General features: G+C 35.1%; 3 protein-coding genes across 4 annotated transcripts; 2 read left to right on the top strand and 1 right to left on the bottom strand.

Moving 5' to 3' along the window:
* Window positions 1–16699: 16699 nt before the first annotated feature.
* On the bottom strand, window positions 16700–19291 carry LOC148581876 (uncharacterized). Its single transcript, XM_088494263.1, has 7 exons — window positions 19162–19291; window positions 19029–19062; window positions 18856–18910; window positions 18533–18747; window positions 18203–18427; window positions 17651–17995; window positions 16700–17522 (listed from the first exon to the last, which is right to left on the bottom strand). The coding sequence occupies exons 1-7, from the start codon at window positions 19289–19291 to the stop codon at window positions 16700–16702; spliced, it is 1827 nt and encodes a 608-aa protein (XP_088350389.1).
* A 5849-nt stretch (window positions 19292–25140) lies between these two features.
* Window positions 25141–31635, top strand: LOC107621462 (type I inositol polyphosphate 5-phosphatase 8). Of its 2 annotated transcripts, none has more exons than XM_016323481.3 (7): window positions 25141–25730; window positions 25825–25924; window positions 26081–26191; window positions 26299–26943; window positions 29804–30070; window positions 30620–30803; window positions 31237–31635. In XM_016323481.3, the coding sequence occupies exons 1-7, from the start codon at window positions 25583–25585 to the stop codon at window positions 31309–31311; spliced, it is 1530 nt and encodes a 509-aa protein (XP_016178967.3). In that variant the 5' UTR covers window positions 25141–25582; the 3' UTR covers window positions 31312–31635. The 2 variants fall into 2 exon arrangements, with proteins under 2 accessions (XP_016178967.3, XP_088340073.1); XM_088483947.1 differs by having other exon boundaries at window positions 25290–25730; window positions 29837–30070.
* An 8625-nt stretch (window positions 31636–40260) lies between these two features.
* On the top strand, window positions 40261–47244 carry LOC107610693 (uncharacterized). The gene is made up of 2 exons (XM_088495206.1): window positions 40261–41386; window positions 47060–47244. Exons 1-2 carry the CDS (start codon window positions 40261–40263, stop codon window positions 47083–47085), a joined length of 1152 nt encoding a protein of 383 aa, XP_088351332.1. The 3' UTR covers window positions 47086–47244.
* The last annotated feature ends 24845 nt before the right edge of the window (window positions 47245–72089 follow it).

Below are 72089 nucleotides of genomic sequence, written 5' to 3'. Positions count from 1 at the left end.
GACCGAATGCCTCAGAACAGCAAAGATAAAATTTGGTCAATGGTAAACCTAGATCTGAGCCATTGAGCTATAACTTTGTCCCTAAGAAATAATTTTGGCCTTTGATTCACATCAGTGATTATCAGAAATTACTTTCTCCATTTATCCCAAATTGGATTAGCAGAGAGTTGGAGGAGTGAAGAAAGTAAATTGCATGCAAATAGAAATAAATCACCTTTAACTTCTAACTTAGCTTGAAATAGTTTGGTTTGGGTGATTTGACCTTTGCCTTTTGGTTTAAGCTTTCTCTTTCTTTCTTTTATAGTGAATGAATGAGGAATGAAGCTCTCTCTTTTTTTCTTTGAGTCTGACCGAAGCAAACATGTGTACTTTGGCTTTGGAGATCTTCAGCTTGATGGAGTCTTCATGGACTTGGGTTGGATTTGTTTTATTTAGCCCAACTGAATTCTTTGCTTTGTTTCCTTTAATTTGGGCTTTCTTTGTTTAGATAGCCCACCAGTAATGGTTTTTATTTCCTTGCATTTGGGCTGCTGTTTCTTTTGATTTGGCCTGCAACACTTAATTAAACACAATCAAAACTAATTGGGTGATTAACCCAATAAAATAATATTTGTCATCATCAATTATAATTAGTTAATTTGTTAACTCAACAATCTCCCCCTTGATGGCAAACATAGTTGTAATATTGATCAAAGGAATTGAATTCATGTAAAGTTAAAGAACTTCTCTTTGAGTGATGTTACTTGCTTTTGTGGTTCTCCCCCTTTCCTTTTTAAGAGTTGCTCCTCCTAGATTTATGCTCTTTTCTTCTTTCCTGTTTATATATTCTCATAGGAACAATAATATACTATGTACAATATATTGTCCATGGATGAAGCAATTAGTAAGATTTTCAAACAATTTTAACATCTCATGAAATGGAACCAAGGAATTGTACCAAAACAGCCAAATATCCAGTCCAAAACAAACTTGAACAGAACAGAGCAACAGGAATAACAACAGTAAAAATAGAATAACAACAGCAAAAATAGAGCAACAAAGGTGCATCAAATACAAGGAACCTACTACTACTCCTCCTTTTGTCATCAAGGGAGGAAATGCAATGAATATCAAACCTGCAACAAACTGTTAATGCAAAGTTCAAACATCTAAATAACAGAAATTAAAAGCAACAGTTGTTAAATGGTTTACAGTCATCCGAGACATAATAAAAGAAAGTCCAAAAGTAAAAGACATGGATTTTTATGAGACAAAAGTAAACAGAAGATTGTAGCATCATGAGATCATTTTAGGCATCCGAACCATCCTCTTCAGAAGCAGCATCTTCTTTAGGATCAGTGGCAGTATTGTCATCTTCTTGGAGGTTATTAATGAATTTCAAGAAGACTGCCACTCTATCTCTGGATTTCCTGAGGAAGTTTTCATGCTTGGTGGCAAGTTTCCTTTGCTCTTTACTCATAGCAATTAGATGGTTTGACTAAAAGACAAACTCTTGTACCACATCCTTAACAACTTCATACAGAATAGGGGTGAGCACGGGTCAGTTTGGTTCGGGTTCAGGGTGAAATTAGAACCGAACCGATTAAAATATAATTAGTTCGGTTTGGTTCAGATTTGCATTTATTTGTGTATGTATCTGAACCAAACTAAACCGATTAAGAACGGATTGGTTTGGTTCGGGTAATTGGGTACTCGATGACTTTGAAATTCATAAAAAAACCAAATTTTTATCTTAAAAATTCAACAAGTACAATAAACATATGACATTAATATAAATAATCTAAACATGTTAAACACCAAATACATTAAAAACTAAACTCATTAAAATCTAAACATATTAATAGTGAATAATCTCACTAAAAGCCACTAAAAGCCATATATATTTTTTTATTTTTTTATTTAATTAATATATGATCGGGTTCACGGGTTGGTTCGGATTCCGCATCCCCAGAACCGATACCCGAACCAATCACTAACAAAAGCTATTGGTTTGGTTCGGGTTGGACCCGATTACCCGTTGGTTCCAGAACCAATTTAATTGGTTCGGTTCGGGTTCGGATAGATAATCGGGTACCCGCTACCCGTGCTCACCCCTAATACAAAACAGTTTTGTGTCCAGTGGATGTTGAATTACCCAAGGCAGATGGAGGAGAGGATTCTTCTGGTTCATAGTCATCATCATCATCATCATCAAGAACCACCATTTCAGTTCGAGTTGGTCCGCTTTTCTGCTATTTCACTAAACTACCTCCTTTTATATATGAGTGTCTATTTTCATATGACTCATTTGACAAGCCAACACCAAAATGTTCAAAAATACAAGTTAAGAACATGCCATAAGGAAGAGCTTTATCCTTCTTCTCACTTCTAACACAATCAAACATATACCTTACCATTAAGTAAGCAAAAGAAATTTCGGTTTTTGTGAGAATAGCATACAAAACTAGAGTATCAGTGTAAGACACTCTTTGATATGAGCCACTCTGAAGAAGGATGACATGGTTCACTATACGATGTAACTGAGCACGAGTGTAACCCAGGGCTTTGTGAGTAGGGGTAATGCCATCAATCAAAGAAATGTGTTCACGTACATAGGCCAGATCATCATTGTAAGAGAGACCTACCCCATCATCCCACTTACCAGATGTATAGGCACATGCACCAACATCAGTATATTTCAGAGAATCACTGATGGTTTTATTATTCAGAACTATGTCACGGCCTTTTATATAGGAGTAAACACTGCCCTCATGATAAGTCATGTTTGCATAAAATTCCTTGACTAAAACTGGGTAAACTGGTTTTTTGATTTTAAAAATATGGCTCCAGTCCAGAAATACTACATTTTCAACAAACTCAAAACCTTTTTTTTTTCAGATTTGGTAAATCAACAAGAAACGTGGGACACAAGGTGCGATGAGCAATAACCCCTTCATAGAAATCATTATTCATGGCAGATCGAAAACGATGAGGGTTGTAGTTTGAGTGAGAGGTCATGAAGTGTGATTTGTGTGCAAAAGGATCAATGGAGGGTTCCTTAACATATTTAAGAGGGATACGAGGCTTACCACTCTGAGGACGAGTGGGAACAGACCTAGGCTTAGGTCAAGAAGGTTCAGGATCACGTTCCTCAGTGGCGGGACGCTTCCCTTTTGAGGTGCTGGGCTTGGAAGGTGCACTGGTTGGAGCGGGTGGCTTGAAGAAAGGAGGCGTCCTTGAAGGGTTCTTTGTTCGAGCCATAGAATCTGTGCGAGGAGGAGATGTAAGAGGAGAAGGTGAAGGTGTAAAGGTTTTGTCTTGGGAGCGTGTAGAGGGTTTCGATTTCACTGGAAGCTTGAGAACCTTTTCACGAGGAGGCTTTTAAAGAATGGTTTTTTTCCTCGTTAGGCTGAACCTTGGTTTTGAACGAGGAGAAGCACTAATGGTAGTGGGGGAAGAAACCGAAGGGTTAGTGGAAGGTTTTATGAAGAGAGAGGTTTAGTAACTATTAAAAAAATAAGAGGTTTCTTGTACCCATGCAACTACATCACTTTGACTAGACATTTAAAAGGACTTGACATCACAAAAAGTGATTTAATTTTATTTTTTTAAAAAAATAAATTATTGATTTAAAATTGAAACCTTTTAACTAAAAGACAAAATAAAATGACATGTGGACAATGTAACACTCATTTGGGCCTAGAGGTGGTTTAGTTTAAGGAAACATATTGTACCACACAGAATTTGAATTTTAAAGTTGGCTTAGATGATTCAGCACGTACATTAGAGCCCAGAAATTGAAGTTCAGAAAGATGGTTCTTCATTTGCCCAGAATTGTCTCATCCCAACCTGTGAGACAAAAACTTCAACAAACACATAAGCAATGCGCAAACAATGAATCATGACTTAAAATCCCTAGATTAGTCCTAAGCTTGCAAAATCTGTCTTCAGCTAGAAGTTTGGTGAAAATATCTGCTAATTGGTCCTCTGATTTAACAAATTGAATGCTAATATTTCCCTTTTGAAGAGTGAAATCTCACTTCAATATGTTTAGTCCTAGAGTGCAAGACTGGATTTTTAGAAATATTAATGGTACTCATATTATCACATATCAAAGGAATATTTTTAGCATTTAATTTATAATCAGCAAGTTGCATTTTTAACCAAATAAGCTGAAAACAACAAGAAGAAGCAGCAATATACTCAGCCTCTGCAGTGAATAAGCTGAGATGTGGACTGCTTTTTATTTTACCAAATGTTTAGGGACTTTCCCAGAAAGCAGCATATGCCTGATGTGCTCCTTCTATCCACTCTATCTCCAGTAAAATCTGCATCACAGTAACCAAATGCAGAAAAATCATCAATCTTAGGGTACTATAAGCCAAAATTGGATGTGCCATAAACATATCTAATGATCCTCTTAACTGCTGAAAGATGTGACTCTTTAGGTTTTGATTGTAATCTTGAACACATTCCAACACTTTACACAATATCAGGTCTAGAGGAAGTTAAGTACATAAGAGAGCCAATCATTCCTCTATACCTAGTCTCATCTACATCTTTCTCAGTTTCACCCTTTTCTAATTTTGAATTAGGGTGCATGGGAGTTCCCATGGGTTTGGCATTTTCCATACCAAATTTCTTAACTAATTCCTTAGCATACTTCTCTTGATGAATAAAAATACTATTTTCTGTTTGCTTAATTTGAAGTCCAAGGAAAAAGTTAAGTTCACCCATCATACTCATATCAAATTCACTTGTCATGAGTTTTTCAAATTCAGTACAAAAGGATTCATTTGCTGATCCAAAAATAATGTCATCAACATAAATTTGGACTAGAATGAAAGAGTCATTAGAATTCTTAATAAATAGAGTAGTGTCTGTGGTACCTTTTTGAAAACTATTTTTCAAAAGAAAAGAACTAAGTCTCTCATACCAAGCCCTAGGAGTTTGTCTTAATCCATAGAGAGCTTTAGAAAGTTTAAAAACATGGTTAGAAAATTTCTTATTTTCAAAACCAGGAGGCTGTGCCACATACACTTCTCTATCTATCACACCATTCAATAATGCACATTTCACATCCATTTGATACAATTTGAAACAACAATGAACAGCATAAGCAAGAAGAAGTCTTATGACTTCCATTCGGGCAACCGGAGCAAAGGATTCATCAAACTCTATCCCTTCTTCTTGATCATATCCTTGTGCCACCAATCTTGTTTTATTTCTAGCAATGCTTCCATCTTCATCCAACTTTTTCCTGAATATCCACTCGGTGTCTGTCACTTATTTGTCACTTGGCTTTGGAACTAATGTCCAAACTTGGTTCTTTTCAAACTCATGAAGCTCTTCCTCCATTGCCTTTACCCAAGAGGGGGTTATCAAGAGCTTCCTTGATGTTTTGAGACTCCATTTGAGAGAGAAAAGCAATGTTTATTTCTTTATTTGCTTTTCTAGTGGAGGAACGAGTTTTGACACCTTGTGAGACATCCCCAATGACAAGCTCCTGAGGATAGTTCTTGAGGAATCTCCATTCACGAGATCTTGTGGACTTAGTAGCAGATTCGGTCATTGAGGGATTCAATGATCTGGTGGTTTCAAGATGTTCAGCCGATTCATGAGACAAAAAAAATTTGTCTCCTGCAGGATTTTCTGCAGCTGCAGTTTTAGATTTATTTTGTTCAGAGTTTTCACTCTCAAGATTTTGGCCTTTTTCATCATCCTTTTGAACTTGATTACCTGCATCACAATCTTCCAAAATGTTTTGAACCACGTTAGTGTCACAAAATGTAACATGTATGAACTCCTCAATTATTCTAGCATCTTGATGATAAACTCTATATGCTTTACTATTTGTGGAGTATCCTACAAATAAACACTCATATGCCTTTGGTTCAAATTTTCCCAAATTATATTTGTTATTTAGAACAAAACATTTGCATCCAAAGATATGCAAGTAATCTAAATTTGGTGGGTGACCTTTCTAAAGTTCATAAAGTGTTTTCTTCAAAAATTTTCTTATGATAGTTCTATTCAAAATGTGGCAAGCTATGTTAACCGCTTCAGCCCAAAGGAATTTTGGAACATTACTCTCACAAAGCATAGCTCTTGTCATTTCTTAAATACTTATTTTTCTTCTTTCCACAACACCATTTTGTTGTGGTGTCCTTGGACAAGAGAAGTTGTGTGATATTCCAAATTTCTCACAAAAGGATTCAAATAATTGGTTTTCAAATTCAGTTCCATGATCACTTCTTATTGAGGTGATCTTTAAATCCTTTTCATTTTGATGTTTCTTGCTAAAAATTTCAAAAGCCAAAAACGCTTCATTTTTGTGTGCAAGAAATAAAACTCAACCAAACCTAGAGTAGTCATCCACAATTACTAAACCATAGTGTTTACCATATAAGCTTTGAGTTTTTGTTGGACCAAATAAATCAATATGTAGCAATTCAAGTGGTCTTTTAGTAGAGATGTCTTCCTTTGATTTAAATGAACTCTTTGTTTGCTTTCCTATTTGACAAGCATCACAAGTGATGTCTTTGTCAAATTTTATCAAAGGAAGACCTCTCACTAATCCTTTTTTGACAAGCTTGTTTAATTGAAACATGCTAGCATGGCCCAATCTCTTGTACCATAGCCACTTTTCAAATTCTTTAGAGTGAAAACAAGAAACATTTTGATCCTTTAGTTCATCAAGAGTAAGTCCATACACATTATCACAATGCTTAGCAATGAACAATACATCATTAGTCTTTTCATTCACAACACAGCACTCCAATCTTTTGAAAGTCACCAAATAACCCAAATCACACAATTGACTTATACTCAAAAGATTATACCTTAAACCATTAACCAAAAAGACATCATCAATGAAAGTAGAGTGATCATTACCTACTTTTCCAACAGCAACAATTTTACCTTTTCCATCATCTTCAAAGGTCACAAAACCACCATCATACTTGTTTAGTTTGATGAAGAAAGTTGACCTTTCAGTCATGTGCCTAGAACACCCACTATCCGAGCACCACATATCTTTTTTTTTTCTTGGATGCTAGGCAAATCAGCATATGATTTCAATCAACCTTAGGTATCCAAATTAATTTGGATCCTTTGAAGTTAATCCACCTTGGTTGTCCAAGTGCATTAAGGTCACAAACAGCATTGTAAATTTGGTTTCCTACTTTTCTTTTTTCAGTGAAGCATTGTAAGTAAAAGTGACCAGTTTTCTTACAATTAAAGCAATGATTTCCTGAAATATGTTGCTGAAATTGATTTTCATTTTGATGTTGGAAATTATTAAAAGGTTGAGTTTTTCTGATTTTTGAATGATAAGCATTTCTCTTGACAAAATAATTTTTGTTGTTGCTTTTTCTTTTTGTAAATGCATCTTACCCAGGATTTTTAGACACCTATGGGCTTCTCAAATGTGAAGTTCTTTTGAAAGAAAGTGGATTTTTGAAATCAACTTCATTTTTTGAGATATAGCCCAGACCCGACTTGGTTGATACAGGTTCAGTTCTTGAAGATGATGCAGTTTCATTAAAATAATATTTTCCAAATTTCTCTTCATAGGAGGGAACATGTCCCAGACTAGATTTATTCATGATGGATTTTGTTTTTGAAGAAAAGGTTATGAATTTAGTTAACGAGTTATAAAAAATTGCATTATCTTTTGTCACATATCCTAACCAAGATTTTTCAAACAATGGTCTTTGATTTGCAAGTAATTTGTCGAAGTTGCTAGAAATTTGAGCAAAATTTGCTAAATCATTATTCAATCTTTTAATTATTTTATTTAATCTTTAATTTTCAGCAATAAGCTCTTGAGAAGGATCCACAATGTACTTTCCTTTTAGTTTCTCAAGTTCAGATTTTAGAAATCTGTTTTCTTCAATAATATCCAAAGCATATTCGGTTTCTTTCACTTTTTCTTTTAAGAAATCATTTTCATCTTTCAACACTTCTTTTTCAGATTTACATTTATTGTATTTATTCAACAGTTTTTCAGAATTCAGAGTGAGATCATCTATGATAACATGTAAATCATCTATGGATAGGGCATAGTAATTTACCTCATCAAGTTGATCCTCACCAGCCATAAAATAGATTTGAGCTTCACATTCAGAGTCTTCTTCCTCATCCGAATCGTTCTCAAGGTCCTCCCAAGATGCCATGAGAACTTTCTTCTTGTCTCTCTTTCCTTTATCCTCCTTTTTAAGTTTTGGACAATTGTATTTGAGATGTCCAGCCTCCTTGCAATGGTGACATACCACTTTGCTCAAGTCCTTCTTGTACTCCTTTGAGCTTAAGCCCTTGTACTTGCCTTTGTTCCACATTAGCCTTCTTAGCCTCCTAGCAAAAATACAAGTTCATCATCTAAAAAACTATCACTAGACTCACTCTTTTTATTCGACTTTTGACTTAAGGGCTATTCCCTTTTTCTTTGAGTCTTGGTTTGTGTGTGTGATTTCATAGGTAAGGAGTTTTCCTCTCAACTCATCATATGTTATGGGACTTAGATTATTGCTTTCGGCAAGGACAATGGCCTTTGTTTCCCATTCTTTTGTGAGGCTTCAAAGGATTTTTCTTACTAGGGTTTGTTCTGAGTAGGTTGTACCCATAGCATCGAGGTTGTTGATTATGATTGAGAATCTCTCAAGTACTTCATCAATACTTTCTCCATCCTTCATGTTAAACATCTCGTATTCTTTTCGCAGCATATCAATCCTTGTTTCTTTGACCTGTTTAGTGCCTTCGTATGTAAACCTAGAGTTTTTCCCATATTTCTTTAGTTGTCTTGCATCAAGACACCTTTTGGTACTCTTCAAAGCTGATAGCATAGTGTAGAAGGTTGATGGCTTTCGCGTTCAACTCCACTTTCTTTTTGTCATCATCGTTCCATTCAGTTTCTTCTTTTGGAGTCACCACTCCATCAGCACTTGTCTTTGTTGGAATCTTGGGGCCGCTCACAACAATCTTCCATATGTTGTAATCAATGGATTGGATGAAGATCCGCATCCTCTTTTTCCAGTAGGCATAGTTCTTCCCGTTGAAGAAGGGAGGCCTGTTGTTTAACTGGCCTTCTGTTAGAGTGTAGGCAACTGTGGTAGTGCCCAAATTGTTCACCATTGGACCTTTGCTCCAAGTGGTGAAGCTTGATTCTTGAGACCTTGACTCTGATTACCAATTGAAGTTTGTAGAAGACTTAGAGAAGGGGGGTTGAATCTATGACCTTCTTTTACATTAATGAAATAAGCCTTTACTTATAAGCTTTCACTTAGATTCTAATTGAACTGTGCAACGGAAACTTTATGAGACAATTTTATTTTGTCTCATAAATATCAGAAAATAGAACATAAAGAAAGAGAAGAAGAATGACACCAGCATGTATCCTGGTTCAGTTGTCTTGTGCAATGCAACCTACATCCAGTCTCCACCACAACAGTGGTGGAATTTCCAATATAGTTAAAGTATTACATACACCAATTTCACAGGATTGACACAATCCTTTCCCTCTCAAGTTCTATTCTAACTTGACTTGGTTATGCTAGTACCTAACTCTCCACTCTAAGTGCTAACCCAACTTAGAAAGGGGTATCTCACAGGTACAAGACACAAGACAATAGAAACAACCTAAAGAAATCTGAAATCACTCTAGGCTTTTCACTCAAGTATATCACTCAGCCTTTTATCACTCATAGGCTTTTTCTTGATTCCTCTCTTTCTGCCTTTTTTCACTCAAGAAATTACAGAAAGATATACATTGAAAATAAAATTATAAACTGTAAAACATGAAGGAGATTAATGCTTCAACAGCCTCAGTTGCTATGTGTTAAACCGGATTCAGTTGACTCTGTTTAAGTTCTTCATCTTGGCGGAATACTTCTTTTACTAGAAAACACTGTCCCAAGTTGATGAACTCTTCACAGAGAAACTCTTCAGAACAAACTCAAAAATATGGTTCTCTCCTTTTCTTCAAAAATTTAAAATCTTTCTTTTGTATCTCTTTCCAAGTTGCTGAGATGCTCTCCTCAGAGTCAACTCTTCGAGCTGTGTGCTGCCAACTTAGCCTTTCACTATCTTCCATTAATCCCTAAATTAGGAATTTTGGAACAGATCCTTTTTGCTTGACCGAATGCCTCAAAACAACAAAGATAAAAGTTGGTCAATGATAAACCCAGATCTGAGCCCTTGAACTACAACTTTATCCCCAAGAAACAATTTTGGCCTTTGATTCACAGCAGTGATTATCAGAAATCACTTTCTCCATTTATCCCAAATTGGAGTAGCAGAGATTTGGAGAAGGAGTAAAGAAAGTAAATTGCATGCAAATGGAAATAAATCACCTTCAACTTCTGACTTAGCTTGAAATGGTTTGATTTGGGTTATTAGACCTTTGCCTTTTGGATTAAGCTTTCTCTTTCTTTTTTCTGAGTCTGACCGAAGCAAACATGTGAACTTTGGCTTTGGAGATCTTCAGCTTGATGGAGTCTTCATGGGCTTGGGTTGGATTTGTTTTATTTAGCTCAGCTGAATTCTTTGCTTTGTTTCTTTTGGGCTTTCTTTGTTTAGACAGCCCACCAACAATGGTTTTTGTTTCTTTGCATTTGGGCTGCTGTTTCTTTTGATTTGGCCTGAAACACTTAATTAAACACAATCAAAACTAATTGGGTGATTAACCTAATAAAATAATGTTTGTCATCATCAATTATAATTGGTTAATTTCTTAACTTAACAACATCCTACCCACCTTAATAAAAATTGTCCTCAAATTTCAATCACTATTAAAAAGTAAGCGAGAGCAGTTCTTCCTATGTCAACTTTCCATTTCTCGATCCTCCATTAACCATCGCAATAATTTCATATCTGAAACTCACCTTTTCATATGAGCAACTCCTCCAAATCACATTCGGTGGGGTCCAAGGGTTATACTAGAGGTTTCAGGCTCAATTTTAGTTTCAATTACAGGGGTCCTTCCAATTTCATCTCAATATTCATCTCCAAATCTTGGAATCTAAAGGCTATACACTTTTCACCATATTAATGCTCCCACATATTTTCGCTGCGTCACTCTGATTATAAACCACTAAGAACTTAATCATTCATCCACTTTACCATAAATCTCCTTGAATCTTTATCTCACTAAATGAACGTCATTAACCTCTACTTCAGCTGTATGAGTTCTAATTCCTTGATTTTCTCCACTACCAAGTCCATTTCCGACTCCATTTCCACTTCCAATTTGTTGTTTCAACCTATCAGCAGTAGCTTGCATAGCAGCAGCCATATTCTCCAGAGCGGTCACAAAAATCAACCAGATAACCTCGCTCACGTCCACGAGACGCCATTTGGATATTGTTCACACCGAACAATTGATATTAAGGTGATCAGTCTTAATATCTCAAATCTAGTGCTTCGAATCCCCAAAGATATGCTCATGAAAATCTATGCTATATATGTCAATCAGACATCTTAAATAGCTTGTACATACAACCCAGAGTATGCTCATCAGAAGAATAGTCAGTCCGTCCCTCAGGCTCTATGGGAACGCACTACTCTGATATCATAATGTAACATCCTACCACACAAAGCCTTACGCTATTGTCGTAAGTTAGAGGTGGTGAGGTGTTACGACCTCTAAAATGAAAAAGTACATATGTATATTCTCAAAACGCCGACAATATACAAAAATGACAGAAATATATATATAATTGAAAAGGAGATACATAACAAATACTAGTCTCAACCTGCGAAGACAAGGCCGGCTAGAAAGTATAATACAAACAAGCAGTAAACAAAATATAAAATTGTTTCTCCATAAATCAACCTCTAAGAGGGATATACAATAGCATATGAAAAAATGGAGAATATAAGATCTAAAGCTCAAAATACAAAGTGTAAAAGAGTCTTCGCGTTTCAAAGAAGTCCGGCATGGTCAACGAGGTGCATTATGTCCTGCAATCCCGGTTTCTGGATTATAGTATTTTGAAATTCAACAAAACTTGTAGAAGATTTGATAAAGACACTTAACGAATCCTTATCAGTAAATTTTATTCCCTCTCGCGTTTTTTTCTTAATCGTCCTTCTATAATACACAAGAATTAAAAAAACTATCCTTATTAGCCATTGTGATTTGTGAGTCCCACTTTAATGAGAATTTAATGTTCTGCTCGTATTTATATAGGTAAGTCTCATAGTTAATTCGAATTTATTTAATTCGATTTATAACATTGGCCCATATATATATATATATATATAAATGAAATTTATTAGCTTCGATTTATATAATGTTATGTCATATATAATAAATTGAACTTATTTACTTTGATTTATATACCGTAATATCCTCTCCTAATAAATCAAATTTACCTATTTTAATGTACTACTAGTATGACTAAATCGAATGCATTTAATTCAATTTATACAGAGAAAGGATAAATCAAATTCAATAATTTTGATTTACATAATTTTATTGTCAAATTTAAACATAACATGTAACAACATTTCTTTTTTTAAGACTATCATATAATATTAAATGTCATTTCATTTATTGATATCTTTTATATAATTAATATAAAAACTAATAATAATAATAATAATAATAATATATTATTATTATTATTATTATTATTATTATTATTATTATTATTATTATTAAAGATAGAGACATTTAAATTTATAATCTTTTAGATAAATATAAAAAAAATTATATTATTTAAATTATAATTTATTAATTAAAAAATAATTATTTTTATTAATATAATATTATGTAATTAAATATACCGATAAAATTAGATCGTAATAAAAATAGCAAAAGAGCTCACGTCAATACTAGGAGTCACTTTTTAATTTGCATATGGATGCACACATGGTGTAGGACTCTGATATGGGGGTGGAAAGTGCTTCACAAGTTTGTGGTGTCAGGGGAGAAACAACTCGGACCCTCTGAGTTCCCAGCACAACACGGACCCTCCGAAAAGCGTTGCTTCACAAGTTTTTGGTTCAGGGGAGATTAGAACTCGGACCCTACGAGTTCCATACAGCTCACGGACCCTCCGATTTGCATTGTACCAATCGCACGGTCTGAGTTGAGGGAATCCTGCACACGCGTCGCGCTGTTGTTGCTCCCCGAAATGGTGTCATGAAACCAAACAAAGCCCCTTCAACCCTCTCTCACCATCCGATTACAATTCACTCTCACATTTCACTCTCAACTTGACCTTCTTCTTCCTTTCTCTGTATCTGCGCGGAGCTTTGCATGGTGGATGAGAAATAATCATGCCAAAAAAATATAAAATTAAAGATGTTGATCGATTTGAGCTTCATATTATTCATTATCTCAGTGATCCTGATTATGTAAATTTTTTTAAAAATTTTTTAAATTTTATAAATTTTTTATGTTTATAATTAATTATTATTATTATTAAAAATTTAATTATTATGATTGTTGTTAGAAATGCAATTTAAGAATATAAATAGAATGATGATTATTACTATTTTTCAATATTTGTTAGATTATTCTAAAATTTTTTTACAGGTTTTTAATTATAAATATTATTATTAGAAAATTCATTATTATTATTCTTGTTAGTTTTCGAATATAAATAAGTAAACAGAATGATAAGGTCTTTCAGTAAAGAATGTAATTTTGTTTTTAATTTTTTATTAATTTTTAGTATAATTATGTTTAAAGAACGTTAATCATTTTTAAATCTTTTTTAAAAAATTAATTATAACTATTATGGATGAAGTTAAATGTTATTATTATTGTGAGAAATTGTTAGTACTGAATGATTAGTAGGATTATTTTTATTAAGGCACGTTAGATTTTTTATTATGAGAATATTTAAATTTTTTTAATTGTAGTCATCATTATTAGCAAGTTAATTGTTACCGTTGTTAGAATATGAATGATGACATATATTGATTACTAATATTTTTTATTATTGATGATGGTAAGTTAGTAATTATTAATTATCTGACTAGTAATTTGTTATGTTTTTTGTAGAAATTAAGAATGTTGACATATAACCATCCACTTCCTCCGGATTGGTACAACGATAGGGTGGAGGAGCATTTACGACTTACCGGTTTCTATCATGTATCTCAGATTGGGATAGTGCAGTGTCAGAAAGCATTGGTAAATGCTCTAATCGAACGTTGGCACCCAGACACACATACGTTTCACCTTCCCATTGGTGAATGTGCCGTGAATTTTGAAGATGTGGCTCTAATTCTTGGTCTTCCCACAGATGATCTTCCAGTCACAGGGATGACAATGAGTAGTTTTGAAGCCATGGAGGTGGAGTGTTTGCTTCAATTTGGCGTTGCACCGCGTAAAGAGGACTGTAGATCTAGCTGCATAAAACTGACCTGACTATGGAATCTAAAAGAGAATTTAGAGTTGACTGATGAAATCAGTATACAGAGGTATATGAGGTGCCACATTATGTTGCTGATCGGGACGATCTTATTTGGGGATAAGTCTGGGGCAGGTGTGCATTGGAAATTTCTACCATTGCTTCGTGATTTTGTCAATATTGGACAGTATAGTTGGGGTTCGACATGCCTAGCATACCTCTACAGGGCGTAATGCAGGGCATCTCGTTATAACTGTAAGGAAATAGATGGTCCACTAACACTTCTGCTCGGTTGGGCTTGGATGCGACTGCCATATCTATCGCCGCTTCCTAGAGAATCCCGCAATTTTTCGCTAGCAAACAGGTAATATTATGTTACAATGTACCTGTATCTTTATATTTAAGATTTAGTTGAGCTAATTGAAAATATCAAATTAGGTGGCGTAACTGGGAGCGTGGTGACCGACGATATAGATATCTGAAGCTAGATCACTTTAGGAAGGCCTTTGATGAACTTCAGGAAGGCCAGGTGTGTTTTAATTAAATAAGTATTAGTTACGGGTTTAGGGTCTTGGACAAAACTATGAAGCATTGTTATTGTTATTTGAATTGTGGGTTGTAATAATGAGTTTCCTTTGTTTTTTCAAGTTTGCCTGGGTTGCTTATGCTGTGGATCGTGTGGATCCGAACATAATTTCTGTTGAAATCTACATGCAATCGGTTGTCTGGAGCGCTACAGTTCCATTGGTGTCATTTGAATGTATCGAGTGGCATGCCACCGATAGGGTTAGGCGACAGTTCGGTTTCGTTCAGGGAGTACTTAATCAGGAGCGGAATCTGGATAAGGCGCATGGAGAGGTTCTGACTGGTCCTAAGAATCTTAACTGGGCCACGGCACCGAGTCATTTAATTTGGGTGATGCATTGGACAAAAAGGTATCACTACGTTCTTTCTGAGCTTCCCATGCCTTCACAGCATCCATTGAATAGTTACATGAACTGGTACCGAGCAAAATTTGGGGACCGCTTAGCCTTGTCGAATCTTGTGGGTGAAGAGAATGATGAAGGTAACCAGGACATGGATGTGGGTAATGAGGATATGGATGAGGGTAATCAGGATACCGATGAGGGTAGTCAGGATATGGATGATGACAATGAAGAACAGGAGCCACATATATCACCTCCAAATCTGCTTCCACAAGATATATCTCAGTCCTTAACCCAGTATCTACCTCAGACATAGTTCACCCCATCAGTTCCAATACATCAACAATATTGGGGTATGTCACAGTTTGAAATAAGAGAAGGAGGTTCTTTTAGCCAGTTGCTTGGGTTCATGGCTGCAGATGCAGGACAATCACAATATGGCCATTAGCCTGAGTTCATGCCAGACAGATATTCGTTGGATGCGAGGTATCCAAGCCATACCTCATCCGTTGCTTCTGGAGGGTTCGTATCTGTTGACTCTAGTAGGAGTGAGGGTGGACGTGGAGTTCTTAATAGTCAAAATCCTAACCGTCTTAACATGGGACTCATTACAGAAGACAATAACACACTCGAACAACAAACCGATGAGTATCTAGTAGATGACCCGGATGACGAGGGCGATGATGAGGAGGATGAAATTGAAGAGTTCGATGAGGATGAAGAATCTCGTAACGATGGTATTATGTTAACTATTTTGCTTAACATGTTCGATTAGTTATTTATTTTATTTTCATAAATGGTATCTCTGATTGGGTTTTCCTTCTTGATTTGTGGTATCTATGTTGGTTTGAATACATAATGTGCTGCCTCTACTTGTTTATTTAAAATTGTATACAGGTCAGGCACGCACTCCGGATGACAACGTCAAAGGTTACAATCTGAGGATTGATCCGCCACGTCGGAGCGCTAATCGCTACACTCCTTCTGTCTTCAAAAAAGCGGCCAAAAAATGCAAGAACTTTGTGAAGGATGTAAAGTGGGCAATAAGAAAGTAGTTGTGTTGTAATGTATTTATTTAGGTATTAATGATTTGGACTATGTTTAGAGTAATTTGTATGTGTTGGACATTATGTACTAATGACTTGGACTATGGTAAGATTATATTGTATGTTTAGAGAACTTATGTGGTAATGAACTTATCGATGTTTTAACCATCTGGACTATGTATTAATGTTTCATAAAATCTTAATATGTTGTTACAGATATCATCTCAATATACCTCATTTGGAAACATGAGGTCATATTATATAATGCTACAGATATGTTATAATACTAGATTGTCATAATTTATAAGGTTACATATATCAGGTCATGTTAACTCAATTTGCTCATTCATGTTATATTATACAAGATCATCTTATAACTGTGAACCTAAGGGGCATCTCTGTTGGTATTTACACCAGCTGACTGACGGCATCTGCTACGACTATGTCCCTCAGCCCAACATAGGGTACATCGCCTAGGACGACGTAACATCCGCGTGTCCATCTCATTCAAAAAGCGTGTCATCCTAGGGCGACCTTTCGTTACCCGTCTCAGGTACGGATTCGGTATGAACCGAGGTCCGTGGTAAGCAGGCCATGTAGTAGGATTACCTAGTGGCCTAAACCTTACTCGGTACACCCGCCGCACTTGGTCCATCTTATACACATCATGCACATACAGTTGCCAATCCAGTCGCTGGTTGGAACAACATGCGAACACATGTCTGCAGGGGATCCGGTCCACCTGGAACTCACCATAGTCACATCGAAGGCCACGTAGATCGACTGCAAACTCCAGTCCGCTTGGCATCTCACGCACCTCAAAAACCTCATTCTGCCGGTCAAAGTAACTAACCTGAATGTTTCCTGATGCAAGTTGGTTTGCATGCAACTTCGAGGTCACGATATCAAAAAACACATGGCCAGCATTGATCCGGGCTTCCGCCTCCGCTCTTTTTCGGGTGAACAACTCGTTTAGCCTGTAGAATGTTGCCTTCACAAGAGCAGTAATTGGGAGATTGCATGCACCCTTCAATACCGAATTGATGCATTCCACTAGATTCGTCGTCATGTGACCCCATCGGTATCCACCATCAAAGGCCAATGCGTATGTTTGCGAGGAATTCAGTTTAACCAGTTTGTGTATGCCTCGCCCCGTTTCTGTAACCACTGGTAACGCACTTCGTACTCCGGCACCCTCCTCGAATATCCTGGTGGATCACAACATAAAAAAAGAAAAGTAATAGAGGTCAATACAATTATTTAAGGGAAATCTATTAAAAACTTACTTAAATTTACTAAATGGTTACCGATGTTGACGACCAATTTTTAAAGGTACGGTGCCTTGAACTTTCTCAGAAAATTCGACTCTATATGCCTGATGCAAAACATATGAAAAGCTCTAGGAGGTGACCAAGCTCCGTTACTACGTTCCACAACTGCATTGATGGATTCGTGCCGGTCGGATATTAGACCCACACCATCCCGAATTACAACATGTTGACGCAGGTTACTAAGGAAAAAGTGCCATGCATCAGAAGTCTCTCCCTCCACAATAGCAAACGCAATTGGGACGATATTGTTGTTGCCATCCTGTGAAACTGCCACTAGTAGACAACCCTTATACTTTCCGTACAAGTGAGTCCCATCCACTTGGACAATTTGCTTACAATGTCTGAATGCCCTAATACAAGGGTAATAACTCCAAAATACTCGATGCAGTACCCGAATATCACCCACCAAGTCATCGCCTTGATATGCAGGCATAGTCTCAAAATGGACAACAACTGATGGCTCCTTATGACACATGGCCTCAAACCATATAGGCAACGCTTCATACGATGCTTCCCAACCTCCAAATATTTTTTCTACTGCCCTTTGCTTAGCCAACCATGCTTTCCGATAGCTGACGGTGTAGTTGAACTTCGATTGCACTTCTGCTATAACCGATTTTACCTTTAAGAAGGGGCCAGCCTCAACCAGTGGCTTTATTGCTTCTGCAATTGTGATAGAATCCAGCTTCAAATGATCCTGTGAAATGGTGGCTCTGGTACAGGTGTGGCTACCATTATACCTCCTTATAACCCAACAGTACTTCCTGCTAATCAAGCTAACCCTGATAAGCCAATCACACCCTGACACATACTGTGTACACTTGGCATAAAATGTCAACGGCTCAGACTCATACACCCGGTAGTCTACGCTTCGTCGTATGGTATACTCTTTTACCGCCTTAATAACAGCTTCTCTGGAACTGAACTCCATACCAACGGCAAATTCACCATCTGCGACAATAGAAATTTCTGCTGGTACAACCACCATAGGAAAAATTACATTAATACGCAGATATTTCAAAATCGATACTAAAGGTAAATCAAATTTCACTACAGCTAGTATGCTATAAATCCTAACCTGACAACATGTTATTATGTCACTCTAAACAAAATAAGAACATCAGAAGTAAATGTAAAAACGGACCGGACCGGTCGGTTCGACCGGCAAATCCAACGAACCGGACCGGATCAACCGGTTCGACCGACATACCCAACGAACCGGACCAGTCCGGTTCATGGGGTATGAATCGTACAACGGATCGAACCTGTGCGAATATTAACTACAAACTCATGCAATTTGTAATAACCATATTATAGAGAATTTAAATATTATTTTCTAATAACTACTTGTAGCATATAACAATAAAAAAAATTCAAAAACACCTGAACGGTTCGAGCACCGGTTCGATCATGACAACTACTTCAACGCATGATTAAATAATGGTAAATAAAAAGTAAATTATTTATAAGTCAATCAATGACTAACTAAAAAAACACTAATACCACGATTACGTACCTGCAGTCATATATTCCGGAAATTCCGGAACATGCATGGCTTCCAAGTCCAAAACTCGCATGAATGATAGCTCCTCAAATGGCACTTCGTTTGCGAGTGCATTTGCCACTTCTGTCACATCTGCAGCCATGGTTCCGTCACCTTGATCTTCATCTCCATCTGGACCAACAAATTCGTAGTTACTTTCGAACTCTTCTTCACTGTCACTATTATAATATTTTCGTAGAATATTCCGCTCAGCCTCAGATTGTTCAAACTCAACATACAACTCGATGAACGAGATCTAAGACCGATTTTCAATATACATTGAAAACATCTCCTGCATGCTTGCTTCGTCCGTCACATATTTGGTTTGATACTGGACGAATCCACCAAACACCAGTATGGGATATCTGTATAGAATACAGGATATCTTTCTTGCCCTCTCAGAATCAATCTTTTCACAGATCACACCTTTGAGCTCTTCAAATGAGATAATAAAAGGAATAACAACATCTAGCGGATTCTCACAAATAAATTTTACTCCTTCAGTCGTTTGTAACAAAATCTGACCAAAATAATGTATTTTTAGTAATACTCTGTCACTCATTTTCTTCACTCACCAAAAAAGAAACATAACCTTAGCTACTAGATTTTCAAAATCAAAACAAGTAATGAAAAAACCAGATAGAAGAGACAGAAGAAGCAGCCGTTCAAGAAGGAGGAAGACGCCACTAAGCTCCCACCAGTTCACTTCACACTTTTATATAGGTATCTTTAATGAACTCGGACTCTTCGACTAGGTTAACCTGAACCCCAAAAAAAAAAAAATAGGAACCAATTCGGACCATCCGAGTTCGTCTAAACCCTCACACAAAACGGAGGGTCCGAGTTCAATGCTCCCCAATTCGAATTCTCAGCATGGAACTCGGACCATGCGATTTGCACTCACATTTCATACTAAGAAAATCGTAGGGTCCAATTTCAACGATACGAAATTTTAATTCCCTTGGCATACAACTCGAATCGTGTGATTTGTTATTAAAAAATTTAAAGCCAAAGAACACGCACGGTCCAATTTCTTTTACCTTACACTGACAAAAAACTGTCCCACATATATGTCTAGTTTCCTATGAATTTATATCGAAACATAGCACACACATACCCTCCATTTCCATAAAATTGAGCCTACTACTAGGAGTATGTATATCAAATCTCGTAGATCTTATTGGAGTGGTAGGCTGAAGTTAGCTCTCCAACCACCACCATGCAAGTTCCCCTTCTTTCTACGAAACCTAATCGACTATTTATGTAATATTTATATATGATGGCATGATTTTCTTTATTTTACTATTAAAGTATTAATTTATTGTTTTATTTATCACAAGATGAAATGTAAATTTAGATTCAAAGTGAGACTTTATACCGTTATTATTTTTTTTTTTTTGGTATGATGAAAAATTAATAGTGAATTTAAAAATTGTATATCGAACGTCACTAATATTCTCAACCTAATTAAACCCTTTAATTTATTTAGTACCTTATGATTTCCTTGGCTCTTTTGGTATATTTTAATCATTATTTCCGGAAGTAGATTATCGACACATCTTCACAAGCACCATTCGACATGCTTACGCCATTAATTTTATTTTATAAAATGTAATGATACATTTCCTATAAAATAAAAAGAGAAAGTATGGGGAGCAAATGAATTTAGTATATATTATGTATAATAGAAATAAAATTAAAATTAATATCAAATGATAAATAAATAAATAATTTTTAATAATATTAATTTAAAATTTAAAATAAATAAAAATTTGCAATAGTTATTTAAATCTTAAAAACGGTCTTTTTTTTTATCTGGTGTGACTATCTTCTTGCCCAATCTCTTTTTTTTTAATTGGTGTCGTATCGCCACAGATACCAATTGCCGTCGTCCATAGCTTATGCCGACGTGTGCACCATGAACACCTAACAACACGTCGCGCAGTTTGCGTCGTTCTCGCAATCCCTGCATTGTGCGAGTCGTGCAACTCCTTTTCTGCGCCGACAGTTTTTCCCTCTCAATGTCGTCATTCACGACGTATAGGGGACACGCAAATATATTTTTTAATTTAATTGAATAATATTATAAAATTTATTATGTTATCAATATATATCAAAATTAAATTTATAAATAAATTGAGATATTTACATATAGCTTAATATATAGTAGTATTAGGTAATAACTTACGGGAAACATACACCAACTAATCCTAATATATATATAAATCAAAACAACCTGTAATTTTAGGTATATGCATATGAAAGACATGTTTTAGGTTTGGTTTAAAATATTTTTCACTAGCTAATTTTTTGTTTAACTTATTTAATTAGTATAATCATATTTATTTAAAAAATATTATACTATAAAGCTTCAGGTACATTTTCACACAACATTAAATATAATAAAGTATTAAAACAATTATCAATTAATCATTAAATAAATATATTCTGATGATAAATATTTTTATAATTAATTTTTAACCATAAAGTTTTCTTAACACATACAGTATCATCGTCAACATTAAAGAATAAAATAAAGTGAAAAATATTATAAAAACCCATAAGAATTTTTTTCATTACCGTAAGAATCAATTTTTTTTTTTTTTAAAATCCTATTTCATCATTTCATCCAGAAAAACACAAGAAGTCTGCCATAGCAACAAAAAGATCTTTGAAATATATTAGCCGTGGCTTATGGGGTAGCTAGGGAATTCAATTTTTTATTTAAAAAAAATAAATAAATTATTTATGACATGTGTAACAATAATCATAAATAATACTATATAATATAGTTTATAAAACTGCAATGAAATCAATATCATTCATTATTAGTGACACACACACACACATTAAAATCAAACCACCTGCCAGGTAGCCTTACAATCATTTGATCTTAGAAGAAGAAAACAAGAGCAAGAAAACCGCATTTAGTTACAATAATACTAACAATAGCCTTATTATTCTTCATTCTCTATATGGTCCAAGTGGAGCAACAATGCAACATTGTAATAAATAATAATAATAATAATATTATTATTATTATACAAAATTATTTGACTTTATAGTATGCAATAATAATAATAATATTAATGTCACGTAGGTGTCCATGGGACATACGTGATCAGCACCACCACCTAACGGGCCTTCTAATAATCAAACATTTGATGGAACCTTGTGAGGCCTATATCTCTTTTTCTTCTTTCCCTTTTGGATCCAGTCATTTATTGCAAGTTTGCAACCCCCGTCTTTTTTTTTTCTTTTAAATTTTTATATATATATATTAACCAACTTGGGTTGATCGAGTGGTTAGCTCATTCGTCCGCTTAAGCAAGTGTTGGGGGGTTCGAAACTTGCCTTGTGCATGCAGCAACCCATTGGCCAGCGGCAGATCCTTAAATGGAGCTCAGATCCGCAACAGATTAGTCCTTAACCTGTCGGGTTGGGGAATATCGTGAAAAACAAAAAAAAATATATTTATATATATTAACTATTTTAATAATTAATTTTTTTATTTATATTAAAAAATCATTCGTTTTAAGATAGTTATTATTTTGAACAATTTAATATATTTAAAGATTGAATTTTTAATATATAATTATTTATCATTTTAAAAATTTAATATATTCATAACTCATATCTGAATATAATTTGGATAAGTATAGAAAATAAATTTTAATTAGTTAATAACTTAATATTAGTTAATTTTTATTTTTTATTGTAAAATTTTTTTAATTCTCACTTTTTTGGAGAGTTTAAAATTTGTAATTCAAAATTTTAAATAAAATGATAATTTAAAAAATAGTTGATATTAGTTGAAAAAATAATTGATTTGTTAATGGAACTCATATAATTTATATTCAATAAATAATATGAATAGGAAGAGATATTACTCCAAATGTCTAACAATATGCCACTAAAAAAAAATGTCTAACAATATAATAGGTCATCTTATCACATACTAGTACATTGTTAGATCTTCTGTACTCGTCAAGTCGCATTTTATTAATTTATTTAAAGTTATAAGTTCATCCAAAAATATATAATAAATAATAATCCAATAATTAAAACTTGTGGGTAAATAAAATTTCACTCTATGCAATAGTCATTTTAAAATCATTTCAAAAAACATATACAGACACACATTAAATGCTTTTTTTTAATAAATCAAAAAATAATATTTACGTTTTTAGTTAAATTTTTTTTATTTAATCTTTTTTAGGTATTGTTTCTTTATTTCGTAGTCAAATGTTGTGGAATTGAGGAAGAGCGCTATAGCATATTTGTTGCTAGCACTATAGAAACGAAACAGATCTTGAACTATATAAAAAAGATGCAAAAAATTATGGAAAAGATCATGAAAAAAATTATGAAAAAGATTAAAAAGATCACTTTGCATATCAAGTTTTTGTCGAGATTTGATTGATCTTGAGATATAGTTGGTGTTAAGTACGTGTGCATAGTCTCGTATTTACAAACATTCTGATAACTAAGATTTTGTCGATATACAACTCGAATGTTCTACTGATAACCTACAGCAAATAATATCTACACTGACAATGATATTTCAGATAATTAAATTCAACAATCTGATACTGTACACTCTGATCCGAAAAATGATGTAGTGTTTTATGGCAATGTGAAAGGACTCTCTACCGTAGAATCTATGACCAACTTTTAGTTTCACGCTCCTATTTGTGTTATAATCGTCAACACCCCCTGGCCAAAAGGCATCAGCTCCACTTACATCACATCTAGGTCCAATATCGAATAATTACTTAGAAGTTGGGTTCAGTTACAAAGTGGTAACAATGGTGGCAATATATGCCGTGAGGAAGTAAAAGACGATAATTGAATTTCTGAGACAAATTCTATATTATCGTCATGGCACTATCAGAACCAGATTCGATCAACTCCTCGTCTGACTCAGACTCTTTGAACAACAAATCAACTTTAGGTTCAGGCATTTAATTTGGAGAGAATACTGAATTCTTATGGAGGATTCAGTTCTTCTCACCTGATTAGGTCTTGCTATACAACCTGTTTGGGACTACATATGAGGAAGAAGAACTACTGAAAAGTCCGCCAACTCAATGCAAATCTCCATTACTTGTTCAGTCATAATCTTTCTATAACAATTGAATATATATAGCTCGTACATTATCGTTATCCTTTAGTCACGATACCTTATACCGAATATTTCTCATGGCATCTAATGAAATGCATTGATACTCAATTTTTCAAACATGCTTAACTCCAAGCATTTTTTATATTGACCAAAATCAAACTTTCAAATTCTATAAACGAATGTAACTATGCCAAATAATATGAATGATAATAGAATTACTACATTCAAAATATACACCATCATCTTTGCGTAATATTGTTGCATTAGATACACAACAATTACCATACGCTCGTTAACCATTTTGAAGAATTTGTGTTTGAGAGAAATAAGAAAGAATATATGAAAGATGAAAGTTATTGGAAGAAAGGAAGAATTATATAGCCATCGTTGGTGAGAAGTTTCGCTATATTATCACACTATAACGCTACCAGAAATGACTATAATAATGCTATTGCGCTGCCAACAAATGTGTTATATTTTCTTAACTTATGTCGTAATTATTGTCTGTATTATTGTTGTCTGTAATAAATAATTGAATGTTTAAGATGATAAAAAAAAATTAAAAATGCATGTAAATATTATTTTTTTATTTATTTCTAAAAAACCCGCATTAAATGTATTTGGAGAAGAATATGTGCACATTTAAAATAAAAAATTAATCACTCATATATAATATATGCTAAAATATAAAATATATATTAAAAATAAATTAAATAATATATATTTATATATAAATATACCATAGTTAATTTAGTGACTAATTTTTGGTGTATAAATAAAATTTTGGATAAAATAAAGATAAAAAAAAAAAAAGAGAAATTCAGCTTATCCTGATGTCCATGTGTTTAGAGCAATGAAGCTTCTTTTTCAATTCCCACTTGACTAATGACTACTACTCCTACTTCTTCTTCTTATTTCCCTCCCTCGTGTTTAACGCTGAAAAGAAGTAGGATTAGTAACCCAATTTGAAGAACCTAAGCTATTCTTTCTCTCTCTCTCTCTCTCACTATTTTGTCACTTCCCTCTTGTTTTTGCATAGGGACGATTAACACAATAAAAACCCATTTTTATTGCAAACCCAACCAACCAACTTTAATTTATTTCATATTGGATGATGTGAAGATCGAAAAAGCAGAAGAGAATGTTCTTCTATTGGCTCATTTTGCCTATTTTCTTGGATCCTCTCTTCCCATGCATGGACTCAAAATCCAATTCTTCTTCTTCTTTTTCTAAATCTCCTTTTATTCTTCTTCTTCTTCTTCTTTAGCCATGGAGGTACATAAAAAGATGCCAATAAGGTATTATAGGAGGCTACGAAGTTGGTTTAATTCTAGCAATATCAAAAAGGAAGATGATGCTAATCACAATGGTAACAATAATAATATTAAACCATCTTTCAGTTTATATGAAATAGAAGGTAATTTTTTTCTTTTTTCTTTTTTTTTGTCAATATATTATTTATTTTTATGCTTTTAAATTTAGACATGGGTGCTTTATTATTATTATTGCAGATGGAGGAGAAGAAGACGAGATTGATGGTGACTATGGTGGTGGAGATCTCTCCCTTGGGTCTCTGGAATTTGATCCATGCATTTTAACAAACAAGCTAAGGTAATTAATTAAGTTAATTCTATTAATTACTAAATAGATATAGTTTTTCTTTTCTTTTCAATTGATGTGATTAATACTAATAATAATAAGAATATATAATATAATATAATAAATAATTAATTATTATGTATTGAAATAATAATACTAGTATTTCAGGGTGTTTGTTGGTACTTGGAATGTTGCTGGAAGATCTCCTATTGGAAGCTTAGCTGTTGACTTGGAAGATTGGTTAAATCTCAAGGATGCCGCCGATATTTATGTTCTTGGGTATATTTTAATAATTACTCTGGATCTTTATTTAATTAATTACTTCTTTATAGTATTATTATATATGAAATCATTAATTTGTTATATCTAATTTCAATTTTCATCAGGTTTCAAGAGATTGTACCATTGAAGACCCTAAATGTGATAGGAGCAGAGGACCAAGCAGTTGCAACAAGATGGAACAACCTCATTGCAAAAACTCTAAACAACAAAACTTGTGAATTATGTTCCTCATGTCCAAATTCAACACCTCTTTCACCGTCGTCATGTGACAATTATTATTATTATTATTGCAACCACAGTAATGTGGATGACAATAATAACAATAATAATTCATTACAGAACGATTCGAATAAAGAGTGTTGTAGGATTAACAGAAGAGGAAATAACTATAGCAACGAGTATGCACTCGTTGCGAGCAAAAAGATGGTTGGAGTGTTCATAAGCGTTTGGATGAACCGAAAAGTGTTGCAAAAGTGGCGCGTTTCAAACGTGAGAGTGTGCTCGGTGGCATGTGGGGTGATGGGATACTTGGGGAACAAGGGATCTGTGGCGGTTAGCATGTCGATCGAAGGGACGAGCCTCTGTTTCGTGGCGGCTCACTTGGCGTCCGGGGAGAAGAAGGGTGATGAAGGGAGGAGGAACCACCAGGTAGCTGAGATTTTTAGGAGGACATGTTTTCCTAGAAACACAACAAAAGATGATTATGATATTAATAATCACCATCATCCTCTTACCATCTTAGGCCATGAGTAAGTTTAATTATTTCTCTCTACCTTAATCTATTTTTGTTATTGATTATTATATATTATGCTTGTTAATATTGTTGTGTGAAAATGATAGGATTTGGTAGTTCATTGGCATATTCAATAATTGAATGCATGTTTTTGGCATGTTAAATTATAGACAAAGATATCTTAACTATTTAATTATCTTGTATTGTGGGGTTGACAAAGTCAATTTTCATATAACATGAATGACTGAAATGCTCATTTCTATATTTTGCAAAAAAAAAAAAAAAAGTGATTTTTTAAAATTTTTTTTGAGAAATGTTATTTTAGTAACTAAAGGTAGCTTGACAAATAATAAATCAAGTTGTCTTTAATTGTTAAATAATACTAACAAAACTTTTTAAAAAAATTAAGATAGTTTACCTTCAATCGTAAGTTGTCAAGTTATTTTTAGTTGTTGAAATAACATTTCTCTTATTTTTCATTCTTATTGTTTTATATTTTTTCCATTGTAAAAACAATTTGAAAATAACATATGTAATAATAAAAAAATGACATTATCAATTAAAAAGTATCAATGTTCACTCCTTAAAATATAAGTTCAAGTGTCATTGTTCTTGATATTAATTATCTTGCATTCACCATTTTTTTTTCTCCATTTTTTTCGTTTATAACTGGAAAATACTAAAATCTCTTGTATCACCACTTAACTTAGAGAGTTAGAGATTGTATGATGAGTATTACATTTGAAATTGTTATTTAAGAAAATAAATGGAGAGAAATAGAAAATGAATGGTCTCAACTTTTTTTGTTCACTTAAAAAAAATGAAGTATGATTCTAATTTTATTTTATTTATTAAATGTCTTGTCCAGATTCCACCTAAAAATTATAGAAGAGATCTTCTTCACATTCGATATCATCTATTCACATGTCTGTTATGTCGGTTTCTCAATTTTTTTTTTATTTTTTTTTATTTATTTTTTTAAGATATAACCCTAGTATGTATGTGTATGATGAGTTGTTTGAATTGTTCCTACATGAGATCTAAAAAGTGTGTGTTTGTTTAAAGCTCTTTAAAATTATAAACTTTTTATATAAAAAATAAAGAAAATTTCTTTTTTAATATTCTATTTTAAAAAAAAAAAGTTATATACATATATATAATTGTTTCCAAATTTATACGTGTTGCTACTAAACAAAAAATCATCAACAATATATGCAACAATAATCTAAATCCAAAAACCAACACAAATTAAATTACCAAGACTTGGAAAGTAGCAGAAAGGAAAGAACAAGAAACTGGAGTTGTTTGAGAGCAGTTGTTAGTCGTTTTTAATGTTGGTCGTTTTCGTCAATTATGTAACGTCTTTTTCAACTTCAGCCAAAATCTTCTGAAATAACGGCACCTAGCTAGATACCTTTTATACTCATAAGGACCTCACTTTATTAGATTCGAGTAAATTTAATTTGGGTCTATGAAATTATTCTTGAGATATAGCTTAGTCTATATATTTTTTAGTATTGTATAAATTAATAATATCTAAACTAATACTATAATTATTTATTGTTTTATCGTTTCTTTCTTTTTTCCCTCTATTTTTTATGCTTTATAACTTTAGTTTAATTGGATATGGGCTTTCTAAGGTTTAAGTATTATTCTATACAAATAGTTATTTATTGATAAAGTGTCTTCACGAGAAAAAGATATATCTTTGTCACAAAAGTGGGTTAGCCCAAATCAGAAACTAACCAAACTTATTTTGGTGAAGTCCTTTTCAAGACCCATAAAGATTCTGACAAAAACAATGACCCAAAAAGTTGAGAAGTCCTTTGCGAATTGCAATTACCGATAGGAAAAAAAACCATATGACCTAAGTGGAATGCATAATTTAAACCAACCAAATAATTATGTCAAAAAAAAAAAAAAACTATCAAATAGTGGACTGCAAACCAACTTAAGCTGTCAGGATGTCAATCCTGCCATTTACCTGTAATAATTTATTAACTAACAATAAATTTTTAAATAGAGTTTCATTCACAACAAATTAATTTTTAATTTATGAATTAAGAGATATCATATAATAATAATAATAATAATAATAATAATAATAATAATAATAATAATAATAATAATGGATTGGAAGGCCTGTTTTTAGTGAGTCCTGACCCAAAAACAAAAGTATGACAAAAATATTCTCGTTGAAACAGTGTTACTCTAAGTCCGAGTTCAAATCGAACAAATCCCACTTATTCAATGTATGTGTGTGTAGTGTATGGGAGTATATTCTCAAAAAACGTTTAATTAGTGTAGATTGACCTTATAAAATCATTTTACACTATATTAGTGGTATGAGTAAATGAATGTAAGATAATTGTACACTTTTCGAATATGGATTTAGCTATCATACATTTTAAAGATACATGTTAAAATTATTAATAATAAAATTTTTTAATTTTTTATTTTAATAAATATACAGTAAATAAAATAATATTATATGACTAGTAAATATTATTTTTTTTATCAGCAATAATTTATACTCATATTTACATATTTTTTACACATAAGAAAATATAAATTGTATTTATATTTACTAGAATTTTACATACATAAATTAATACAGTTTACATTTATATTTTTTAAAATTTGAATACATAAATTAGTAAAATTTATTTATTAAAGATAATTTAATATTTATACTAAACAAATAATAATAAAAAATACTAAAAATTACTGATTCCAAGAGTTTCTCCTCTTAAGAGATATGTTGGTTAAATGGTTAGAGAGTTTTTGTTAAACCCTATGTTTTAATGATTAAATAACGTTAACAATATTAAACAAGTTGATTCTTACCATGCATGTGGGTTGAAACTATGAAACAGTCGAATATTTTGGTTTGGGGACCTAAACTACAGGCTATACTTAGAGGACAAGCATGCTAGGAATCTGATAAGAAAGCAAGATTGGAAAGGTTTGCATGAATTTGACCAACTCCAAAAAGAACTTGAAGAAGGTGGAGTATTTGAAGGTTGGAAAGAAGGTAACATTGAATTTGCACCAACATATAAGTATTCATCATCCATTAGCAATAGATACTGTGGTGGTGGACTCCATACCAAATCAGGAGAAAAGCAAAGAACTCCAGCATGGTATACTCATTCTTTACTTATTACACTCACTTTTCTTTTCCTTTTATAATCTATTATTATTATTATTATAAAAAAGTTTGAAAATAATAATGAAAAAAATATTCAGTTTGGTTCCTGAAGTTACACTCGAGTCTCAATTTAGTCTTTCAAGTTTCAATTGTCTCAATTTATTCCATATACTTTTTGAAATTTTAATCACGTTAGTCCCTGCGGTAGTTTCTATCACAGAATCAATTAAAAAATTTAGGAATTAAATGATGATAATTGAAATTTCAACGACTAAATTGAGGTTCGAGTGTAATTTCAGCGGCCAAACTGAATATTTTTTCATAATAATGTGAACTAAATATTGAAAAATGTACGAAGGAAAAATGTTGTTTTTCAATTTTTAAATAAAATTCTAAAAAAAGATACATTGAAAATAAAAATAAAAACTAAACAAATCCAAACTTCTATATTTTGTTACGGGCGGAATTGAATTTGTGTAAATTAAATGATGAAGAAAACAAAGTAACAACGTATACTCACTAATTATTATTATTGGCACAGGTGTGATAGAATTTTATGGTATGGGAAAGGAATAGAACAGCTTCATTATACTCGGAGTGAAATCACATTCTCTGATCATCGTCCTGTTTCTGCTCTTTTTACTACACACATTGAAATTAATTCATCTGCCACACCACTTCTTCAACTTCACAAATTCCAACCAACATTGTTACACCCCACACATGTAAGACCTCTGTCTAACTTTGCTTTCTTAAATTCCCAGATATATATATGATTTATGGATAATGCTAGGTAACAAAATTTAAAAGTGTGTTTGATTTGTATTTTTTTTAGTATTTTTTTAGAATTATGTAAAAAAAATAAAACAATTTTTTTTTTGTTTTTATCTTTTATATTCTTTTTCTTTTATAAAAATTATGAAAATAAAAATACAAATTAAATACACCTTTAGAATTTAGTTATTTTAGTTAAGTTGAGATGGATTTTGAATGGAATAAAGTGATAGTATGAAGCATTGATGATTGAATTTCTAAATGTCTTTGGCAAGAAATTTTGAATATTTGAATTTTTTTATGAACTTTTTTTTTCTTTTTGTTACATGAATGAATAAAGTGGTATGTTGATTTTCTTCGTTGTACTCTAATTAATTATGGAAGGGGGTGAACAAAGAAGATGAAGATGGAAATCCCACTTTATTATCATTGTTAACAAAGGACGTACAAGCCTGCTAACACAAGGAAGAAGAAAAGAAAAGAAAAAAAAGCTGTAAATTAGAAAGGATGCTTATGATGTGATTATTATTTATCGATAAAGAAGTCAATATTTTTTGGAATATTAATTACTTTGGATTTATTTGAAGGGTTAAGATTAATTAGGTTGCAAGCTAGTAGTGTAGCAAATATAATAGAGTGCGAAATATAATCAATTAAGATGTATTGTTGATTTTGTATGGAAAGATCTTAGTCCATGTATTGTTGATTTTGTATGGAAAGATCTTAGTCCAAGACACAAAAAAAAGTTCGTTACAATTAATATTAATATTGTGAATTTTATAATATGATTGATCAATGATTCAGTAGTAATTAAAGATAAACAAGTATAAGAAATAATTAACTAATTAATTATATTGTGTTCCAATACTTTGCCATTTGCTAGTTCATTGTTAAACCTACTACGTCCTTTTAGAAATCAGCAAACAAACTTAAGCCTCTTCGCAATAATGCATGTGATGATATCATTTATTTTTAAAACAGAAGAAAAAGAAAGAAATTAGGTCAACTGCGTGCAAGAGTACAATAATATTGCAAATAACAATTATAGTAATTGGTACTTGGTACTTGGTATTAACCTATTAGAATAGTTAAAATGGATCAAATTTATTGCATCAGCTTGTTTATTCATTTAAATTTATCAATATAATTAAATCCGTTTATATTTTGAGTTAAATAGACAATTTATTTAATTTTTTGTATTTTTAAAATTAGATTTTTTTTTGCCAATATTTTTTATGAATCAATTCAAAAATTCAATCGATCAACTAAAAAAATATTGTTTATTTACTATTTTTGACCTAAAATAATATTTTTTGTTAAAATATTTTTTAAAAAATAAAATAAAAGGATAAACAAATTGACTGTTAAACTTATTAAGCTGATTATAAACAATTTATATTAAAAAATTATGGCCTATAAATAAAATAAATTGAAGTGAATCAACCTTTATGTATAGTAGATGTTGGTGTCGGTCTACTTCTACTTGGAATTCATATATAGCATTGTGGGAACCATGCTATTACTTTTGGATATATTGGAGCCACCATTTCAAAGTGCTTTGGATTTTCACTTCACTCACTTTCTCACTTACTCTCTCCCTATCTTTTCTAGGCACCACTTAAATAAAGATCCCAAAAACAACTTTTTTTAAAGACGCCTACGTGGCAAAACCTAAACCATACATTCTAAAGCCACACTTTTAACTACATAACACTTAAAACCATAGCATTTTATGAAAAAAAGCGTCACCTAATGGAAAAAAGTAAATTAGAAGATTTAAGAGAAGAAATAATTAAATTATCAAAATTAATAGATCAAAAACTAATGATTTTAACTAATGTTAATTGTAACGACACTAAATTCTTAAAATCGATACAAAATGATTTTTCTCAAAATCTTTATTTTACTATAAGTTTTATTGAAGGACTTCAAAAACCTGAAAAAACTTATATCTCACACGGAATTTCTAAAAAATGCTACCATGAAAATGATTCCCCACATCTCTATCATACTTTTAACCCACAATTAAATTCTATAGTAGATATACTTGAAGAAATATTAGTATCCATAAAATTTCAAAGAAATAAGGAAAAAGAGAATCCCAAAGAAGAAAAACTTCAGAATATAGCCAACATAACAAAACTAAAAGTAAAACCACCATTAAAATAATTATGAATATTGAAGAAAAATTAGAAGAAGTTACAATGCTTTTTAAACAATTAAAAATGGCCCAAGAAAATAATATTATGGAACAAGAATTTCAAATAGAAGAAGAACCAGTAAATTCTGACAATATAGAAAATGAAGAACACATTCTAGATTATTCAAGTGATGAAGAACCAGCAATTCCAATACAGGTAAAAAATAAAGCTGGAACATCTAAGGATAATCAATTTCAATGGAAAACAGGTTTTGAAAATTATGCTTTTAAAAAGGGATTTATGAATAAAGATTCAAGGTACACAAAAATATCATCAAAATACGTTCCTAAAATCCAGGAAATAGAAGGAGAAAGAATGCTCGATTTAGACTGTAAAAAGAATGAAAAAGAAATTTTCGAGAACTGGTTGAATTTCTTCTTATTAGAAGCCTTTACTAATCCAAAACTTAGTGAATTGTCTGGAAGAGATATCTGGAATTATATAGGGTTTCATACTAAAGGAACTATAAGAGATTATATGACATCAATAGAAAACCAAATAATAGAAGAATTAGCAACAAAAACAACAGCTTATGATAAAATATTACATATAATGATGATTCTATATAAAGAATTTTTTGAAAAAAATATTATAGATCATAGACAAAAAGTCTATAATAAAGAATATCAAGAAGCAAAAAACCATTTAGCTAATATTCAGATATATAATTTATGTAATGTGGAATCTTATATATGTGAATATAGAATATATTATTATAAATTAAGAGAAGAAGATAAAGACCATTATCTTAGTATGTATATAACAAAACTTCCATATATATCCTGCTAATGAATTTATAATGGGAAGATTTATAAGAGAAATAAATAGAGGGACAATTGAAAATAATTTTGGTGGAGCAACTTCTGCAATAAGAGAGGAAATAAAAGAACGTTGTATGCAAGAAGCGACTCAAAAAAGATTTGCAAATATAATTAGAATTTGCTGTCAGGATAATGAAGAAATACCTAAAAAATATGGTTTTAATAAAAATTTTCAAAGAAAAAAGAAAATATCAATTTAAAAAAAGAAAATACTATCCAAACTGGAGAAAAAAGAGGTATTTTAGAAAAGGAAATAACAATAAAAACAAAAGGCAAAAAAATAACTTTTGCCCAAATAAAAAAGAAAATTGTAAGTGTTGGTATTGCCAAGAAGAAGGATACTATGCAAATGAATGTCCAAAAAAGAAGGATAAAAAGGACCTTACCAAACAAATAGAAATTGCTAAGTCTTGTTTCATGGAACCATTAGAAGAATCAGATGATAACTTAGACTATATTTTTGAATATGTCTCAGAAACAGACTCAGAGACAGAGCAATAATGCCACATTTATTACTATAAAAATAACAGAAAAGTTTATAAATGCTTTTATAGATACTAGAGCAACACAATGCTTTGCTAGTACAAATATAAAACTTGATTGGAAAAAATTAAAGAAACCATTAAGAGTTAGGATAGCTGACAAATCAATACATAAAATTGACCAAAAAGCAGAGATGGCTGAAATATTTATTCTAAATTATAGGTTTATTGTTCCATCTATATATATGTTAGAATCTAGAATGGATTTTATCATAGGAAATAACTTTTTAAAGCTATATCATCCATTCATTCAAGAATTAACATATAGTTTTAAAAGCTCCACACGATTCTTCAATAAATCAAAAATCAAAACGTATAAAAATACCAACTACTACTATAGATAAGATTTTAAAATTTAAAATATTTTCTATTTTAGAAACATGTTATTTAAATTTATATTTTCAGATAAATATTCCAAAAAATAATCTTGAAATAAAGATAGAAGAACTTTTGGATAAAATTTGCGCTGAAAATCCGTTAGATATTAAAAATACAAATAAAGAATTAGTAAGCATTAAATTAAAAGATCCTACAAAAAAAATAAATGTTCCAAATAAAATTTCTTATTCCGCAAGAGATAAAGAAGAGTTCTCATTAGATTGTAAAGATCTTTTAGAAAAAAGGAATTATAAGATTAAGTAAAAGTCCTCATGCGGCTCCAGCCTTTTATGTCGAAAACAATAATGAAATTAAAAGGGGAAAATGAAGAATGGTAATTAATTATAAGAAGATGAATGAAGCAACTATTGGTGATGCTCATAAACTTCCAAAAAAAGATTCTATTTTAGAAAAAATCAAAGGAGCAACTTGGTTTTCATCTCTTGATGCAAAATCAGGATATTGGCAACTTCGTTTAGACGAAGAAACAAAGAAATTAACTGCTTTTACTTGCCCAACAAAAGAATCAACAAGTGTGTTGCTCTATGAATGGAATGTATTACCATTCGGATTAAAACAAGCCCCAGGTATTTATCAAAGATTTATGGAAGAAAATCTAAAAGAGTTAAACGAATTTGTTTTAGTTTATATTGATGATATATTAATTTTTACAAAACAGGATAAAGAAGATCATCTTCAAAAATTATTAATAGTTTTAGAAAAATGTAAAGAAAAAGGATTAGTTCTTAGCAAAAAGAAAGCAAGAATAGCAAAACAAGAAATAGAGTTTCTTGGATTAATTCTATCCACTCAAGGAAAGCTAAAACTTCAACCAAATATTTTAGAAAAGGTAAATTTATTTCCTAATAAAATAGAAGATAGAAAATAATTACAAAGATTTTTAGAGTGTATAAATTATATTTCTGATCAAGGATTTTTAAAGAATATAACAGAATACACTAAAAGCTTATTTCCAAAGATAAGTACTAAAAAAGAATGGAAATGGGAAGAAAAAGATAGTATGCAAATTCAAAGAGTCAAAGAATTATGTGAAAAACTTCCAGAACTTTATATTTCAGAAGAAAACGACTACTTAATAGTAGAAACAGATGCCTCAGACATAACCTAGTCAGGATGTCTAAAAGCTAAGAAAGCTATAAAAAGTTTGGAACAAGAAAAAGAATCACTAGATTCTAAATATTCCCTAAAGGAATTACTTTGCAGGTATATTTCAGGGACTTTTACTCCAATAGATACTACTCATGAAAAGGAAACTCTAGCAGCAATTAAATCTCTTAAAAAATGGAAAATTGATTTACTACCCAGAGAATTTACATTAAGGACAGATTCAAGTTACCTAACAGGTTTCATACGATATAATTTAAAAGTTGATTATAATCATGGACGATTGGTAAGATGGCAATTATTTTTGTTACAATATCCAATAAATATTGAATATATTAAGGGTGACAAAAATGTTATTGCAGATACATTAACAAGAGAATGGAGTTCGTCTACAACGCATTAGATCAAGAAATTCAAAAATATGAGCGAGAACTCGAAGAATGCAAGCATTGTCAGCAAATAAGAACACAGATCCAATCTCTCAAGAAGGCCATTGAAGCAATGAAATCAACACAACAAGCGAAACCATCAGAGTTCAGCCAGCTAAGCATGGTGGACAAATCAGGTGAAGAAAAAATCTCAGAAAATATAACAATTGCTGAAATTATTAAAAAATCCACCCAAGATAAAAAATATTATGTAATCTATAATGGCCCCATGAAAGGAGTATATGATGCCTGGGAAAAAGCAGCACCATTCACACATCAATCAAGGATAATTCATAAAGGAGGATTTTTAACACTGGAAGAGGCAAAGGAATCCTTCAGGAAATATGAAGCTCTTCATCTAGAGCAAACTCTAAAAAGAGCAGATAAAGCTCCAATTCAAACCTAGAGAACAAGAATAATAAGAAACATTCCTACAAGGGCTGAAATCAAGAAAAAGAAAAGGGTCTGTAGATCAAATCTCAGAGAAACCCTTAATATAGTCCTGAATTGAACTGAAGAAAAAAGGGCAATTTTGGGATATTATCCTATTGCCAAAGAACAGCTAACAAAGCTGGTCATCTTTCCAGATGCTTTCCCATCTGACACTTATCAGTTTTTTCAGTATGGATTAATTGATACAATTTTAATTTTTAATGATCTAAAAATTATTAGTGAGTTTCCTGCAGGATTCGTTGATGCAGTAAAGAGATTTAAAAATATGATTGACAATGTAAATCCAAGGGATGTATCCCTAAAATTTACAAATAGTCAACCTATTTTTAATGAAGAAGAAGAATGATTGGTTCCAGCACACCAAGTAATATTCATGTCCATCTTCCCAGAAAATTTTCAACCGATTGATCGAATTCAAGATTTAACAATTTACAGTCATGAAGGAAGACTTGTAAACCCCGGTTAAATTAGTAGATAATTAGTTAATAAATTATTTTTTAATAAGGAGGATTAGAAATGCGAATATTATATCAAAATAGGGTAGAGCTCATCGAAACGAGAATTTTGACACTAATTTTGAAGAAAACGGTCTAAGAATGGACCGAAAGGACCGAACCGGTTGAACCGGACCCGAACCGGGCTATCGGTTCAATCGGACCAGCCCTATTAAATGAACCCAGCTTTGTCTTCTCCCTCATTACTGCAGCAACGAAGCTTTCAGCTTCCAGGGAGAAGAGAAACGAGAAATATCCCGTAACCCCAACGTAAATTTCCGATCCCCGTAACTTCTCCGTCCGAGCTCCAATCGCCGCACCGTTTGCGGCCACGCGTTCACCGCGTCGAGCTCTACATTTCTATCGGAACAATTTCATAGGTAACTTGTTTAATCACTCTCAGCTTCATCTTCCCCCAATTTTCGAATTTTAAGTGGGAATATTGAATTTCTTTGATTTCTGATGTTTTAGGATCCAATTAGCTTGAGAGAAACGTTCACTCTTGCTTATGTGAAGCTTGGGTAAGGTGAGGATACGATAATTCTATTTTAATTTCATTAAATTTGAGATTTGAGTATTAAATTGGGTATATATGTATTATGAATGTGTATTAGGTTGAAAATAAATAATTGGAGCTTGAAATTGTGAATACTGGAACTTGGAGGAAGCGGATTAGTTGAGTTTTGAGGGGCTGTTTTGGTTTTGAATAAATAGCTTTGGTCGTTACGTGGAAATCGGCTAAGGTATGGTTTAGGTTTCTTGCATTTAATATATAATGTTCTGTGAAAACTTAGGCTAGACGGCCATAGGATAAGTTGGAATGCAGGTGTATGTTTAATGTTTAGTAATTTGTTGATGAATATATTTGGTTGAAGTTTATTGGATAATTAGTTTTTAATTTTGGATGGTGAATGTTGTTATGTTAATTTGGAGAGAATTATGGTTGAATGTTATTGTTGATTAACTAATGATTTAGTGAATTATTGATTTGAGGTATAGCTATTGTGGAGGTTGTTGTGATAATGAGGTATTTTGTGTTAAAAGCCTAGGATTTGTGAACTATGATCTTTAGTTGAATTTTGGTTGTTGGATTTGAATATTGTATGAGTTTAATTGTTGATTTGAAGTAGATTTATTGTGGTGATTGTTATGATGATGAGGAAGGGTATGTTGAATTGAAAAGAAAGCAGGTTTGGACCCGAAAAGGGTGGCAAAGTCCGAGTTTTAGAGGAGATGCTGCCGAAATTTTATAAAAAATTAGAGATTTTATTTAGATGATTATTTAAAAGAGATTTAGATTTAAGGGTTATATGGTTTGATTTTGAGTTATTAAGATAGTGAGTATGTTTTAAGTTTGAAGTTTGATTCTTAGAAAAGAATGAATTATGCTTTGAATTGAAACTATTGATGGATGGAATGGGAGGTGATATAATGAAGGATAAGGATTGAATATGTTTAATGTATGATGATGAATGAGATGCAATTGGGAATGATGTGGATGTTGATGAATTATAATTGAATTATTTATATGGCTTATGAATTTGAATAATCTGAGATACGAGATTCCCTGGATTAAGTGCCGTGGCTTGCCACCACGTGTACCAGGTTGAAAACTCGATACTCTGTTGACCCTACGACGTAAGTGTGACCGGGCACTATATAAATTCCCGGGAATGTTACCCCCATTGAGCAATATTGATTATTTGAGAAAAATCTATGCATAGACTCTTGGGGATGCACGTCGGGGGACAGTCTAAGGACAATTCAGACTTGTCGGGTTGGCTGGATAACCGACAGATGAGCCTCATCAGCCATAGGACAGGCATGCATCATATGCATATTACTTGAATTACTTGCTTGTGCTCTAATTGGGTGTGCCTATCTGTATTTGCCATGCTAAATGTGTATTTGTTACCTGCAGTAGTTGTAACTTTCTTGTGTTTGCCTTTATCTGTTTATTTGTCTGTGAAAATGCATGATGGAATTGGAGGTATGGAGGAATGGCAGTATAGGACTTAGATTTAAGGTTAAGTTAAGTTAGGATTAAATATTTTTAGGAAACCACCTTTTATGGCTTCTGTTTAATACTTTAAGCTCTACAATCTGAGTGTCGGCGTTCTAGGATTGCCTCTGGCATTCCCAGGACCTTATATATTATGTGTGTGGCACCTTTACCATACTGAGAACCTCCGGTTCTCATTCCATACTATGTTGTTGTTTTTCAGATGCAGGTCGGGAGCCATCTCGTTAGGCGTCTGGACTCTTAAAGCGGAGGGGTTACTGGATAGTGTTGTTGTATAGTTTTGTTGTACAGTGATGTATATATATGTACTTAGCTTTCTCTCCTTATAACTTGTCCTTTTTGATCCTCTTAGAGGTTTATGGAGAGGCAGGATTGTGTGTATGTACTTTTGGGTTTTGGATATGTATGTATATGTGTAAATATTCTCCGGCCAGTCTTGACTTCGCAGGCTGAGTTAGGAGCTTGTTATTTTGTATCTTTGGCACTCTATTCCTACTTCTGTTATCTTATGTTTGACAGTTACGGTTTTCTTAGCATGCAAGTTAACTCGTTCCTTGAGCGTTGCGCTTTTATCTCGCGATTTTTATTTCCCCTATCCTTCAAGGCTCCTAGTATATTATAACTCTTCTGCTATTATATGTACTTATTTTATTTTAGAGGTCGTAATACCACATCACCTCTGTTTTACGACTTAAGCGTAAAGCTTTGTGTGGTAGGGTGTTACATTAATGGTATCAGAGCAGTTCGTTCCTATAGAGCCTGAAAGACGGACTGATTGTGCTTCTGTGCATTCTCTGTATATGTGTTTATGTGCTATTAGGATATCTGATTGATATATATGGCATAAACGTTTGTGAGCATGCATTTGGAACTTAAAGCATTAGACCTGTGATATTGAGACTGATCAACTTAATATCACTTGTTTGGTGTGTATAGGGACCAGATGTCGACTCGCGGACGTGGTCGCGGGCGAGGTAGAGGTAGGACAGGCACCGTTACTCCTGTACCCACAGGGACTGATCCAGTAGACTTTATGGCTGCCTTGGGAAATATGGCTGCAGCTATGCAGGCAACAGCTGAGGCACTGGGTAATCAGATAAATCAGGGTAATCATGGGAACAATAATGATGAGGACGGTCCTATGACACTTGCTACATTTCTGAAAGTTCGCCCTCCGACTTTTAGGGGAACCTCAAATCCAACTGATGCAGATAATTGGATTCAGGCTATGGAAAGGGCGTTACAGGCACAACAGGTTCCTGAAGAGCAATGGGTTGAATTTGGAACTTATCAGTTGCAAGGTGAAGCTCAGTATTGGTGGCAGGGAACACGACGTATCCTGCAGCCTGATGGTGCTGTGATTCCTTGGGAGGTTTTCCGGACAGAGTTCTATAAGAAATACTTTCCTAATTCAGCTAGAAATGCCAAGGAACTTGAATTAATGCAGTTAAAGCAGGGACAAATGACTGTTGCTGAGTATACCAGCAAATTTGAGGAGTTATGTCGCTTTTCTCGTATCTGTCAAGGTGCGCCTGAAGATTTTGCTGAATGGAAGTGTATTAAATATGAGGGAGGTCTTCGGAGCGATATTCTGAGCTTCGTTGCCCCAATGGAGATCAGGGTGTTTTCTGAATTGGTGAATAAGAGTAGGGTGGCTGAGGATTGTGTGAGGAAGGCGGCAGCAGAGAAAGGGAGTTTGAGGATGCTTTTTCAGAGGCCTTCAGGGAGGAACTTTGCTCCGAGAGGTAGGAATTTCAAACGTGGAGGTTTTGTTTCGCAGCAGACTCAGGGTCAAGGTAATTACAGAAGGCCGAATATTACTGCTAATCAAGGAAAAAGGTTTGGGAAGCAGCCACAGCAGGATCTGAATTGTCAGAAGTGTGGAAAATATCATCCTGGAGTTCCGTGTAGATTAGGACTTGGAGTGTGCTATTCCTGTGGACAGCCCGGGCATATAGCCAGGAATTGCCCTGAGAAGAAGAAGTATGAGACTGGTAGGGTGCAGCAGCCGGGGAGAGTATACACCACTTCTACCATTGGTGCTGAGGGATCTGAGACACTGATTAGAGGTAATTGTGAAATGGCTGGTAAAATCTTAAATGCTTTATTTGATTCAGGAGCGTCTCATTCATTTATTGCATTTGAAAAGGCCAATGAATTAGGATTGAGAATGGTGGTTTTAGGTTATGATTTGAAAGTATATAATGCTACTCATGAAGCTATGGTGATTAGGATAGAATATCCACAAGTTCCTTTTCGAGTGCAACAACGTGAATTTGTGCATGATTTGATTTGTTTGCCTATGACTGGTCTTGATCTCATTTTGGGGTTGGATTGGTTATCCAAGAATCATGTTTTACTTGATTATTCTGAAAAGTCAGTACAGTTTATGCCGGAAGGGTCAGAAGCACCAGTTGTGGTGAATAGTTACTATTTGAATTCTATGATAGTAAACTGTTCTGGAACTGAATGTCAGGGTATTATGTTATTAACTGCGGGAGTATCAGGTGATGATCAGAGTTTAGAGCAAATTCCGGTTGTATGTGAATTTCCAAATGTGTTTCCGGATGATATTAATGAATTCCCACCTAACCGAGAGGTTGAATTTGCAATTGAGTTGGTACCTGGATCCGGTCCAATTTCAATTACTCCTTATAGGATGTCGCCTTTAGAAATGGCTGAACTGAAAGCTCAGCTGGAAGATCTGTTGGGTAAGCATTTTATCCGACCAAGTGTTTCTCCGTGGGGAGCGCCAGTGTTACTGGTAAAGAAGAAGGATGGGAGTATGCGGCTGTGTGTCGATTATCGGCAATTGAATAAGATCACTGTGAAGAATAAATATCCGTTGCCTAGAATCGATGATCTAATGGATCAGCTACAGGGTGCCAGTGTGTTTTCTAAGATTGACCTGCGATCCGGATATCATCAGATAAGGGTTAGAGACGAGGATATTCCGAAAACTGCTTTCAGGACCCGTTATGGTCATTATGAGTATACAGTGATGTCTTTTGGGTTAACTAATGCCCCGGCAGTATTTATGGATTATATGAACAGGATTTTTCGACCATATCTGGACAAGTTTGTTATTGTCTTCATTGATGACATTCTTGTTTATTCTAAGACTGAAGAGGAACATGCTGATCACTTGCGGATTGTGCTTCAAATTCTGAGAGATAGGAAGTTATATGCTAAGTTATCTAAATGTGAGTTCTGGAAGAGTGAAGTGAAGTTTCTCGGCCACGTGGTGAGTAAGCAGGGGATAGCTGTGGATCCTGCTAAGGTGGAAGCAGTGATGAATTGGGAGCGACCAACTTCAGTGACAGAGATAAGGAGTTTCTTAGGTTTGGCAGGGTATTATCGCAGATTCATTAAGGGATTTTCACAGCTCGCCTTACCTTTAACTAAGTTGACTAGGAAGGATACACCTTTTATCTGGACTCCGGAATGTGAAGAGAGTTTCCAGGCATTGAAGCACAGGTTGACTACTGCACCTGTATTGGTATTACCTGAACCAAGTGAATCGTTTGAAGTGTATTGTGATGCATCTCTGAAAGGGTTGGGGTGTGTTTTGATGCAGCACCAGAATGTTGTAGCATACGCCTCACGGCAGTTAAGGCCGCATGAGATGAACTACCCGACACATGATTTAGAACTTGCTGCTGTTGTGTTTGCTTTAAAGATTTGGAGGCACTACCTCTATGGCGTTAAGTTTCATGTTTTCTCAGACCATAAGAGTTTGAAGTATCTTTTTGAGCAGAAAGAGTTGAATATGCGTCAGAGGAGGTGGATGGAGCTTCTGAAAGATTATGATTTTGAATTGAATTATCATCCAGGAAAAGCGAACGTTGTGGCGGACACTTTGAGTCGGAAGTCTTTATATGCAGCTTGGATGATGCTACGGGAGGAAGAGTTACTAAAGGCATTTCGAGGTTTGAATTTGGGAGTTAGAGAAGAATTTGGAATTTTGTGTTTGAGTCAGTTACAGATTTCAAGTGATTTTAAATCAGAACTTCTGAAGGCTCATCAAGATAGTGAAGCGTTACGTAAGGTATTACCAGCAGTTGAACAGGGAAAACAGTGGAGAATGTCAAAAGGTCAGGATGGTTTATGGAGGTTCAAGAACCGGATTATTGTGCCTGATGTTGGAGACCTACGACAAAGTATCTTGAAGGAAGCTCACAAGAGCGGGTTTTCAATTCACCCAGGGAGCACTAAAATGTATCAGGATCTGAAAGCGATGTTCTGGTGGCCAGGTATGAAGAATGATGTGGCATTGCATGTATCTAAATGTTTAACGTGTCAGAAGGTTAAGATTGAGCATCAGAGACCATCAGGGACCCTTCAGCCTTTGGAGATTCCACAATGGAAATGGGAGAGTATCGCAATGGATTTTGTGATAGGGTTGCCTAGAACCCGATCAGGTTATGACACTATTTGGGTGGTTGTAGATCGACTAACAAAATCAGCTCACTTTCTTCCTATCCGAATAAGTTGCACAATGGAGGAATTGGCTCGAATGTATATCAAAGAGATTGTCAGGTTACATGGTGTGCCCTCTACTATTATATCTGATAGAGATCCCCGTTTTACATCAAGGTTCTGGGGAGCTTTTCAGCGTGCATTTGGGACTCAGTTAAGCTTGAGTACTGCGTATCACCCTTAGACAGATGGTCAGTCAGAAAGAACTATTCAGACCTTGGAGGATATGCTAAGGGCTTGTGTTTTGGACCAGCCGGTAAGCTGGGACCGGTATATGCCATTAGTAGAGTTTGCTTATAATAATAGCTATCATGCGAGCATCGGAATGGCTCCATATGAGGCTCTGTATGGCAGGAAATGTCAGTCTCCGTTGTGTTGGTATGAAACTGGAGAAAAGAGTTTATTAGGGCCTGAGATGATAGCTGAAACGACTGAGCAGATAAAGAAGATTCGTAATCGAATGCTTATAGCCCAGAGCCGCCAGAAAAGTTATGCTGATCAGAGGCGAAAGCCTTTGGAATTTGAGGAAGGAGAACATGTTTTTCTGAAAGTAACACCAACCACTGGAGTGGGAAGAGCTATTAAGACCAAGAAACTGAATCCCCGTTATATTGGACCGTTCGAGATTCTGAAGAGAATTGGACCAGTGGCTTACAGAATTGCCTTACCGCCATACCTTTCGAATTTGCACGATGTATTTCATGTATCACAGCTTCGGAAGTATACTCCTGATGCAAGTCATGTTCTAGAACCAGAATCAATCCAAGTGAGAGAAGATCTAACACTCCCAGTAATTCCGGTGAGGATTGATGACACCAGTGTTAAACGATTACGAGGAAGGGAAGTATCATTGGTAAAAGTAGCTTGGAGACGAGCTGGTATCGAGGAACATACCTGGGAACTCGAATCAGATATGCGAAAGGACTATCCACATCTCTTTTCAGGTAACTATATTTGAATTTTGAGGGCAAAATTCTTTATTAGGTGGGTAGGATGTAAACCCCGGTTAAATTAGTAGATAATTAGTTAATAAATTATTTTTTAATAAGGAGGATTAGAAATGCGAATATTATATCAAAATAGGGTAGAGCTCATCGAAACGAGAATTTTGACACTAATTTTGAAGAAAACGGTCTAAGAATGGACCGAAAGGACCGAACCGGTTGAACCAGACCCGAACCGGGCTATCGGTTCAATCGGACCAGCCCTATTAAATGAACCCAGCTTTGTCTTCTCCCTCATTACTGCAGCAACGAAGCTTTCAGCTTCCAGGGAGAAGAGAAACGAGAAATATCCCGTAACCCCAACGTAAATTTCCGATCCCCGTAACTTCTCCGTCCGAGCTCCAATCGCCGCACCGTTTGCGGCCACGTGTTCACCGCGTCGAGCTCTACATTTCTATCGGAACAATTTCATAGGTAACTTGTTTAATCACTCTCAGCTTCATCTTCCCCCAATTTTCGAATTTTAAGTGGGAATATTGAATTTCTTTGATTTCTGATGTTTTAGGATCCAATTAGCTTGAGAGAAACGTTCACTCTTGCTTATGTGAAGCTTGGGTAAGGTGAGGATACGATAATTCTATTTTAATTTCATTAAATTTGAGATTTGAGTATTAAATTGGGTATATATGTATTATGAATGTGTATTAGGTTGAAAATAAATAATTGGAGCTTGAAATTGTGAATACTGGAACTTGGAGGAAGCAGATTAGTTGAGTTTTGAGGGGCTGTTTTGGTTTTGAATAAATAGCTTTGGTCGTTACGTGGAAATCGGCTAAGGTATGGTTTAGGTTTCTTGCATTTAATATATAATGTTCTGTGAAAACTTAGGCTAGACGGCCATAGGATAAGTTGGAATGCAGGTGTATGTTTAATGTTTAGTAATTTGTTGATGAATATATTTGGTTGAAGTTTATTGGATAATTAGTTTTTAATTTTGGATGGTGAATGTTGTTATGTTAATTTGGAGAGAATTATGGTTGAATGTTATTGTTGATTAACTAATGATTTAGTGAATTATTGATTTGAGGTATAACTATTGTGGAGGTTGTTGTGATAATGAGGTATTTTGTGTTAAAAGCCTAGGATTTGTGAACTATGATCTTTAGTTGAATTTTGGTTGTTGGATTTGAATATTGTATGAGTTTAATTGTTGATTTGAAGTAGATTTATTGTGGTGATTGTTATGATGATGAGGAAGGGTATGTTGAATTGAAAAGAAAGCAGGTTTGGACCCGAAAAGGGTGGCAAAGTCCGAGTTTTAGAGGAGATGCTGCCGAAATTTTATAAAAAATTAGAGATTTTATTTAGATGATTATTTAAAAGAGATTTAGATTTAAGGGTTATATGGTTTGATTTTGAGTTATTAAGATAGTGAGTATGTTTTAAGTTTGAAGTTTGATTCTTAGAAAAGAATGAATTATGCTTTGAATTGAAACTATTGATGGATGGAATGGGAGGTGATATAATGAAGGATAAGGATTGAATATGTTTAATGTATGATGATGAATGAGATGCAATTGGGAATGATGTGGATGTTGATGAATTATAATTGAATTATTTATATGGCTTATGAATTTGAATAATCTGAGATACGAGATTCCCTGGATTAAGTGCCGTGGCTTGCCACCATGTGTACCAGGTTGAAAACTCGATACTCTGTTGACCCTACGACGTAAGTGTGACCGGGCACTATATAAATTCCCGGGAATGTTACCCCCATTGAGCAATATTGATTATTTGAGAAAAATCTATGCATAGACTCTTGGGGATGCACGTCGGGGGACAGTCTAAGGACAATTCAGACTTGTCGGGTTGGCTGGATAACCGACAGATGAGCCTCATCAGCCATAGGACAGGCATGCATCATATGCATATTACTTGAATTACTTGCTTGTGCTCTAATTGGGTGTGCCTATCTGTATTTGCCATGCTAAATGTGTATTTGTTACCTGCAGTAGTTGTAACTTTCTTGTGTTTGCCTTTATCTGTTTATTTGTCTGTGAAAATGCATGATGGAATTGGAGGTATGGAGGAATGGCAGTATAGGACTTAGATTTAAGGTTAAGTTAAGTTAGGATTAAATATTTTTAGGAAACCACCTTTTATGGCTTCTGTTTAATACTTTAAGCTCTACAATCTGAGTGTCGGCGTTCTAGGATTGCCTCTGGCATTCCCAGGACCTTATATATTATGTGTGTGGCACCTTTACCATACTGAGAACCTCCGGTTCTCATTCCATACTATGTTGTTGTTTTTCAGATGCAGGTCGGGAGCCATCTCGTTAGGCGTCTGGACTCTTAAAGCGGAGGGGTTACTGGATAGTGTTGTTGTATAGTTTTGTTGTACAGTGATGTATATATATGTACTTAGCTTTCTCTCCTTATAACTTGTCCTTTTTGATCCTCTTAGAGGTTTATGGAGAGGCAGGATTGTGTGTATGTACTTTTGGGTTTTGGATATGTATGTATATGTGTAAATATTCTCCGGCCAGTCTTGACTTCGCAGGCTGAGTTAGGAGCTTGTTATTTTGTATCTTTGGCACTCTATTCCTACTTCTGTTATCTTATGTTTGACAGTTACGGTTTTCTTAGCATGCAAGTTAACTCGTTCCTTGAGCGTTGCGCTTTTATCTCGCGATTTTTATTTCCCCTATCCTTCAAGGCTCCTAGTATATTATAACTCTTCTGCTATTATATGTACTTATTTTATTTTAGAGGTCGTAATACCACATCACCTCTGTTTTACGACTTAAGCGTAAAGCTTTGTGTGGTAGGGTGTTACAAGACTAGCCAGCACATTAGCAAGGGTCTTTGAAAGAACTCAAAAAATAACGAAGGAATCTCACACAAGGATTAATTATAAAAGTAAAAATACTCTACTTGTGTCCAGTAAAAGAAATGAAATTGAAGAAAGAGAGATGAGACTCTTGGTGGAATTTGAATCAGCATTCTATAATTTATCTGGACTTTTAAAAAATCTCCCTGAAGGGATAAAGAGGAATCTCTGCTATTTGATAAAAGATAGAGAAGACCACAAGTGCCAGCTATGTGCCTCAGAAATATCTGAAGAAAGCAATAATGAAACGGAATCAACTCACATGATAAAAGAAGAGGACAGTGCATCTGAAGCATCCCTCAACATTATTGCATAATGACGTAAGCGCTTAGGTCATAAAGCACCAACAATGTAGCTAGTGCAAGATAATAAACAATGACGTAAGCAATGACGTAAGCAATGACGTCATAAGAAGGGTAAGGATGGGAATTGTCCATCAGACCCAACCATTATAAATAGATTGCTTAGGCAATTGTAAAGAGTATCAGAAAACAGAAAGCAGGAGGCTAAGAGTACTCATATGCTAGGAAAGCAAGGAGGAAGCTGCCAAGGCGATTCTGTAGTCTAACAAAGAATTCCCTTAAGGAAAAAATAGTTCTAAACTCCCCTCTAGAGTTAATATCTACAATCTCCCCTCTGGAGATAAAAATACCTTATGTAAAATATACTAAATAAAAGAAGTTTTTCTCCAGAAAGGTACATATTTATCCTAATCTCTTAGTTATGAATTATTTATAAAGCTTAGAATTAATAGAGGAATATGATTATTATAGATTAACTGCTTTGTTAGATAATGAAAAACAAGCTATTCTAAAAACAAAACTAAATCTCAAATTAAATGAAAACTTTAATAAACAAAGTCTTTTAAAAGAAGTTTTTAATAGAAAAAATATAATATACTATGAAAAAATCCAACTTGAAGCTCCTATAATAATAAAATCTGCTAATGGAGAACTTGAAATAGCTTTGATAAATGATGAAGAATTGAGTAAACAGATTGAGAAAATTAAGGATCAACAAAAAAGATCTAAAATTGGATGGATTCATATTAGTACCATACAAGTCTTAATTAAATCTACATATATGAAAGGAATTAATTCACCAATAAGTTTAGCAATCTGTGACAAAAGAATTACTGATGACCCAATAGATCAAATAATTGGAATTGTTCATGGAAATTTGGCAAATGTAAATGTTAAATTTAATGCCCATCTCGGATACGCTATACCTTTATCAACTGAAAATCTTGGAAGATCTATAAGTTTAGCTTATAAATTTCATAGAAATAGTTTAATAGAACAAGATGATGAACCATTTTCAATTACATATGCAATAAATTATGCTTTAACAAATAGCCATCATAGTATAATATTTAAAAACAGAGAAAGAATTTATGTCGATGAATTATTTCAGAAAATTGTAAAAACAGAAATACCAAAATATAAAGCTATTGAAAACCCAGTTCTATTATTAAAAGAACCATCAAGGAGAGCATCAAATTTTCAAATAAGAGAATCTAAAATTAATAGTCCTTTAAGTTTCTCTAAGTTAAAGATTAAAGAAGAAAACTCTGAAATAAAAGAATTAACAAAAAAGGTCGAAAAATTAAATGAAACCCTAAATACTAAATTATGACAATAAATAAAGAAGAAATATATGTAACTTATCAAGATAAGAAACAAGAGCTCTTTGAAAGGGAGAATCGTTTGAATTATTTGCAGTTTTCTGAAATAAATCAAAGAGCATTTAAGGCTCTAAAAATAATATATAATAAGTTAAAAAGAGAAGTTGAAGAGCTAGAAAAATTAATAGAATCTCTAGAAAATAGTGATGAATCGATGATAGAGTTTGCAGAAATTCTAAAATAAATAATACTAAACAAAACTAGTTTTAGAAATTATTTATGAAGCATAAAAGGATTGAAAAATCAGAAAATAAAATAAAAAGGAAAAGAGCGAGAAAATTAAAAAGTAAAATAGAGGAGTATAAAAAAGAATTAAATAATTTTCAGATCGAAATTGATGATCTTATAATAAAAAGGATAGAAATAAGAATAAATATAAACAAGTTGGAATTAAATTTAGGAAATTTATAAATGCCTGAAAAACCATATTATGATTTAAAAGAATTAAAGCTATTGAAAGAAAAAATGGATAATGAAATTGAAAAATTAGAAAGATATTTAGAAACAAGAGAAAGTGTAGAAATAAAAGAAGTTCTTGAGGATTTGAGAAATTATATTAAAGAAAAAGAGAAACAGATAAAAGATTTTATATATAATAATCCATGTAAAAAAGAATATTATAATTATGATAGAAATTAGAACAGAATTAAAAAACTATAAGTACAAAATCAGGATTATAAATATACATCAAGGACTAGTAATAAATAATTATATAACAAATACAAGAGAAATTGTAGAAATGGTCAATACTTTAGATTATGAAGTTACAAATTACTTTTATCAAAATCCTTTAGATAAAGCACCACCAATTGAATCTATACAAATTATAAACCTATTCGAAGCAAAATATGAAGAGTTAGTAGAAATTTCAAAAAAGAAATTAAAAGAAAAGTCGAAATTGAAAAATTGGTATCAGAGCCAAGTTAACGATTAAGGGTAACACTTTCTCTTTAAGCAACACTTTTAGTGACACGTTTTTAAAACAATCACAACCACAAAACAGAAAACGTCTTTACAAAAAGATGAAATTGGCAACTTTACCGTAGCATCCCCCACCTTTTCTACTTAGCATATGCACTTGCAAACCAAAAAATAAAAAGAAAAGAAAAGTGAATTTGGGAATCCTATGCATCCCTCCTTATATTCCCATCCTTTGTTTCCTTTTGTTGTGTCCTTTTTTTGAGATTACAAGATTCCCATGTTTGCTATATACCTCATGTAGTATTATTCGATTTAATGGACTAAATGCTTTTAAAATATGTTACTTTGATTAATGAAATCCACTAATTAATTAAAGAAAGGGCAATGCTAGGTAACCAATGACTTTCTTGAACGACATGAACAATCACCAATTAAATATATAAAAATATACTATACCTCTAAATTACCCATCTAAATCTTAATATTAGAATAACTATCCGCACACCTAATAAAATAAACATCCGATACATTCCCTGTTCACATTTTTAATATTTTCATTGTCTACCTATATTTTTCCTTAAAGAAATTATATATATTCACGGTCTCGCTAGGTAGCAACAAAAAATATAAACAACATAAACAACGAATTGAAAATTTGGCCCAATGAAGTTAAAAAAAACACTCCACCCAAATTACCCAACTAAAAAAAATCCCATTCAGTAATTCAAAAATTTTAACCATCTATTACACCCTAATTTACTAAAGTACCAGCTTCTCTCCCAAACCCTCTGCCGTCGGCGCCGCACCAACCAGTCCCTTTTGCCAACATCACTCTCTCCCTCACTAGGCATCATCGTCGCCTCCTGGGTTCTTCACGCTGTCACTTGGTCGCCAACTAACTCCCATCGTCGCCGTCGGGATCCTCCTCACCGTTGCTGGTTCGTCAATAAGGACCCTCATCGGCACTTAAGGATAACCATCCACTTAAAGATAAAAATAATCATCTGCATACACCCAGTGAATTGAACATCCAGCATATTTTAATTGTATCTAATTAAACACATTTTAATCAAATAACCATCCACATAAGAATTAAAATAACCATCTGCATACCTAGCTACTAAAATGACCATCCAACATATTATGAGTTGACCACAACAAGGTGGAAACAAGGGGTGGACGTCGTTGCATTGTGCGGCGTCGAAGGGGCAGTTGGGAGCCGTGGCGAGTTTGTTAACGAAATGTGGGTGCGACGCGAAGCACGCAGTGGATAGAGTGGGAAAAACAACATTTGCGATAGCAATGGAGAATGGACACTTAGAATTAAGGAATTTGCTGCATTGAGGGAACGTGCTGTTTCAGGTGGCAAAAAAAGGGGACGTGCACAGAATGGTAAGTTGTTTGACGGTTGGGAGAGCGGACATTAATGGAAGGGACCAAAACGGGTGGATGGTCGTGCATTGGGCTGCGTTGAAAGGGAAAGTGGAGAGCATTGAGGTCTTGATTGATAACGGTGCTGAGGTTGATCCCATTGAAATTATGGCGCCATTTTCGTCGCAGCATGGTGGAAGGAGAAAACGTGAATTGGAGGAGGGGGAGAAGGGTTGAGATAGAATGAAAACGTGATGTAACAGAAGAAATTATGTTGTCTAACCCTAATAATTTAAATTTAAAAATGAATTATTTTAATAAATTAAAATTTTAATAAATTAAAATTTTAATTTTAATAATTAATTTAACTTTTTTTTAAATCATTATTCACGTTATTCAACATTTATATTGTTTACTTATACTTTCTCATACAATAATAATCTTCTTGTTGTGATGGATTGTCATATTTATGGCAGAGACTTAATTCTCTCACCGAAAAGTTAGAATTATATCATAGTTGGATCACTCATTTTTTCTATAGCTTTAGGTTTGTAGATACCTCTCAAATCTCAAATCTTCTTGTTTGCATTAAAGAATGAGGACTAAGACATGTTAATTTAATTTGGCCAAGAGAAAATCTAGATCATGGGGTTTACCAATAATGATGATAATGTGCGAGTTCCGGTCATGTCCCAAGAAAATGACACTTCTCCAGATCTCAAAATTTCCGCTCATGATATAGTATAGTGGTAGTTTATATGTAGAATAAGCCTGCTTAGTGTTCAGGAAATACAATAATATATAGCCACCCAAATATAATTATATGCTTATGGTTAGGGCTTGAAATAAAGTTAGCATAATCTCTGTTTGTTTTGTTTTGTTGATCCTTATATTCAGCTAAAACGCAATGCACAATTCAAGTACTCTTCTTGCCCATAAACCTTTATAATGAAGACAAGGAATATATATAGTAACTTTAAAATGAGTTAATAGTAAAATTGAAGTCAGACAAAGGTAGGTGAAGTGAATTAATCTAATAATGTACAGATGAGGTTCGAAACGTATTAAGAATTTTCCAGGAAGTTATCTTATATTGTCCATGGGCAAGCCATATATTGTTTTAACCAGTATTTTTAATTGTAATAATATAAAAATATAAATCTTTTAAAATTATGTCAATTTTATTTTGATATTATAGATTATAACACAAAAATTTACAAAAAAATAATATTATGTAGGAGACAAAAGTTTTCATCGAGTAAGAAGATCATGATCTCTGTGTAAGACCCAGTTAATTAACGGCTAATTAACCCATAAATGAGAATTTATTCTAGAAAGCCAAAAATGTTATTTTTATGGCTTAATATGATAGAGGAAATTGAGACGAAAATTTCGGTACCAATTTTATAGAAAATGGACTAAGATTGGACCGAACGGGCCAAACCAGGCCAACCGGACCCAAAGTGGGCCCTTGGCCCAACATAACTAAACCCTAAAATCCTCATTTCAGCACTCTCTCTCCTCATTTGAGACAATAAACACGCTGAAATGGAGGCCATGGAGGGAAGAACATTCTCTCAAGTTCTATCTCTCACTTGATCTTCAAACCACCATAACTTTTGATCTAGAGCTCCGATTGCCGCTCCGTTTGCGGCCACACGTTCATCGCGGAGAGCTCTAAAAACCCATACAATCAATCTTGAGGTAAGCCACGTTTTGCTCTTCGAATTTCCAGCCTTGATTTCGAGTTTCATGAGCAAAAATGTTGAGATTTTGGGCTCTTTGATGTTATAGGACCCAACTCTCTTGAAGGAGAAGGTTAATCTTGTCTCCTTGGACCTTGGGCGTGGTAAGATTCTCAACCCTATTGTAAATTATTGTTCTATGATGTTTGGGTATTGAGATGTTGTGTATGAATATGGTGATTGTGGCTTAGGTTGTGTATATGTGAATATTGGAGCTTGATTGATGATTTTGGAAAGCTTGGGAGAGGGTTTTGTGTGATAAAATCTGTTCTTGGAGGTGTTGATACCTTAAGAGCTTGTGGACAAGTGGTTTGGAAGTGCTCCGGTTGAGTTTGAGAAATCGGCTAAGGTATGGTTTCGGTTTCCTGTATCTAGTATATAATGTGGTAGGAAATACTTAGGCTAGAGGCCCTAAGATAGGTATTGAATTGTTGATGTTATTGAATGGTTGAGATATATGATGTGATCATATATGTGATTATAAATATTGATGCCTTGATTGTGTGATATATGAGAAATGCATGTTGTGATATATGCTTGATGGATGATTGAGGTTGAATTGATGGGTGATACCATGTTGATGGTGAGTATGATGTTGATTATGTATAATGATGGTTGATTGGAAATGGTATTATTGGAAATTGGGATGAGGGAGGATGTATGACATGATGTTGTGTTTGTCCTTTAGCCATTTGATTGAGAAGTGTTAAAAGGGTTGGATGGTGATTTTGGAAATTTGGTAAAATGTCAATGTGTGAGTTGAGGATGGCTTGTTGTTGATTTTGGTACATTTTGAACGATTTCAAAGAAAAGGGTTGAAATTGGCATGTTTTGATTGATTTTGAAAAGAGTTGAAAGTGGCTTGTTTTGAAAATGGCACTTTGTGGTTTTGTATGAAAACATGGTTTTTGGGCATACTTTGACGGGACATAACCTGGACTACGGATCTCTGATTTGTGCCAAATCTGATTAGAAATGAAATTGGATCCAGGATGTCCATGCCGTTCAAAGAACGGGTGAAAAATGATTTAAAATGAGAGAGTTATGACCGTCGGAAGATTGGGGGTTGAATCTGTGAATTCTGCAGCTTTTAACTTAGAAAATTTTTAGCAGAATAACCCTCCGCGCGTAGGCGCACTTGGCGCGTGCGCGCCATTCTTCCAGGAAGCACCATCCACGCATGTGCGTGGTGTGCGCGGGCACGTCGATGCGTTGCGCCATATGCCCAGCTATTTTCCAGAGAGTTGTGCCAGAATTGTGCCAGTTTTGTGCCTGGGCGCAAGAGCACCCACGCGTACGCGTGGCTGACGCTTGCGCGCCGTTTGGATATTTTTCAACCCGCGCGTTTGCACGTATGACGCTTGCGCGTCGATGAGTTTTTGGCCATCCGCGCGTGCGCGTGGAGTGCGCGTACGCGTGGCCCTGTTTTCATCCCAAAGTTGATTTTTGAGTTTTAAAAGCCAAATTTCATGCTTCTAAGCCTCCGATCTCACCACTTATATCTTAAATCATTATGATATGCCTAGCATGAGGAAAAGGGCTAGTGAATGTGGTAACTTGCGAGTGAAGCAAGGGAAAAATGAATGATCAATGAGGATCAAAGATGATTATGTGAGATGCGGAGAATGGCGGTGGAAGTGCTTGTTGTGCCATGGGCCGAAGGGTCGTAATTGTTAATGAATTGGCTGGTTATGGATTTAACTGTGAGCCGGATGGCTAGATTATTGTCGTGTTACGGCGGAGCCATGATTATGGCTAAGTATAAATGCATATATGCTGTTGAATGAATTGTGAATGTTTGCACTTCCACCATCGGAGATGAGGGTTTCCCTGGGAGGAAGCAGTGGCTAGCCACCACGTGCTCCAGGTCGAGACTCGAAGCTCTTTTGACCCTATGTCGTAAGTGTGGCCGGGCACTGTGAAAGACCCGGATGAGCTCGCCCCCGTAAATATTCACCAGTGAGGGTGATGGATATGGATCATGATTATGATCAAGTTTATGATGAGTATAACTCGAGTTGGGGATGCGCGACAGAGGGACAGTCCAATGGTTAGCTACCAGGACTTGTCGGGTTGGCTCTATAACCGACAGATGATATCATCAGCCACTAGGGACAGGCATGCATCATAAGCATACTACATGAATTGTTTGAGATTGCCTATTTGACTGCATATTACTTGCTAATTGTCTAAATGCCTTATCTGTTCCTATTTGTAAATTTCTTGTCTGATATAACTGTGTTTGCTATATTATACTCCTACTGGTGGTTGGGAGGTCTGAAGGAATTGGAAAGGGAAGTATTAGTTAGACTGAAGAATCTTTAGTCAGTTGCCACTTACGGTTTAGCTTGTTTATAAGCTTTGATATTATCTGGAGGAAGTTCTAGGATTGCCTTCGGCTTTCCTCTATTATTATGTATTATATATGTGGAAGCTGTTACCGTGCTGGGGACCTCTGGTTCTCACCCATGCGGATTTTGTGGTTTTCAGATGCAGGACGTGAGGCTTCTCGTTGAGGCATGCTGGAGACTTCTGGATTAGCGAAGATCCTTTGTTCTCGGGACTCTGTTTTGGGTTATATATCTTGTTTAGACACTTTTATCTCCATTAAATAATACAAACTGTGATGACTTCTCTTATAGGAGGTTTTGGAGAATAGGTTTCTGTATTTGTATCCCTTTGGGTTTTTCTTGGGGTTTTCCTTATTTTATTATATGTATATATTGCTATGCTCGGACCGGTTATCTTCGCAGCCGGATTTTGAGTCTTGATATTCCTGTTTTTGACACTCTTTATATATATGATCTCGCGTTAGCTTATCCCTGTTCGTTACGTTATCGATCGGAGTGTTGCGCTTTCGAGTTACGGTTTTTTGTTTACCCCCTTTTCCTACAAAGGCTCCTAGTTATAATCAATCATTCATACTACTATACGTACTAAATTTTTATTTTAGAGGTCGTAATACCTTGCCATCTTTGAATTATGACTTAAGCATAAGACTCTGTATGGTGGGGTGTTACACTCTGTAGATAAAAAATTAAACAATAAGTTTTTAGGTATTATTTTCATGTGAAAGAGTTTAATTTCTTACTAATAATTAATTTTAATATTCATTATCTAAAACTTAAAAGAATTTACTGTGTATATTTTTATATTTGATTAGGTATTAAGTCTATTGCACAAAAAATAATTAATTTTCATACTTGTTATTTAAAAATGATATATTTTCTCTCTTTCTCTCTCTATATATAATTAAGTATTAGTATAAAAAATTATATTAATAGTTATAAAATTAACTCAAAATTAATTTTTTTAAATAATTAAATCTTGATTCTAATTATTAATTATAACATTAGTATTTTCTCTAAATTATATATAATAAATATTTAAAAAAAATAAAAAGATAATTAAAAAGATAAGCAGTGAAAATTTAAAATTAAATAAAAAATTATATATAATAATATTTTTTATGTGAATAATATTATGAAATTATTTTTAATTATATTTAATTATAAATTTAATATATTTTTTATAATTTTATAAATTTATTTGGATTATATTATTTTATTAATTTTATTTTTTGTAGAAATGAAAGGTAGAGAGATAGAGAATGAGAGAGAAAAATAAAAAAAATAGAGAGAGAATTTATTAATTTTGCAGAAAAAAATTATTTTAAATGGAATAAAAGAATATTTTATGATATATTTTACTTTGTCAAATTAATAATAAAAAATATAAATTATAAGTTATATATAGAGTGGAAAGAGTATAGAGAAATAGAGAGGGGGAGAAAGATAGATAAAAAAATGGAGGAACGAAATTTATTAATTTTAGAGAAAAATATTTCATCTCAATTTTAATAAGAGAAAGTCATGTGACACATTTTAGAAAAAAATGTTTCTGCCTCATCAAGAGTGGAGTTTGGTTCCCCTGTTCAAGTAACTCTGATATTCAGATCTTTGGCTGCAGGGATTCCCAGCTCACAATTTTCGGAAAGTGTAAGTTACCCAAACACCTTGGGATTAAACAATTTTAAGACCAACAGAAATACTATCACAGTAATAGTAACAACTAACAAGTATTAATATACTGTTAATAACATTATATATTTGGAAACCCCACTGAACCAATGTTCCTACAATATCAATAATCAATATGAATCAGAAGCAGGACTTCGAGAAAGCTATTAAATTATCCATTCCAGCAGTAACATGATAATGCAGTGCAATTTAGGTGTGGTGTTGGATCAGTGGAATCAAATCATATTTTAACTGCAGTAAGCAAATTATAGATCCAAAGTTATCAATAAAGAATAAATTGCTACTTTCTAGTTTCTAGGTCCGTTCCGATGCAGATGAAGACAGCATCCAAAACATAGGTCAACTACATAGCCATGAAGCATATTTTGTTATCTCCTCCTAATTAGTTTCATCTGTATACTTGCTATGAGCAATTAGCCAATTAGTCGTGACCCTTTTTCTTGTCATGCATTCCAATTTATCAAAGTTTGAAGCTAGACTAACCATTTGTTCTTGAACTTCTTTCAGGAAAGGAACTTCTTAAGGAAAACACTAGGAGTGGAGTCTCCATCTCTCAACCCAAGTGCTCAACCATCACAACCGACACCCTGCAAAAGAGCCCTACTAGACAGTTTACAATCATAGATCCCAATATCCATAGGTTATTTTCCCCTTTCTGAATCCTTGACATCCTTCTTTGCCTAGTTTGAGAAACATTTCAATTTTATCCTGCCCTAAAACTTTGAAAGGCATACCCTTGGTAAGAATGTAATGGTATGTTCTTGCCATCTTCAACATATCTAACAATATCCTTCCCTTCACTCAAGGGTTACCTCCTAGATAATGGCACCAAAAATCAGTGTGCTTTTAGAGTCTGATTCTTTGGTTTGTTTTTCTCCAATCCAGCATTTTGCCTTTTTTATGTACAGAGCCTGGTGTGTTATCATTAGTCATCTTGCGCATATGTATACATTGGCATATCGCCTTTCCTACTACATATAATGAACAAAACATAAAGAGAAAAGTTGCAAAAAAAGGGGGGAAAAGAAGTGTGTAATAGAGGATTTTCATTAATTAGTTGGAACCTAGATTCTTATTTGTTTGTTTTTGGTGTACATAGATTATAGAATAAATTATCTTCCCCTTTTTTTTTGTTTCTGATGTACTGAAACTTAAGTATAATTGAGTGGTATTTTGGTTTTGGTGTGCTCAATGTTGTGTATCTATTTCTTACACAACCAAATCTAGAGAATTCTTCAAAAAAGTAATCCCAATTAGGCATAAACAAATTCTCTCACTCTCTGAACATGAAAACAGACATGTACATTGTGCTTTCATACAGAAGAAGAAAAAAGGATTCTAGACAAAATTATGTACTTACATAAGATAGAAGGACCCTGTGTTGTGTTGTGGCAAATTCATGCTGCATGCAGATTGCAGAGCTTTCCTTCATGGAGTGCTTGTTGTGCTGTGTGGAACAAGAGTTCATCTTAATGAGTTAGTTCCATGGCTGTTGATGGTGGTTGTGAAGTGGAATCCAGAAGGCATTACATAACATAATATGAAAAAGGCATTAGCTCATAAAGAAGGAGGGAACAATCTACAAAATAAAGCGCTTTCCTTTACTCTTAACTTTCTTCATTAAAGGCAAACTGCACCTATGACTCTTTTGATTACACAGTCAACATTTTTAGTGAGTTTTTTGAAAATCTGTAGTGCTCTTCATATAATTCCATGCAAGTATGCAATTTCAAGGGTGAGAAATTTAGATAAGATTTTTAACTTTTAGTATAAAATAAGTGCTTTTTCAATCAATCCTGCAGCACTCTCTATCCAACAAAAATGTCTTTTTAGCAACATATTTGTCATCTAAGAATTCTAAAGTGATGCTACTAGCTAATTCTATCTAATTGTTATTTTCATTGACTTGCAATTACTATTATTTACAATTTTCAATAGATTTTCTTTTGGTGTCACAGATTCAAAGTCTAGATTTAAGTTACAGTTACACAATCATATGTTTTCATAGAACTTTATGAGACCCTTATCTTAGGGGACTGTGTTTTAGTTTAACTGTTGTAAAAGAATTAAAGAAATGATCTTTTATATATTTAATTTAATACCACAAATAAGTAATAACACAAATAAATATTTTTTTTTGAGTTTGTATTTCCATAAAAGATTTTAGTGTATTTAAAGGTGAATATGTATATAATAGCATAACGCATCCCAACTATAACAATCATAGGCTTCTCCATTTTTACATACATAGAGATGGTAAACAATAAGGAAACATTTTTCCCCCAAACTTCACCGAATATATATCTTTCATGTCCTATAAGTGAAAATGTGAAATGATGTGAAACAAAAATAGAAAGCTTAAACACAGTGCATCTCATAAATGCAACTTAATATGCCATTGGTAATAACATGGTGTTCCGCCTAATCTGATTCTATTTGAACCCAAATAGACATAAAAAAAAAAATAACTCTATACCACTTTGAATTGATTCGATATATATATATATATATATATATATATATATATATATATATATATATATTTATTGTGGTATTGAAACGATTTGATTTATCTTAAATAAAATTCAGCTTTCCTGGAGCATGAAATAGTGCTGGTGATATACATATACTGACCTGGAATCAGTTTTTGAAGATTTTGCCAGTACCTCCAAGCAGACAAGAAAACAAAAATAACCGCACTTAAAAACCAGTAAGACACAGAAATAAACAAATAAATCACAGCCATGCACTGGAAGATAGGCCCAAAATCTCTAAAAAAAGCTTCTTTCCAGAATGAAGAACCCATATAATGAAAAAAGCATAGTAACAAACTTGGGATGGTTGTGTCCAAAAAATAAAAAATTAATGGTTAGTTTATTAATCCGTTTAAGCAAGTGTTAGGATTTGAATTTGCCTTGTGCGTAAAGCAACTCATTGACCTTAAATGGAACTTCGTTCGGCAATGAATTAGTTCTTAACTTGATGGACGAAGGATAAAGTCACCAACGGAAAAAAAAACAGATAATCATAAAATTGATAACTTTAGTATCAAGCTTAGTCATCATGATTAGAAAAAAAAAAGCTTAGTCATGAATTTTAAGGCTACATAATCGAGGGAACAGTCCCGTTAAGACAACAAGTAACATACTTGAATGCTTCAATTCCCATAGTTGGACCAATAGTGTTGGTAATTCCACAACTCCAGTAAAACCACCAAGGGAATTGTAAGATCTCGAATTTTCATAAACTAAATATTGTTATTTAATGATTTATTTTATTTATTCAAGAATATAATTTTCAGAAATTTATATATTAATTGAGATTTTCTTATTATTAATTTAAAAAAAAAATAGTGATTGAAAAATAATGAGAGTTTTATCTGCTTTAGTTTGAATAATGAGATTTTGAATTTTATTTTATGATTTAAAGGAAATTAATTTAATTATCTCTAGTCATTGAGTTAGAATATCTATTTGAAAATAAATTTGTAAATTAATAATTAAATAGTAATTTTAAATATATTATTGTTGGATTAAAATTTGGTTTTTAATTACTCTATTATCCTAATTTTATTAAAATTACTAAATTACTAAATTACCCAAAATCTCTAAAACCCACACTCTCCTAACCCTAATTTTATTACATTTCCCCCTTTCCTCCTTGTTTCAGCGCCGCCATACCCTTTCCCTTAGCATTCAGTAAACCACCCTTTCTTTAGCTTCAGTAAATTAGGAAAAATAAAAGAAAGAAAGAAAAAAAAAAAGAAAGAAAGGAGAAGAGAAACGAAGAGAGCAGAAGAGGGAAGAGAGGGCTTGAGAAAGAGAAAGGGAGAAGAGGAAGGAACAGTGGCGCCTGAGGAGAGGGAGACCGCCGCTGCAGCTGCGCGCCGCCACCGCGTCCCGCTGCTCGAGCCACCACCGCGCCGTTCGTCACCATCGCGAGGAAGCTCAGAACCGAGGGAGAGAGCTGCGCGAGGAGGAAAGGGCTTGCGCCAGCCACGTGAACCACCGCCACGTCACGTTTGTCGCCGTCTTTGAGGGTTCCCGTCGCCGCCGTTGTCCTCGCCGTGAAGCCGTCGCTGTTGATGCAGCTATCCGTGCCGTTGTCATCGCCGAAAGGAGCTAGCATCGTCGCCGTCCATGGATGAAGCAGAGGAGAGAGATCCGTGAAGAGGGGAGGACCGCGACCTGTCCAGCCGCCGTGCTCAGTCGCCAGCGCCGTCCTCGTCCGAACCATCATCAGATCCGCCGCTGCTGAAGCTTCTGGCCGCGGCTCTGCGTCGCTGGAGCTCCACGCTGCCGCCACTGCCACCAAAAACCACCACTGAGGTCTAAATCTGTTTGGGTAAGCGATGCGTTCTGAAATCTTTTAAATTAGTATTTCTGTTTTAAATTGTTTGAGGATCTGAGGTCTTGGTATCGTAGGATCGAGTTACGGGTCTTGATTGCTGAGTTCTATGGCATCGGGGCTGCTGTTGCTCCGTTTTCTCGATCATTCGTAAGCCCAGTAAGTCGTTCCTTGTTCCAAACTCCTTTTAGTTGATGTTCTGTTATAGATTAATGAGTTTTACGCAACATTAATGTTTTAGGATTGAGCTAAGGCTGTGTTTAGAGGCTGTGGCTGTTGCTGGGACGGTCGTTATTGATGTTGTTGCTGTGGGATAAGAATAGAAATGCAGTTTGTCACGTAGTTGAATTGCGAACGAGGTAGGGGTTTTTCTTAAAATCTAATTTATATTACAGAGTTGTGATAAATAGATACTAAAGTGAGAGGACATATGCCTGTGATTATAATTATCTTATAAATGTGGTTGTTTGCTGGACTGAATGATTGATTGCTTGATTGCTTGAGTAGTTTGTGATTGCTGAAAAGAAATTAGTTTGAAAGGTTATTTAGTTGATTATTATGGGAAATGGTTTTTCTTGGTTTTGAAGCTATTTTTGATGATGTAAAGGAATTGGCTTTGGGAATGGTTTGATTTTAAAAAGAGATTTATTATGGGCACTGATTCGCTTTGAAAATTATTTGATATTGGAACTAGCCGAATCCTTGGAAATGATTGAGGTTTTGGAAAGGTTTGAGAAATGTTTGGATGGGACCCGAAAAGGGTGGCAGAATCTGAGTTTTAGAGGAGATGCTGCCGAAATTTTATAAAATTAGAAGTTTCATTTGAAGTAGTTATTTTAAAAGGTTTAATTTTAAGCATTATATGATTTAAGAATACTTCTTTTATCAAAGAAAAAGTTATGTTTTGGATTGGGAATTGTTAGAGAACGAAACGGAAAGAAGGATGATGAGGATTTATTTGAAATATGATTTTTGAATGAATTTGGAAAATGGGATATGGATTGACGAATGATGATGATATTGAGAATTGCTTAGATATTGATGAATAATGAATGAATTATTTATGTGGCTTATGAATTTGAAATATCTGAGATACGAGGTTCCCTGGATTAAGTGCCGTGGCTTGCCACCACGTGTACCAGGTTGAAAACTCGATACTCTGTTGACCCTACGATGTAAGTGTGTGACCGGGCACTATATAAATTCCCGGGAATGTTACCCCCATTGAGTAATATTGATTATTTGAGAAAAAGCTATGCATAGACTCTTGGGGATGTGTAACACCCTACCATACAAAGTCTTATGCTTAAGTCATAATTCAGAGATGGCAAGGTATTACGACCTCTAAAACAAAAATTTAGTACGTATAGTAGTATGAATAATTGATTATAACTAGGAGCCTTTGTAGAAAAAGGGGGTAAACAAAAAACCGTAACTCGAACGGGCAACACTCCGATCGATAACGTAACGAACCGGGATAAGCTAACGCGAGATCATATATATAAAGAGTGTCAAAAACAAGAATATCAAGACTCAAAACCCGGCTGCGAAGAGAACCGGTCCGAGCATAGCAATATATACATATGATAAAATAAGGAAACCCCAAAGGAAACCCAAAGGGACACAAATACAGAAAACCTATTCTCCAAAAATCCCCTCTAGAAGGAGTCATCACAGTTTGTATTATTTAATAGAGATAAAAGTATCTAAACAAGATATATAACCCAAAACAGAGTCCCGAGAACAAAGGATCTTCGCTAATCCAGAAGTCTCCAGCATGCCTCAACGAGAAGCCTCGCGTCCTGCATCTGAAAACCACAAAATCCGCATGGGTGAGAACCGGAGGTCCCCAGCACGGTAACAGCTTCCACATATATAATACATAATAATAGAGGAAAGCCAAAGGCAATCCTAGAACTTCCTTCAGATAATATCAAAGCTTATAAACAAGCTAAACCGTAAGTGGCAACTGACTAAAGATTCTTCAGTCTAACTAATACTTCCCTTTCCAATTCCTTCAGACCTCCCAACCACCAGCAGGAGTATAATATAGCAAACACAGTTATATCAGACAAGAGATTTACAAATAAGAACAGATAAGGCATTTAGGCAATTAGCAAGTAATATGCAGTCAAATAGGCAATCTCAAACAATTCATGTAGTATGCTTATGATGCATGCCTGTCCCTAGTGGCTGATGATATCATCTGTCGGTTATAGAGCCAACCCGACAAGTCCTGGTAGCTAGCCGTTGGACTGTCCCTCTGTCGTGCATCCCCAACTCGAGTTATACTCATCATAAACTTGATCATAATCATGATCCATATCCATCACCCTCACTGGTGAATATTTATCCATCACCATCACTGGTGAATATTTATGGGGGCGAGCTCATCCGGGCCTTTCACAGTGCCCGGCCACACTTACGACATTAGGTTAACAGAGCTTCGAGTCTCAACCTGGAGCACATGGTGGCTAGCCATTGCTACTACCCAGGGAAACCCTCATCTCCAATGGTGGAAGTGCCAACATTCACAATTCATTCAACAGCATATATGCATTTATACTTAGCCATAAACATGGCTCCGCCGCCACACGGCATAATCCAGCCATCCGGCTCACGTTAAATCCATAACCAGCCAATTCATTAACAATTACGGCCATTCGGCCCATGGCATAACAAGCACTTCCACCGCCATCCTCCACATCTCACATAATCATCTTTGATCCTCATGGATCATTCATTTTTCCCTTGCTTCACTCGCAAGTTACCACATTCACTAGCCCTTTTCCTCATGCTAGGCATATCATAATGATTTAAGACATAAGTGGTGAGATTGGAGGCTTAGAAGTATGAAGTTTGGCTTTTAAAACTCAAAAATCAACTTTGGGATGAAAACAGGGCCACGCGTACGCGCACTCCACGCGCACGCGTGGATGATGCTTTCTCGAAGAACGGCGCATACGCGCCAAGTGCGCCTACGCGCGAGGGGTCATTCTGCTAAAAATTTTCTAAGTTAAAATCTGCAGAATTCACAGATTCAACCCCCAATCTTCCGACGGTCATAACTCTCTCATTTTAAATCATTTTTCACCCGTTCTTCGAACGGCATGGACATCCCGGATCCAATTTCATTTCTAAATAGATTTGGCACAAATCAAAGATCCGTAGTCCAAGTTATGTCCCATCAAAGTATGCCCAAAAACCATATTTTCATTCAAAACCACAAAGTGCCATTTTCAAAACAAGCCACTTTCAACTCTTTTCAAAATCAATTAAAACATGCCAATTTCATCCCTTTTCTTTGAAATCAATCAAAGTGTACCAAATTCAACAACAAGCCATCCTCAACTCACGCATTGACATTTTACCAAAATTCTCAAAACTACCTCCAACCATTTTAACACTTCTCCATCAAAAGGCCAAAGGATAAACACAATATTATGTCATACATCCTTCTCATCCCAATTTCTAACAATATCAATTTCCAATCAACCATCATTATACATAATCATCATACTCACCAACAATATGGCACCACCCATCAATTCAACCTCAATCATTCATCAAGCATATATCACAACATGCATTTTCTCACATATCACACAATCAAGGCATCAATATTCATAATCACACATATGATCACATCATATATCTCAACCATTCCACAACATCATCAATTCAATGCCTATCTTAGGGCCTCTAGCCTAAGTATTTCCTACCACATTACATATTAGATACGGGAAACCGAAACCATACCTTAGCCGATTTCCCAAGCTCAACCGGAGCACTTCCAAACCACTTGTCCACAAGCTCTCAAGGTATCAACACCTCCAAGAACAGATTTTATCACACAAAACCCTCTTCCAAGCTTTCCAAAATCACCAATCAAGCTCCAATATTCACATATACACAACCTAAGCCACAATCATCATACCCATACACAACATCTCAATGCCCAAACCTCATAGAACAACAAATTACACTAGGGTTGAGAATCTTACCACACCCAAGGTCCAAAGAGACAAGATTAACCTTCTCCTTCAAGAGAGTTGGGTCCTATAACATCAAAGAACCCAAAATCTCAACATTTTTACTCATGAAACTCGAAATCAAGGGCTGGAATTTCGAACAGTAAAACGTGGCTTACCTCAAGATTAATTGTATGGGTTTTGTAGAGCTCTCCGCGGTGAACGCGTGGCCGCAAACGGAGCGGCAATCGGAGCTCTAGATCAAAAGTTATGGTGGTTTGAAGATCAAGTGAGAGATAGAACTTGAGAGAGTGTTCTTCCCTCCATGGCCTCCATTTCAGCGTGTTTAGTGTCTCAAATGAGGAGAGAGAGTGCTGAAAACTAGGGTTTTGGTTTAGTTTAGTTGGGCCAAGGGCCCACTTTGGGTCCGGTTGGCCCGGTTTGGCCCGTTCGGTCCAATCTTGGTCCGATTTCTATAAAATTGGAACCGAAATTCTCGTCTCAATTTCCTCTATCATATTAAGCCATAAAAATAACATTTTTGGCTTTCTAGAATAAATTCTCATTTATGGGTTAATTAGCCGTTAATTAACCGGATCTTACATTCTACCCACCTAATTGGGAATTTTGCCCACAAAATTCAAATTCAAATTCAATTACTTGAGAATAAGTGCGGATAATCCGTTCGCATCTCCGACTCAAGTTCCCAAGTGTGTTCCTCAACACCGCCTCGACTCCAAGCCGCTTTGACTAATGAAACCTCTTTTCCACGCAACCGTTTGATACTAGTATCATCAATTCTGACTGGAGCCACTGGAAGCGTCAAATCTTCTCTTAACTGAACCGATTCGGGTTCTAACACATGGCTAGCATCAGGAGTGTACTTTCGAAGCTGCGACACGTGAAATACGTCGTGCAGGTTTGAAAGATGGGGTGGTAGAGCCACCCGATACGCCACCAGCCCAATCCTCTCCAAGATCTGAAATGGACCAATGTATCGAGGATTCAACTTCTTTGCTTTAATCGCTCTACCTACTCCTGTGGTCGGAGTAACTTTTAGGAAAACATGATCTCCTGCCTCAAATTCTAAGGGCTTCCGCCTTTGATCGGCGTAACGCTTTTGATGACTCTGCGCCGTAAGCATCCTATCTCGGATTTTCTTGACTTGTTCAGTGGTCTCAGCTATCATTTCCGGCCCCAACAAACCTTTCTCTCCAGCTTCATACCAACATATTAGAGATTGACATTTTCTCCCATACAAAGCCTCATACGGAGCCATTCCGATGCTCGCATGGTAACTATTATTGTATGCAAACTCTACTAACGGCATATACCGATCCCAACTCGCCGGTTGGTCCAAAACACAAGCTCTCAACATATCCTCTAGTGTTTGGATCGTCCTCTCGGATTGACCATCTGTTTGAGGATGGTACGCTGTACTCAAGCTTAATCGAGTTCCAAAAGCTTTCTGAAATGCACCCCAGAACCTCGAAGTGAAACGAGGATCTCTATCAGAGATTATAGTAGCAGGTACACCATGGAGTCTCACAATCTCCTTTATGTATAACCGAGCTAGCTCCTCAAGGGTGTAAGTCATCCGAATGGGCAAAAAGTGAGCTGACTTCGTCAGTCGGTCCACAATCAGCCAGATAGCATCAAAACCAGTCCTAGTCCTTGGCAATCCTGACACAAAGTCCATTGCAATACTTTCCCACTTCCATTGCGGAACCTCTAAAGGTTGCAACATCCCAGAAGGTCTTTGATGTTCAATCTTTACCTTTTGGCAAGTTAAGCACTTTGAAACATATTCCGCCACATCATTCTTCATACCCGGCCACCAAAACATCGCCTTTAAATCATGGTACATCTTAGTACTTCCCGGGTGAATGGAGAATCCGCTTTTGTGTGCCTCCTTTAAGATATCTTGCCTCAAAGTACCAACATCCGGCACAATGATCCTACCCTTGAATCTCCATAACCCATCTTTTTCTTCCGACACTCTCCACTATTTTCCTTGCTCGATAGCCGGTAACACCTTCCATAACGCTTCATCATTTTCATGAGCCTTTAGGAGTTCGGACTTAAAGTCACTCGAGATTTCTAATCGGCTCAAACACAAGGTTCCAGATACTTCTCGAGCACCAATTTTTAGACTCTCGAATCCCTTGAGCAACTTCTCCTCTTGAAGCATCATCCAAGACGCATATAACGACTTTCGACTTAACGCATCCGCCACTATATTCGCCTTTCCAGGATGGTAATTTAACTCAAAGTCATAGTCTTTCAACAATTCCATCCACCTCCTTTGTCTCATATTAAGCTCTTTCTGATCAAAGAGGTATTTCAAGCTCTTGTGATCGGAGAAGACTTGGAACTTAACCCCATAGAGATAATGCCTCCACACCTTCAAGGCAAACACAACCGCAGCGAGTTCCAAATCGTGCGTAGGATAACTAACTTCGTGAGGTCTCAACTGTCGTGAGGCATACGCCACCACATTATGATGCTGCATCAGCACGCACCCTAGGCCCTTTAACGATGCATCACAGTACACCTCAAAAGGCTCGTTCGGCTCAGGTAACACTAACACAGGTGCAGTGGTCAACTTTTTCTTCAATGTCTGAAAGCTCTCCTCGCACTCAAAAGTCCAAACAAACGGAGTGTCTTTGCGAGTTAACTTTGTCAACGGCAAAGCTAATTGCGAAAAGCCTTTGATGAACCTTCGGTAATAGCCAGCTAAACCCAGAAAACTCCTTATCTCAGTTACTGTGGTTGGTTGCTTCCAATCCATCACAGCTTCTACCTTGGTTGGATCTACGGCTATTCCCTTCTTACTCACCACGTGACCCAAAAACTTCACCTCACTCTTCCAAAACTCACACTTAGACAGTTTCGCATAGAGTTTCTTCTCCTTTAAAATCTGCAACACGGTCCGCAAGTGTTCCGCATGCTCTTCTTCAGTCTTGGAGTAAATTAGTATATCGTCAATGAAGACAACCACGAATTTATCCAGAAACGGACGGAACACTCTATTCATGTAATCCATGAATACTGCAGGAGCGTTCGTCAACCCAAAGGACATTACAGTGTACTCGTAATGACCATAACGAGTCCTGAAAGCGGTCTTAGGGATATCCTCACCCCTCACCCTTATCTGGTGATAACCGGATCGCAAATCGATCTTAGAGAAAACCCCAGCTCCTTGTAACTGGTCCATGAGATCATCAATTCTCGGCAATGGGTATTTATTCTTTATGGTGACCTTGTTCAGCTGCCTGTAATCCACACAGAGCCGCATACTTCCATCTTTCTTCTTTACCAGTAACACTGGAGCACCCCACGGGGAAACACTTGGTCGGATAAAGTTCTTACCCAACAATTCCTCTAACTGAGACTTTAGCTCGGCCATCTCTAACGGTGACATCCTATAAGGAGCACTTGAGATTGGTCCCGCCCCAGGCACCAATTCAATAGCAAACTCGACCTCTCGGTTAGGTGGAAATTCCTCAATATCATCGGGAAACACTTCCGGAAACTCACACACTACCGGAATCTGATCCAACCTTTGATCATCACCCGAAACACCCGCAGTTAACAATAGGATACCCTGACATTCGGTTCCAGAACAGTTCACCATCATTGAATTCAAGTAATAATTATTCACCACAACCGGCCCTTCTGTATCCTCCGGCATAAAGTACACCGACTTGGTAGAACAATCAAGCAGGACATGGTTTTCGGATAACCAGTCCAATCCCAAGATAAGATCAAGACCGATCATCGGTAAGCAGATTAGATTATGGACAAAATCACGCTGCTTGAACCTAAACGAAACTTTCGGGCATCCTAGTCTAGTTACCATGGCTTCATGGGTAGCATTATACACTTTTAAGTCATAACCTAAGGTTACGATCTTCAACCCTAACTCATGGGCTTTCTCAAATGCAGTGAATGAATGCGATGCTCCCGAATCAAATAAAGCATTTAAAGTTTGACCAGCCATTTCACAGTTACCTCGAATGAGTGTCTCGGATCCCTCTGCACCCACAGCTGAGGTGGTGAACACCCGACCAGTCTGTTGTGCTTTCCCAGCACCTTGTTTTTGCTTCTCTGGACAACTTGCGGCTTTATGCCCCGCCTTTCCACAATTGTAGCACAAACCCCATCCGGCCTTGCATGGTACTCCCGGATGGTGACTCCCACACCTAGTACAAGCTTGATCATTTTGAGGCTGCTTCCCAAACCTCCTCCCTTGGGAGTAGTTGTTGTTGGGCCTCCTAAAAGAACCTCCCCTCTTGAAAGGCGGACCTCTAGGTGCAACGCTCTTCCCTCGGTTCTGTAAAAATGATCCTTTGTGACTTCCTTTCTCAGCGGTTGCCCTCTTCACACACTCTTCAGCAACCCTACACTTGTTCACCAACTCGGAGAAAGTCCTAATCTCCATTGGTCCCACTGAACTGAAAATATCGCTCCGGAGTCCTCCTTCGTACTTAACACACTTCCATTCCTCATATTCCACCGGAGTCCCTTGACACATACGAGAGAATCTGAACAGCTCCTCAAACTTGTCAGTATACTCAGATACGGACATAGTACCCTGCTTCAGCTGCAACAATTCAAGCTCCTTGGCCGTCCTAGCAGAAGTCGGAAAGTACTTCTTATAGAACTCCTCTTGGAAGACATTCCAGGTGATATAATCATCACCCTGCTGCAGGAGGCGTCGGATTCCTTGCCACCAATGCGACGCTTCACCAGTGAGCAAATAGGTAGCGAACTCCACACGCTGCCCTTCAGGTACCACCTGCGCTTGCAGTGCTCGTTCCATAGCTTGAAACCACGTATCGGCTTCAGTCGGGCTAGTAGTTCCCTTGAACTTCGGTGGATTAACCTTCAAAAAGTTCGCCAGTGTCATCGGACCCTGAACTCCACCTCCGTCATTACCATGGTTGTTCATCTGTTGACCAAGAGCCTCAGCAGTGGCTTGCATAGCAGCAGCCATGTTCTCCAACGCAGTCATAAAGTTCACCGGGTCATTAGGATTAGTCTCCGGCGCACGAGCATTCGTATGTCCTCTCCCACGGCCTCTACCGCGTCCACGAGGCGCCATCTGGTTCCTATACACACCAAACAATCGATATTAAGTTGATCAGTCTCAATATCAGAAGTTTAGTGCTTCAAAGTCCCAAATGCATGCTCATGAACGTTTATGCTAACTATATCAAGTAGATATACTAACAGCACATAACACACATACAGAGAATGCACAGAAGCATAGTCAGTCCATTCCTCAGGCTCTACAGGAACGAACTGCTCTGATACCATAATGTAACACCCTACCATACAAAGTCTTATGCTTAAGTCATAATTCAGAGATGGCAAGGTATTACGACCTCTAAAACAAAAATTTAGTACGTATAGTAGTATGAATAATTGATTATAACTAGGAGCCTTTGTAGAAAAAGGGGGTAAACAAAAAACCGTAACTCGAACGGGCAACACTCCGATCGATAACGTAACGAACTGGGATAAGCTAACGCGAGATCATATATATAAAGAGTGTCAAAAACAAGAATATCAAGACTCAAAACCCGGCTGCGAAGAGAACCGGTCCGAGCATAGCAATATATACATATGATAAAATAAGGAAACCCCAAAGGAAACCCAAAGGGACACAAATACAGAAAACCTATTCTCCAAAAATCCCCTCTAGAAGGAGTCATCACAGTTTGTATTATTTAATAGAGATAAAAGTATCTAAACAAGATATATAACCCAAAACAGAGTCCCGAGAACAAAGGATCTTCGCTAATCCAGAAGTCTCCAGCATGCCTCAACGAGAAGCCTCGCGTCCTGCATCTGAAAACCACAAAATCCGCATGGGTGAGAACCGGAGGTCCCCAGCACGGTAACAGCTTCCACATATATAATACATAATAATAGAGGAAAGCCAAAGGCAATCCTAGAACTTCCTTCAGATAATATCAAAGCTTATAAACAAGCTAAACCGTAAGTGGCAACTGACTAAAGATTCTTCAGTCTAACTAATACTTCCCTTTCCAATTCCTTCAGACCTCCCAACCACCAGCAGGAGTATAATATAGCAAACACAGTTATATCAGACAAGAGATTTACAAATAAGAACAGATAAGGCATTTAGGCAATTAGCAAGTAATATGCAGTCAAATAGGCAATCTCAAACAATTCATGTAGTATGCTTATGATGCATGCCTGTCCCTAGTGGCTGATGATATCATCTGTCGGTTATAGAGCCAACCCGACAAGTCCTGGTAGCTAGCCGTTGGACTGTCCCTCTGTCGTGCATCCCCAACTCGAGTTATACTCATCATAAACTTGATCATAATCATGATCCATATC

This window comes from Arachis ipaensis, chromosome B10 (genome assembly GCF_059453495.1).
Source record: "Arachis ipaensis isolate K30076 ecotype BB chromosome B10, ASM5945349v1, whole genome shotgun sequence".
NCBI classification, from domain to species: domain Eukaryota; kingdom Viridiplantae; phylum Streptophyta; class Magnoliopsida; order Fabales; family Fabaceae; genus Arachis; species Arachis ipaensis.
This window is presented reverse-complemented; position numbering and strand designations above follow the sequence as displayed.

Excerpts from the sequence above, each read along its gene's own strand:
- LOC148581876 (XM_088494263.1), bottom strand. The coding sequence starts at position 19,291 with ATGGCTGCAGATGTGACAGAAGTGGCAAATGCACTCGCAAACGAAGTG. Across the intron at positions 19,063-19,161 it reads TCCGGAATATATGACTGCAG|TTGTCATGATCGAACCGGTG; the intron begins GTACGTAATCGT and ends GCGTTGAAGTAG. Across the intron at positions 18,428-18,532 it reads GTTATTAAGGCGGTAAAAGA|GGTTAGCTTGATTAGCAGGA; the intron begins GTATACCATACG and ends TTGGCTTATCAG.
- LOC107621462 (XM_016323481.3), top strand. The coding sequence starts at position 25,583 with ATGGAGGTACATAAAAAGATGCCAATAAGGTATTATAGGAGGCTACGA. Across the intron at positions 25,731-25,824 it reads CAGTTTATATGAAATAGAAG|ATGGAGGAGAAGAAGACGAG; the intron begins GTAATTTTTTTC and ends TTATTATTGCAG. Across the intron at positions 30,804-31,236 it reads CATTGTTACACCCCACACAT|GGGGTGAACAAAGAAGATGA; the intron begins GTAAGACCTCTG and ends TAATTATGGAAG.
- LOC107610693 (XM_088495206.1), top strand. The coding sequence starts at position 40,261 with ATGTCGACTCGCGGACGTGGTCGCGGGCGAGGTAGAGGTAGGACAGGC. Across the intron at positions 41,387-47,059 it reads ATCTGAGACACTGATTAGAG|ATGCAGGTCGGGAGCCATCT; the intron begins GTAATTGTGAAA and ends GTTGTTTTTCAG.